Genomic DNA, 72,089 nt, shown 5'->3' on the forward strand with positions numbered 1-72,089 from the left:
AGATAGCGTGGTCCATTCTATAGGGTATGTTGCAGTGATGGATTCCAAATGGGCTAGTGTCCTCGGCGACGATGATGGTTACTTTCGTGGGAGGCACTGCTAAGAGGGAGTGTTGATTTGTGTGGCATGGGAGGCACTGCACAACCCTAGGTGTTGGGTTTATGAGAGGTTTGACCACAAAAGGGTTTTGTGGGCAAAGAACCCAAGCAATGGGGTTTTGCACCCAAGGTGTGGGACTAGGCACAAAATCAAGAGGAAAAATTATTATTTATTCATTGTTGCAAGTGGAGAACCCTTAAAGGAGCAAGGGTGACCTAAGTCTATGATGAAAGTTCTTAATCAAATGAAGAAATTAATTTTCTTTGAGTTAGTAGGGGTTTTTCTAGAAACTTCATGTCGGCCTAGGCTTCAAAAGAAACTTTTGGGGGCAACGTCTACCCTCATGAGAATACTATAAGAAGGGAGGTTGTGAGACTCATTTGGTCAACCAACATGGCATCTCTTCTCAAGTGAAAACAGAGCTTAGGAGGTTGAATTCCTCAAGTAGTCAAGCTGGATAAGGAGTAGAAAGAAGGTGAGTGATTTGTCTTTGTGTCTCAAGTTTTGGTTCGAGTACAAGGAGGAGGGTTGGCCAAGTTTGAAAGGCATGTTTTGGGCACAAGTTTGGGCAGAATACCATAGTGTCACGGGGTGCAGAATATTTGGTTCTTGAGAGGTAGGTCGAGTCCCAAAGGGCGACTGTTTTGGAAGGCTGAAAGGTGTGTCACCAAGTTGGAACAAGGTGACGTACATTGGAGGACCAGCACAGAGTTTTGGTGGCAGAAAAGGAGGATTACGCCTGGTTGAAGAGGTATGGCTAGAGGCCAAATTTAGGGCTTCTCTATAGTTGTAACAGAAGCACTAGAAGAGGGTCGAAATCCTCATAGTATAATGTGTTCAAATCCAAAGTTGTTTGGAGGCCTAGTAGAACGCTTTCAAGAAGAAAGAGTATAGGTTTGGTGAAATTGGTAAGCGTTGTTCCTAAGCTATCTAAGACAATAGTTTGAGCACTTGCTAGGGCTTCCTCCTAAGTATACACTACCACTATTTTGATTTGTTCGGGAGTCTAAATTGCTCGCTCAAGATCTGCCAATGGATGGGAGGGTCGTGACCCTAAGATGGTGATGACACAGTTGGGTTATCCCTGTAATGAAGGCCACAGACCTGAGTGTATTTGTACAGGGGTTTCTAGGTGTCAAAAAAACCTAAAGAGGGTTGTGAGTACTCTACCTTGTGCACAGAAGTATAAGTGAGTGGACATAAGTGAGGGCAGTTCCAGGGAGGAAATAAAGCTAGAGAAGTCAGATTAATGGAGAAGTTTGGAGGTATGTTCATGGGTAATGAAAAATAGTGTCATGGATGCCCTAGATTTGTCAAAAGAGGACTGTAAGTGGGCAGTTTTGGAAGCCCTAAGGACTGATATTTGAAGCAACCAAAATAGCAGTCAAGAAAGTTGATTAATGTGGTGCCCTAGATCAACAAATACAAATGTCATTGCAGTGATAAGAGGGTAGGTTTTCAAGCCCTACATGTTGGTACCTTTGAAGGATGAAAGAGTAGCTAGTGGGTAGCTTGATACCTCAAGTGCAGTGTTCATGAAAGGAACCAATGGACTGTTAGGAGGAAATTTGATGGGATCCCTAGTTCAGCTAATGAAAGGAGACATATGGTTGATAGGAGGGAAGTTTTAGAAGACCCGATGAGTAGACTTCTTAATGAAGCAATAGGGATACTAGTGGGCAGATCAGTGAGGCAAAGTTCATTGACGCAAAAGGAGTTGTGATCATTGATAGTGGCAGGTTGGACAGTTGAAGATACAGTTGCAGTGATCAGTGGATTGGGATGCAAGAGAACCCACCAGATGTGTTCAAGGTACATGGACTAAAAGGGTTGTGGGGCGCCACATCAAGAAGTAGGTCAAGTGTATCTTGTTCATGGGAGATTGGTGGTCATAGTTTTTAACACCAATCCCTAGTTCTGTCCTTGTATCAGGGTTGTATGTAAGGGTCATGATCCTTAGTATGAGAGTGTTAAGACTGTTGTATTATAGTTTGTAATATAACAAGTAGTGGGTTTAAAAAGTTAAAAATTGTCATGTGCACTAGTTGATTCACTGATGGTTGTTATTCTGTTGTGCAAAGTAGAAGTGTTGAGGCATTTAAGTGTGTTTATGATCATGATTTTAGACATATACCAGATTCTTAAGTGTCGTGGAAAATCAACAAGTAGATGCCAATCTTGGAATGGATATAAATGACATTGATGGAGAGCATAGCAACAATGGTGGTGATCTTGATGATCTTGATTATAAGATGTAGAAGAACAAGATATAGCATGTGACTCATCACTCATGAGATTCCTCTATGAATCCACCTTGTTTTGTATTTTCCATTGGCATCCCCATCAATAGTATCATCTTATTTATGTAAAATTCATTTTAATGATGTTGAAAACTACAGTTCTGACTCCTGACTTCATGGTTCTATATATATGATATATGGTGTATACTTATGTATTTGATATAGTTCTATTTTCTAAATGTAAAAAAAATTACATCTTTCTGTCTGCATTTGTTTCTATAATTTTAATAATTTCTAATTTTATATACACATGTATCCCTCAAGTCCTGTTTGGGGGCTTTCATGTCTATGTCAAACACTCAAATCTGGTCCCAGTGTCAGGTGACCTAGTTTGCATTAGAAATAAATATTAACACATAAATTGTCCCAAACTAATAACACCAAATACACTCATTAAAGTTGCATCTTCAGCTCCAAACACTTGATCAATCCACATCACCATTAAATTTCCCAAAACACTCATTCAAAAATTTAAGATCACAATTCCACAGGAGTGCCCGGTCTTGCTAATCACGAAATGAATATGATTGAATTTATAAACTCTTGTCAATCCTAACTCTGCCTTCTTCTCCATAATTTGGTATACAAGTTTAACCCCTTTGAATTTTTAACAATAAAAATCATAGAAATGATATCAGAAAAATACCTTTCGAATGTATCCATACACACTCTCTTCTCGGATCCTTGAAGGTTGTCATTTTATCTCCATATGCAGACGATATGTTTTCTGCTCCACATTGCAGCAAAAACCCCCCAATCAGGAGCAAAATATCTCAATTAAAGCTAGAAAAAGAGTGAACCCAGATCTGATCTAGTAAATTCACGTTAAAATCTCATCGAACCCATAGGGCAGCAAAGGATTGAATATTATAGAGGGGTATCTGTGGTGAAATCCTAGAGATTATGAGCAGAGAGAGAGCGCACTGAACTCTCACCCAACCTGGGAAGAAAGAATAGTGGCGGGAAATTAAATTGGATTCTAATATATCGGTTTTAGATTTTAAAGTAGTGGGAAATTAAATTAGATTCTAATAGATCGGTTAATAGGTAGTAAAATATTATAAGGCGATTGGAATGGTCACTGGTAGCTTATGTTTCCACTATTGAGTTTAAGTTTTTTTTTTTTTTTCATTTAACTAAAAGGAGTTCACTTGACATAGAGGTTATATCTAATAATAATGTTGAAATCTCACAAAGCCATAATGTTGGTCTAATTAGGACATCAATAAAAACTATATAACACTTTTTTAATACAAGCAACTATGTTTATATAAGGAGGAATATGGAAATGAGGTTTACACATAAGGAAAATATCCACTAATCCTTATTGAGATCACAAATATTCTCAAATATGTGAATAATGCTATCAATAAATTCATATCGCTATAGGTAGCCCATTATTTTTTAGGAACTTCACATAGAGCTGAAAAATACCTTATTAGAAGCTAGCCATAGTTTAGAAGGTGTCCACATGTGTCTTTAAGAGAGACATGGGATAAAATTTGACTAATGGAAATAAGGGGTACAATAAGATCAATGTGTAGCACCTACTCAAATAACCAAGAATATACCCAAACCATCAATATGACACACTTTTCTGGGTAAAATTATGGAGCTTAAAACTTATAGCCAAATCATCAAGAGTTATAATAGAGTGCTTAAGTGAACAAAATAAAAATAATACACATTAGAGATATCATATATGCATAGGATCATACATATCAAGCTAAATTTGGTAGATAAAGGAACGTCTTCCTACACCTAGTGTCCTAGGTGGCTAAGGTAAGGTGTCATCAAACCAATGGTACATCCATGAATTACATATAGATCCATGTATCTTAGTTGGAAAATAATCAGTGTGATAAGAATCATAGGGTTTGAGATGACAATGAAAATTTTAAAATATCATCTAAAATCCCATATAGAAAATGGGGTAATAGATCCTATGGAATCCAACATGTGATCTACAATGGGAAATCCTCAAAAGTATCTATGAAGAAATATGTCTCGTTGATGGGGTCAAGAATAGGTATGAAGCCTCACTAATTTGATAGTTGAACAAGTCTGAATCTTGGTTAGTCAATTTGGCCCTAAGTAGGAAAGGCAACATGGAAAGAGGTGAACCCCTTGGAAGAGTTCTAAAGGGGAAGGCCAGATAAGGCCTTATATAAAAATCTAAATTTAAGGACCTCCCTCATAAAAAGAGATAGACGTGTATTTAAAGGATGTAGACAACGACCCATCTAAATCTTAATAAAGACAATAGAACATCCCTTGAATATCATAATAAATGGGGCATCTATAGATGAGGTGATCCTATAATTCTATCTTGTGTATATGGAAAAGCTAACAGATGTTACTGAGAATAGGAAGATCATGATGATTAGTTTCAACTCGATGCCAATGTAAACCCACTTTGAACACACCAAGGGGAAACTAAAGCTCATCATTTGGTGCTCTTTGTGCGTATGTGGTTAAACAAAAAGGCCCCCTCTCATTTGCATGAAGTTTTCCTGATACAAATCCATGTTAGAGTCGAGGCCCTGAAAATATGAAGTCCAAGTACATTGAATGTATTGCTTATAAATAACCTCTCTAACGCCCTTACAAAAACATACAATGATGTCATTTACATTGGAGGTATAAATCACTTGAATTGTGTTACAACTTTAATCACTCCCCCACAAAATTGTGTCATGTTTTCTTGTGATGATACATCAACCCTATTGGAGAACAACCTCATGATGTAAAAGTAATTTAAACATGACATAACTTTAATAGTGGCCCACATTCAACCCCTAGCTCACCACTCATGGATAATGTGAGGTTATTTCAAGAATTGATGCAAATAATATAATTTTATTTTCTCTTATGTATAGTATTTTACATTGACACAATTGAGTTTGTTTAGCAAAAAAAATATTTGTAGAGGGTTCACTCATTGTGCTTTAGGGCTAGACAGGCCTTGTCTTTATGAGTGATCTATTCATTTCCAACTCCTTATGTGAGAGAGCACTACAAACTCCATCCCAACATGAAGTGTGGATATTGTAAGAAATTCATATCAAGGTTTTTCAAATTATCCAGTCATTCTACATTTGGTATACATGGTAATAATGGCATTACCCACAAACACATACCCTCAAGACCAATACCTAGTTCTCTAAAAATCACTTTGGCGAGGCACCTGCAATAAGAAATCCACGGAGACAACTTTAGAAAGATTGTGGAAATTTCAGAATGATTCAAAAGTACATAGACCTTTGTCTTTGATAGAATGGATAAGGAGGCAAAATAAAACTTTTCAAAATGGATCAATTAAGTGGAAAGCATATAAGATACTAGCTTCTCTCTAGTAGGAAACTAAACTGTGTGGAAAACATTGGTACCATCTTTTCTTCTATTTGGAAATTGGACTATGTGGAAGACATGTAATGGGGTAGATGGTTATGATGGGAGTTGACATTTGGGTTCTAAGACGTAATTTCTATAGACTTCCAAATGAGCTCATTGTTGATTTGCAAGGTGTATATTTTTTTCCTTCAACTTGGATTGTTGATCCAATAAATACATCCTTATGGTACCATAACTAGATGACTTCTAATGTGTTGGGACTAGAAAGGCTTCATATTGGACAATGGAATTATTACATTAGGAGGCTTATCAAGAGTCATGTTGGAGTAGGAGAAGAATAGGATGAGTTTATTTTATTCAAAAATCCTAAATTTGAGAACCAAACAACGTGAGTAGGATACAAAGAAATGTTTTCAAATGAAATACACGGCAAGTCAAATTAGGGTGGAAATCTCTATGGAATACCATAACCCCTTTGAAGACTTCGATATTTGTACAATTGGCACTAAAAAACAAGATTTTGACACAAGAGGCCTTTTAAAGAAAGAGTTGTCAAAGGGTTGGGACAATGTGTTTTATGTCGATAATCCAAGAAAAATATTATACATTTGCTTACAGAACCATTTGTTGGCTTGATGGGGCCTGACCTAGGTTCGAAATTGTTTTAGCCAAACAAATCCCACACTACTAGCTCTTTTAGCAACAATCCGCTGAGCACAGACTGAAGTCTCACTCGAGGTAGTAGGGGAGGGTGCTGGAACTAGGTTTCTGCACCCTAGTGATGTCTTGATGGGGATTGGAAGGGTTGTGAATCGATCTGCGCACTCGCGCTACTCTGCACAATAATCTGGTCTTCGTGAAGCTCGGTGATGAGGCACTTCTTAGATTCTTATTATTAATGTATTTATTATAGATCAGATCTAATTCTTAAGGTCTTTACTCAAGCATTCAACAGTTATACCCAGTGCGCGCACCCATAAATCTTACAGATTTGCATAAACTCTAAACAAAAGCATATATAGATCTGTGATAAAACACACAATATTTCCAGAACAACTTATCTTTTATCAAATTTGATCTAGTACATTCCTCTTCCACCTTGCGCACTCAGTTGTAGGGTTCCACACACATAGTTGTGGACTCGACCAGGCCTCTGCGCACACAGCTGCAGAGCCTCTATCTATCTACTAACACCCACGACTTAGACTTATAGACCCAAAGCAAATATTGTGATTAAAAACCCATACTACATCAGATCCTTTTCCCAAAATCTACCTTCTACCCTTAGAGCCTCGCTCTATTTATACATTCCCATGGTCTGCGGACCATGGGCAGGCCGACTCACTTTCTATTATTTTACATTATTTTCAGGCGGACAACCCTTTGACTTGACCTATTACAGTTCGTGCTCCGCACACTTTACGGAACTTTTACAATATCATTACCCTAAATTATGGGCTTTAAGCCCCAAAACCGTTACACGGGGCCTACGCTACCCAACAAGGCTTTTTAAAGAAAGAGTTGGCAAGGGTTGGGACAATGTGTTTTATGTTGATAATCCAAGAAAAATATTATACATTTGCTTATAAACTACCCATATACGAGGATTTCTTTGTCACAGCTGGGAGCTTTAACATGTAAAAATATCTAGCAAGGAGAAAGTATTGAAGATTTTATAAAGTTTCTGTATGATATTAAAGAGTTAAATCCATTTAGGATACCACCAATCATTGTTCCTTGGGGAATTTGGCTATCCTTTAATTATAGTATCTCATGTATATGGAAAGGCTAGCAGATGTTATATTTAAGAAGAGGAGGGTTATTATGATTAGTTTCAACTTGACACAAATGTAAACCCACCTTGAACGCACCAAGGGGGATTTGAAGGGCAGCATCTGGTGCTCTTGTGTGTATGTTGTTAAACAAAAAGGCCCCCTTTCATTTGCATGAAGTGTACCTGGTACAAATCCATGTTAGAGTCGAGGCCTTGAAAAGATGAAGCCTAAGTAGATTGAATTTATTGTCTATAAATAACCTCTCTAACAACTTGACACAACATACAATGATTTCATTTACACTAGAGGTGTAAATCACTTGAATTGTGTTACAACTTTAATCGCTCCACCACAAAAATGTGTCATGCTTCCTTGTGAATATGCTTCAACCCTATTGGAGAACAACCTCACAATGTAAAAGGAATTTAAACATGATGTAACTTTAATAGTGCCCCACATTCACCCCCTTGCTCACCACTCATGTCTAATTTAAGGTTATTTCAAGCATTGATGTGCATAATACCATTTTATTTTCTCTTATGTATATTATTCTATATTGACACGGTTGAGTTTAGAGGTTAAGGACTTAAGATTTAGGGGATTTAGGTGTTCATGGTTAAGGGGTTAGCAGTTAAGGTGTTTAGGCGGTGAAGGGTTAGGGGTTAAGAGGGTCACACGTTAAGAGGATAAGGAGTTATGGCGTAGGAGTTGGTTCATGGATTATAGGTTAGGGGTTAGTTTCTTAAGATTTAATGAGTCAAGGGGTTTATGGCTTATGAGTTGTGAGTGTAGGGGTTATGGGATTATGGATTGGGGGTTAAGGGGATAGGGGATTTGGTGGTTATGGGTTAAGGGCTTATGGTTTGTGATAATTGGACTCCTAATCCCCTTATCACCACTATCGGGGGTTCCCCTATCAATTTCTCTTGCTACCTTCCTTCTAGGTCCCCTAGACCCTATGAAATTAAGTCCTAAGCCCCATTCTTATTCTCTAATGCTAGGATTATAGATATTAGTAAACCATGCTTTTACCTCTGATTTCTAGCATCCATGCTAACCTTCTGTCCCCTTGCCCCATTCAATACACCATAACATACCCCCCCAAGACCTTTTTGGTCATGTCATTCCACTTTTTCTAATGTTATGAACCCCCAAATTTGGTCCCAATGGCCCTACAACTACACCCTTGGGCCCCCTTGGCTAAGGGATTAAACACATTAGGGGTTATGTGTTTTGATAAGGGAGCCCCTAATCCCCTTATCACAACTAGAAATAGGCTCAAGAACACCATCAATATCTACTGGAGGGGTTGTGACGAAAGCAATAATGAATACAAAAGTTGTGGTCAATAGGGTAGGGATCATCAAGATGTTAAACCATCCAATGTAAATATGGTTTTCAATGCTAGTGATCTAGTCACATAAAATACCCCACCAATTTATGCTTTGGGACACCCCTAGGATTCAATTTAATCCAAACTGAGAGGATTCGTTGCTGTGGTGACAATGGACATAACCTTGAGTTGATGCCAGTGACACTTTGTGAGCCTTGCACAACTAGGGTGTCGGTTTCATCATCAACAAGAGCAACAAGAGAAACAATTGACAAGTGTCAAACATCTCACATTTAGGGCACTTGGTCATAAATATTGATGCATGTTTCTCCACCAAGGGTACCTTTCACATTTCCAAAGGCAAAAATTACATATTTGGATGAATTTTAGATAACTTGTCACATTCCACTAGTTTCATGCATGAAGAGGAGCTACCATCCTTCATGAAGATTTTGGATTATTTCATGTCATAGTCAAGGGTCACATGTATAAAAGAATAACACCATAGCCAAGAATAAGAAAATTGGCATTTGTGTCAGGTGTCAAGGAGTGTTAGGGAGTGCCATGGAAACACAAGGGGTAAATAGCTCAAAATGCATGGAAATGAATGAATAATAGTGTGTGATCAGGCGTGCCAGTGAGTTTTAGGTGTGTTAAGGAGGGAGTGACAAGGTTATATGCTAGGTAGTGCCAAGGCATGCTAGATTTCTAGGGCATGTCAGGGAGTGATAGGGAGTGCCAAAGCATGCTAAGGAATGTAGGGGGTGCTAACACATGCCACATAGTGCCAAGGGATTGTTAGATGTGCCAGGTGCTATGGCATGTCAATATGTAAACTATGTTTCTCAGTTGTCTTATGGCCACAGTTGGACGTGAGCCTTGACATGGTAACTTGTAACTTGTTAAGTTGGATAAGTTGAAATTATACATGAATAGCCTAAGATGAGTTATATTCAGATCTTAGGTGAACAAGGCATAGTCTAGTTGTAGTAACTATAACTTGGTCAAGTTGGTGTAGTCGAAGCAAGACTTGGTTGGGTTCCCAAGACCCAAAAAAAGTAAGGGTAGTTGTGAGGGCATTATAGCTAAGGAGTGCGTGGGAATGCCAAGGAATGAAATGGCATGCTAACACATGTCAAGCATTGCCAATGCATGTTGAACAATGTTAGGGTGTGTTAGGGTATCACAAGGAGAACTGGGTCAAAATACATGGAAATGAACAAATAAGTGTGTGTGCCAAGGAGTGTCAATGAATTCCAGGTGTCTCAAGGGAAATTTCTGTTAGGAGAAGGTCAGAATAGGAACTGTAGGAGGCAAGCCTATGGTTACAATTATAAGGGGTTGGTCAAAGTAGTTTCAGGCAAAGGGAGACTTTAGGTTGGGCACAACACTTTTTTTCCAATGACTTGGTTGGGTTCCGAAATTCCAAAATTAGTTAAGCTATGTATGAGTGCATGACAATTAGGGAGTGTCAAGGTGTGCCAGGGAATGCTAGGAAGTACTAACACATGCTAGAAAATTCCAAGGCATGTTAGGCATGCTAAGACAAGCCAACTGCTAAGGCATGCCAAGATGTGCCAGGTGCCAAGGTGTGGCACGAATGCATGCTAGGGAGTGTTAGGGCCAAGTGCCAAGGAAACACAAGGGAACACTAGTTTCAAATGCATGGAAATGAAGTGGTAGTGAGTTCTAGGTGTGCTAAGGAGGGAGTGGCAAGGTATGTTATGCAGTGCCAAGGCATGCTAGAGTGCTAGGGAAGCATACCAAGATGTGCTTGCAAGCGCCAAGGTGTGCCAATACGTGCTAAGGAGTGTTAGGGAGTGCCAAGGAAACATAAGGGAGACCAAGGTCAAAATGCATGGAAATGAATGAATAAGAGTGTGTGACATAGAGTGTGAGCAAGTTCCAAGTGTTCTAAGGAGAGAGTGACATGGTATGCTAGGTTGCGCTAAGTTATACTAGATTGCTAGGGCGACATACAACCAAGATGTGCCAGGTGCTAGGGTGTGTCAACATGTCCTAGGAAGTGTTAGGGAGTGTCAGGGAAACACAAGGGAGCACTAGGTCAAATTAATGCAAGCAAATGAACAAATAAGAGTTTGTGACAGGAAGTGTTAGTGAGATACAAGTGTGCTGAGGGAGTAACAAGGTATGGTAGGAAATGCGAAGGCATGATAGAGGCCAGGGAAACATACCAAGATGTGCTAGGTACTAGGGTGTGCCAATGCATGCCAGAGAGTGTTATGGAGTGGCAAGGAAACAAAAGGGATCACTAGTTTCAAATACATGAAAATGAATGAATAAGAGTGTGTGACAGGGAGTGTTAGTGAGTTTTAGGTGTGGTAAGGAGGGAGTGACAAGATATATTAGGTAGTGCCAAGGCAACATGGCAAGATGTGTCAGGTGCCAGGTTGTGCCAATGTCTGCCAACAAATTTTAGGGAGTGCCACATAAACACAAGGGAGAACTAGTTCAAAATGCATGGAAATGAATAGATAAGAGTGTGTGATAGGGAGTGTCAACTAGTTCCATGTGTTCTAAGGAGGGAGTGACAAGGTTATATGCTAGGCAGTGCCAAGGCACGCTAGAGTGGCAAGGCATGTTAGGGAGTGCTAGGGTGTGCTAGGGAGTGCAAAGCAAGCCAAGAAATGTAGGGGATGCTAACACATGCCACATAGGGCTAAGAGATTGTTAGACATGCCAAGTGCTATGGGATGTCAGGATGTAAACGATGTTGCTTAGTTGTTTTATGGTCATGGTAGGACGTGACCCTTGACTTGGTAACTTGTTAAGTGGGATGAGTTGAGATTGGACATGAGTAGCCAATATGTGTTATAGGCAGTTCTTAGGTGATCAAGTCATAGTCTAGTTGTAGTAACTATAACTTGGTTAAGTTGTTGTAGTCGAGGCAGAACTTGGTTGGTTTCCCAAGTTTGAAAAAAGTAAGGGTAGTTGTGAGGGCATGATAGTTAAGGAGTGACAGGGCATGCCAAGGAATGGAAAGGTGTGCTAACACATGGTAGACAAAGTCAATGGATCTTTAGGAGTGTTAGGGAGTGTCAGGGGAACACAAGGGAGAACTAGGTGAAAATACTTGGAAATGAACGAATAAGAGTGTGTGCCAAGGAGTTTCAGTGAATTCCAGGTGTCCCAAGGATGAAGTGTTTTAGGAGAGTTTAGAATATGACTTGAAGGAGGAAAGCCTATGGTTGTGATAAGGCGTGGACAAAGCAACTTTAGAGAAAGAGGGACTTTGGGTTGGGCACAATATTGTTTTGCTAATAAATTGTATAGGTTCCCAAGTCGTGAAAAAACTAAGGCTATCTATGAGGGCATGACAACTAGGGAATGCCAAGGTGTTCTAGGGAATGTACGGTTCCCAAGTCATGGAAAAATGTAATGCTAGCTGTGAGGGCATGACTACCAAGGTGTGTTAGGGAATGCTAGGGCATGCTAACATGTGCTAGATAGTACAAAGGAATGTAAAACAAGCTAAGATGTGCCAAGTGTTAAGGCATGCCAAGATGTGCAAGCATGTGACAATGCATGCCAGGGACTATCAAGGCAACAAAATGGAGGAACAAGTTAAACTACAAGGAAATGAACACATAATAGGGTTAATAAGTCATCAATTTACCTTTTCCATGAGGGGCATGCTAGGCACACCAACACTAGGTGCCAAGTGCCAAGTGTCAGTGCATTCTAAGTGCCAAATCTTCCTCCTTTGCTTCTCATATACTTTCCAATAATTGATCTCAAATAAATTTAATATTAAACCATGCCAAAGCATACCAAGTCATCTCAATGCATGCCAAACATGCTAAGACTTGCCAAGTGCCAACACGTGCCAAGTGTCAATGTGTGTCAAGGAGTGTGATGCATGCTATGAAGTGGCAGAGCATGTTGAAGAGTGCTAGGGTGTGCTAGAGAGTGCCAATGCATGTTGAGGAGTGTTAGGGAGTACTAGGAAAACACAAGGGAGCACTAGCTAAAAATGCATGGAAGTGAATGAATATGAGGTTGTGTCAAGGACTGTCAATGAGTGCTAGTTGTCATGCCAAATAGGGAGTGACAAGGTATGCTAAGCACGGGTAAGGCATGCTAAGTAATATTAGGGCATGTCAATAAGAGCTAGAGTGTGCTAGGTAGTTCTAGGGTGTGATAACATGTGCCAAATAGTGCCAAGGCACGCCAAGACATGCCAGGTGCTAAGACATGCTAGGTCGATGTGCAAGGTACTAGAGTATGCCAATATGCGTCAAGGAGTTTCAAGGCAACAAAAGGAATATACAAGCTAAAATGCAAGGAAATGAACACATAAGATGGTTAATAAGTCGAGACTTTATCTTTTTCAAAAGGGGAATGCTAGGCACACTAATAATATGTTCCAATACATGCCAAGTGCCAATGTGTGCCAAGTGCTAATGTATGCCAATGGAATATTATGCCAAGGTGTTCTAGGGCATGCTAGGGACTACAGGGCATGCCAACACATGCTAGGGGAGTGATATGCTATCATAGGGCATGAAAACATGTGCTTGGGTGTCCTACTCATGGCAAAATGTTCTACATACAAAGATGTTCCAAGACATGTGAGGTGCCAAGGAATGTTAGTGTGTTCCAAAGCATGTTAAGGTGCGCCATGAGTGTTGAGGAGTGTTAAGTCTCTCTCGTTAATGGAATTGACAGATCTTGATTATGTAATAAAAATAAAGTTCCTACACACAATAGTGGAACTTTATCTAAAGTGAATTTCCTAGATTAACCAAGCTAAAATGCAAGGTAATGAACACATAAGAGGGTTAATAAGTCAGGACTTTATCTTTTTGAAAAAGGGCCTGCTAGGCATGTAGGTTTTAACCCTGTACAGAAATTACTTAGATACAAATTCTAAAATACAGAAAATAAACAATGCGATATCATAACACATAAAACACATATACACAAATATTTTCCCGTGGATCACAAAACCGAGACTACTAGCTTGATTTTTCATTATGTTCCTTTCAATGTTACAATACATATTTATACTTGCCGAAGCATACAATACCATGGACCGAAGACCATCGCATCCAAAAGCATGGACCAAAAACCATCGCGTCCAAAACCATGGATCGAAAACCATCGCATCCAAAATCATGTGCAAAAATTGTTACACAGTAATTTGTCACTGCCTTCCTGTCAGTCACCCTGTTGTGCCAATCACTAAGTTCATGCCTTCTGAACTGGCCCAAAAACCCATTTTTCCAAAGTTCTATTCATCAGCGCGTCTGTTTGTGAAATACCCGCGATGACTGGCGCTCCATAGTGTATTCCGTGCGCTGCCAGCTCGGAAGGACATCACTTTCCTGCGTTGGTCGCCAGCGCGCCTTTCTCGTGTTCTTCCACGCTGACATGACTGTCCCAGTTATGTAGACGCGGCGACATTGCGTCAGTTGCCTCATAATCCGCGCTGATCCAGTTTGGGCGAATTTGTTCAAACAACCAGCCTTCCAGATCACTCCAGGCTTGGTTGTTAGCTTTGTGAATGTCGATTCCCTTCTATGGCATGTCTGTTCGACCCTTTGCAACAACCTTCCCTTGAAGATAAGCTCATCCTTCCACCCTTTTAGGAGGCTCCTTCTCCTACATATACTTCCACCATTACCATGAGCAGCTAGTTAGACATAGCTTGGATTGTATAGAGCTTATAGTGCTCAGATTGCTGCTACTATAGGTATTTGGTGTGCTAGGTGTGGAAGTGATTGATTGCTTAGGGAAGGTTTTTTTGTGTTGCTTGTGTGTGAGAGAGAGTTGTTTGTCTTGGGAGAATCATCCTCAAAGGTGAATGCTTGAGATACACGCTGACTGGCCCCTCCTGAGAAGGTTACCGACGTCAGAACATTTGGTTGTACTCTTCTCTATTCTGATTAATAATAGATGACTGCCATTATTGTTCCATTCTCATTTGTACTTGCAATGGTTAAATGTGAATTACATCTTTTCTGACTGATGTATGGTTACTTTTACTAGATTTCACGCTTGTGTTTGTTTCCTCTTCGTGTGTGCAGGTATCTATTCGCGGGGATTGCGGAGGATTGTGACCAGCCAAAGCGAAGGAGCGAAGGCAACATCTCTTCGTCAAACGACAACGCGGGAATCCAAGTAGGCGCTCTTTACCTCTTGTTTAATTGTAATTAGGAACATGCATAGCAGTGTTGTTTGATTGTTGCTAGACCTTTGCTGGGCTAGTAGGGATCGCCTCTATCCGTAGAGGGGATTTACCTCTCCAACAATTTGGCGACTCCGCTGGGGAGTTCAGCCTTTTGTCTCTTGTGTCCATTTTTGTGTTTGAATTTGATTGCTCTCTTTTTGAAATTTTGGGGATTAATTATCGGTCTTTTGCGTTTCCTGGGTTGATCTGGGAGATGCCCCTGTTTGATTGAAAGATTGGCTGTTTTGATTTGGGAGTTTTGATTTGCCTGTCACTATTTTTGAGCTCCATCGCGGATTTAATTTTAACAGTCGCGCTGACATCGCGCTCACCCTTTTGCAACATCCTGTTCATCGCGTAAATACGCCTAACAGTCGCGACGATCCTGGAAAATCGGATCAGCGCGGAAAAGACGTGTATAGTCGCGACGTCAGCGCCACTTGCTAGCTTTCTACCCGCGCTGACCTTGGGTTTCTAGCTTAATTCCGCGACGACTGTGTTTTTCTGAGATCAGCTCGGTTTTTTGGGCAAAAGTCGCGCTGACAGCACGGGTGGTCCGTGTAAAAGTTGCGCTGACATGGGTTTTTAGTGTAAAACTTGCGCTGACTCCTGAAAAGTTGTTTTTATAACTTTATCTCCTGAATTCATCAATCTTTCTTATCCCCTGTGGTTTCTTGTCCCTCATTAGCTTGTTTTGATTGCTTTTGGTTAAGGGATGCTCTCTCTTTGATTTCATTCGAGTGACTCTTGTGTTTTTAGACCATGTGACCTAGCCCTTTAGAAGTTTCATCGAGAAACCGTTTGCTTGGGTTACTTGTCTATTCAACATTCATCCACAACCCTCTTATTGATTTGCTTGAGGCTTTTTCACTGCGTGTTGCTGGTTGATTTTTAGTGTCGATTATTGAACCACTGTTTTACATTGATTCGATTTCTTCACTACCAAGCATAAATCACGATTGTTTGGATCGATCAGTTCACACTTGCTTCCTTCTTGCTTGAATTCCTTTTTGCCTTGTTGGGCTTAGATCACATAGCTCGTACAAGCCTTGGTTTTTCCTTTTGATTTGAAAATCTTTGTTGGGTTTTTTGGGAACTTTGTGTGCTTTCATTAAGTGATTTGCTTGGTGTTCCGGTTCCTCCAAATTCACTTAGATGCTTTGTGCCATTGAAAGAAAATCAAACTAGTAGCTTTGCTTTTGAAAATTGAAAAGGAAAAGAACATTTCATTGATTTGCATTTTCAAAAGAAAAAGTTTCCTTTCCTCGCTTGTAGCTGCATTAGGTTGCTTGTTTGCTGGTATTTGTTTTGTTTGATCAAAATTCTTTACTCTCTCATAGCTAGAATTCATCGAACAAAATGAAATTCTTTGGCATGTAGTTTGCATCTAGGTAATTGTGAGAGAACATACGATAGAGCCTGAAATCGAAACTTAATTTCAAGATCAACTATAAAATGAACCGAATGAATCTAAAAACGCATTGGAACTAAACGCAAACATCTAGAGGTCTAGGTTAGAGACGTGTTCCGGCGTCTTTAAACATAGTCACTGTTGTTTCACATTACGGTTGGGTGATTCCTCCTTCTGTGACTCGATAGTGGTCTAACACGGACTGCGCTCCCACGTACTGTCACGTATATAGGGAGACCCCACTAGGCTTTTATCCTTTATCCATAGGAAGCCGAGTCTGCCGCCTTGTGAACCGTAATGCACCGAACACAGCATTCGGGAAGATTGACTGCAGTACGGAAAGTCCTTAGCTCTCATACGATTGCTAAGGTGTATAAGCAGTTTTACGGGTCGTCTGGTAAACCCTATACCTAGAGTCTCCAGAGCAGTCACTTTTGATCCTTTTCGGACTCCCTAAATGAAAAGGTGCCAGTGAGCTTCTTGTCACTTCATGCTCATTAAACATTCGAAGGAGACTAGAGTCATCTTTTCGTCTTTTTCTCGACTCTTGAAACATGAAAAGGTCAAGTTCAGTTCCTGTGTCTTAAAAATTTATTCGGCCACGATAACATTACCTGGTTAGATCTTGTGTGCGTTAGCTTGAGTAGGTTTCGTTTTCATTTGATATGGCAACTTTTCCGGGATTCACTAACCCAGGTTCCCCATCTGATGGGAATCCAGGACAATTCCCTCCTCTTGGGAATGTTGGTGCTCCGTATATGGCGACGTTGTCCCTACCAGGGTTAACTGTCGGGTTGCCTGTGTGGTTGTTTTCAACCTCTTTGGTCCCTACCGTATCGGCTATTAGTCCATTAGTCCCTCCACCTGAACAACGTCATGTTAATCCTAAGGTGGATCTCTCCCCCTCGACGCCTACTTCTACGTCGTCCTCTTGTACTTCGCCTGGTGAAATTCTCGATGTGAATAACCAGGTGGCTAAGAAGAAGAAGAGGAAGACCAAGAAGAAGAAGTCCCCTCAGGGAGAGCCTACACACACAGTCCCCCTCTCAAGTCCAGCTATCCACTCCAGTACACCTGAAGTCAGGTCACCTTCTGCTCCTCCGCGGAAGGTTAAGTTTCCTTGTCGATTATGCAGGGAGGACCATCTGCTTCGTGATTGTCCTGGCATTCCCAGGGTATTAGAAGTTTGGTCCCACGATCCGGCCCGCCCTTCATCATCCACTAATGATCATGGCGATGCTACCTCATCAGTTGGGAATGGTAAGGAGGAAGGGAAGTTTCGAATCCCCTGTCGACTTTGTGAAGGCAAACATCCCCTTCACCTTTGTCCCCTCATGGATAAAGCCTCTGCTGTGTTGGAAAGTCTTGCTGCTCCTCCGAATCCATTTCCCGCCGGTTATCAACATCTTTCTACAACTATAGATCGCGCCCTTGTTGACAAAGAGATTGCTTCAGATTCCTCTCTTGTCCAGGCTCCTCTTCCCGAACCTGGCTGTCCCCAGCCTGTTCCAGACCCGCCGTTGGTCGGAAAGAGTGTTGATTCGAGTTCCCCCCCTCTCGAGCACTCTATTTCGGAAGAGAAAAATTGTCATGTTCTTCTCGTCTCGGCAAATCCTCCGGAGCCTGATAATGGTGTTCCCACCCCAACCTCTCCCGAGGATTCAGATTCGGTTCTTTCCGAGCAGGGGGGCAACCATATAGTTCCCCCACCAAGTAGTTCGGTCATTTCCTTTGATTGGAGTCGTTTGACTACCCCACCCCTTCCATCCCACGTGCCTTTCTGGGTCACCGCCTATGCTTGCAATAAGGCGCTGCCTGGCACTGTGTTAGACGAAGGAGCATCGGTTAGTCTTATGCCCGTTACTACTTGGCGAGCTTTGGGTTCCCCATCGCTTGTACCTGTCGCACCGCATCTCACCGTGTTTGACGGAGGAACGAGTCAGCCATTAGGGATCCTTCCAAAGTTTCCTATTACTTTGGGGGGCAAGCTTGTCTATATAGACATCTCAGTTACCCAAGGTTCTTTAGACTTCAGTATTCTCCTTGGTCGTGATTATGTGTATGCCATGGGAGCCCTTGTTTCTTCACTTTTCCGTGTGGTTTGTTTTCCACACGATGGAAGAATCGTGATGTTCGATCAATTATCGTTCGTTCGTCCACAAGCCCCTCCGGCGCACTCGTCCTTCCCTCCTGGCTTTCATCCACAAGTTGCATCTGCCTCGCCGCAAATCAACTATGTGGCCACCTACCCCGTGCCCGTACCCAGTGATGACACCATCGTGCATAGTGTCCTGGGGGCATTAGGTCCTGATTTCCAAGATGTCGGCCTTTCCTCCGGAGCCACTTTTTTGGGGGCCTCCACTTCCCATTCATTATGATGAAGTATGGATGGAGCATAGTTCTTTTCCAGTGTCAAGCTCCTTAAAAAATGAAACTGGGTCTGGTCGGAGCATAGTTCACTTTCCTATGTCAAGCTCCCTAAAAAATGAAATTAGGTCTGGTTGGAGCATAGTTCCTTTCCGGTGTCAAGCTCCTTAAAAAATGAAACTAGGCTTGGTCGGAGCATAGTTCCTTTCCTGTGTCAAGCTCCTTAAAAAATGAAACTGGATCAGTCACGAGCATAGTTCCTGATCTTGTGTCAAGCTCATTAAAAAATGAAACACGGGTTATGAGGATAGTTCTTTTACTGTGTCAACCTCATTACAAAATGAAACACCTCCCTTTCCATATCGAGTCTTTTGATTAAGATCTCGTAAAATACAAGTCGAGTCTTTCATAGATCTCGAGAGTGAACCTTCATTCCATCCACTTTGTTGAATGCAATGAAGCTTGGGGGGCATGTACCTCGATTTTCATTATTATGCTGGGGGCATGCAAACTTATAACAAGCATAGTTTTTCGTTTCAAGCTTGTGTAAACATGAAACATAATCCAAGCAGAGTTCTCCATGGTTCAAGCTTGTGTAAAAATGAACCCATACCCGATTTACATCTCGTGATTGCCATTTTTATCCACTGAATTCTGCTAGATGAGCCTTGGTTGTTTTCATTCCATCGCCACCATCTCTTTGGCCGATCATATGCTTTCACTTGGTTGTTTATCCTTTCCTGAGGAACCGCAGCGATGAGTGGTTTTATTAGCCAGCCTCTTGACCATTACATGTTTTGAGCAGTTCCACCATTACCGGAACTAGTTGCTACCCTTTATACCACTCGTTCCTCTAGGACGAGTCGCCTTTAAGCTCTTTTCTGACTCGTAAAATATGAAAAGATTGCCGAGTATTTTTCCCTTTTTGACTCGTTAAAGAGAATAAAAATGGAGGTCTGCTTTCAGCTCTTTTCTGACCGTTTAAAGATGAAAAGATTGCCGAGTCCCCCTCTCGACTCGTTAAAAAAATGAGAGGCGGTCGCCTTTAAAACTCTTTTTTCGACCGTTTAAACTAAAAAAGATTGTCGGGTTTTTGTCGTTTCGAACTCGTTATTGGCTCTAAAACGACGTGTCTTCGACCGCTTTTTTACTTTTTCAGGTCAAAAACACTATTTACGAAAAGTACTCCTCGATCGTAATGGTCGGGCGGTTCTTTCGGGCATTGTTTTATACTTTTTCGGGCTCGAGAGACACAACTGTACGAAAAAGGACCCCCCTGGAGTCTTCTTTTCTGCTGTCTTTTCAGGCTCTCTAAACAAGAAAAGACGCCGAGTTTTTCCTTTGTCAGGCTCGTTAAACACTTGATGACATCGGACATTGTCAAAATGACACTCTTCAAGCATATGCTATCCCCGTCAAGCTTGTCATCCAAAAATAACCGGGGTACCTGCCAGAAATGGTGGGGAAAATGGAACTGTAATCATAGTCGTGTCGGCAGTATGTCGCTCTTGAACATGGCACTCTTCTACTTCGTGTCTGGGTGGGACCATCTCATCTTGTTTTTCACTGGCCTCCGTGGGTTTGGGTTATCCTATTCGACCTCTCATCTGCCCATTGCCATCATCACTATACCCTTTGCTCATTTGATGTCAAATACTGCCAAACCCGCTACAGTGCCGCTGATATGTTCAAGAGAAGTTGACCTCTGCAATAATACAACCTCATCTGCTATCTCACACAAATCATTTTTCCTCTGTCTCGCGTCGGTGATGTGGGAAATATTATGGCCCACCTTCGATCAAGGTCACTTCCTGTCGACTTCAGCTCATTATCCGGGAAGGTGACTTAGAGACTCCCTTCAGGTGCCTTAGAGCCTGCATGCCTCAATGGTAGGTTCTTCGTGTTCGACGCGAGGTTTACATCATTGGCCTCCGATCGAATGATTCCGTGGGTGTTCGACACCAGCTCATTGATTCACATGCCGCGGATTGTACCTATAGTACCTTGAGGGCCATTGTCATTATCGGTGGTACCTCTCGCGTCTGTTAACAGTTTTCATCATTGACTGGTAATCAGACGATGTTCATGCATGTTCGACTTCAACCCATATATTCACATGCTTGAACTTGTACTTTGTTCGGATCGGGACGGAGCGCAAGACCCTAGATCCTTGTCTGTTATGGTCCAGGTTGCGATTTTGTGGATGATCATTACATGACTCATTGATGGATGGTTGCGCCCATACCTGAGTCGTCATGGATGGCTGCGACCATACCTTATCATTATTATGGTCTCTTTAGCTGGGTGGCTGCGTCCATTCCAACAGACCTTTTCGCATGTCTTTTTGGATGGCTGCGCCCATGCCTAAACTGCATGTACTTGATTATCAGAGATATTTCGGTCCTTCCTGGTGGTGTTCCAGTTCGGCGTGTGTTGTAAAGCATTTCACCGCTCCCACTCTCTCGGTCTTCATGCTTTAGGGGGCATCTGTTACACAGTAATTTGTCACTGCCTTCCTGTTAGTCACCCTGCTGTGCCAATCACTAAGTTCATGCCTTCTGAACTGGCCCAAAAACCCATTTTTCTAAAGTTCTATTCATCAGCGCGTCTGTTTGCGAAATACCCGGGATGACTGGCGCTCCATAGTGTATTCCGTGCGCTGCCAGCTCGGAAGGACATCACTTTCCTGCGCTGGTCGCCAGCGCGCCTTTCCCGTGTTCTTCCGCGCTGACATGACTGTCCCAGTTATGTAGACGCGGCGACATCGCGTCAGTTGCCTCATAATCCGCGCTGATCCAGTTTGGGCGAATTTGTTCAAACTGCCAGCCTTCCAGATCACTCCAGGCTTGGTTGTTAGCTTTGTGAATGTCGATTCCCTTCTATGGCATGTCTATTCGACCCTTTGCAACAACCTTCCCTTGAAGATAAGCTCATCCTTCCACCCTTTTAGGAGGCTCCTTCTCCTACATATACTTCCACCATTACCATGAGCAGCTAGTTAGACATAGCTTGGATTGTATAGAGCTTATAGTGCTCAGATTGCTGCTACTATAGGTATTTGGTGTGCTAGGTGTGGAAGTGATTGATTGCTTAGGGAAGGTTGTTTTGTGTTTCTTGTGTGTGAGAGAGAGTTGTTTGTCTTGGGAGAATCATCCTCAAAGGTGAATGCTTGAGATACATGCTGACTGGCCCCTCCTGAGAAGGTTACCGACGTCAGAACATTTGGTTGTACTCTTCTCTATTCTGATTAATAATAGATGACTGCTATTATTGTTCCATTCTCATTTGTACTTGCAATGGTTAAATGTGAATTACATCTTTTCTGACTGATGTATGGTTACTTTTACTAGATTTCACGCTTGTGTTTGTTTCCTCTTCGTGTGTGCAGGTATCTATTCGCGGGGATCGCGGAGGATTGTGACCAGCCAAAGCGAAGGAGCGAAGGCAATATCTCTTCGTCAAACGACAGCGCGGGAATCCAAGTAGGCGCTCTTTACCTCTTGTTTAATTGTAATTAGGAACATGCATAGCAGTGTTGTTTGATTGTTGCTAGACCTTTGCTGGGCTAGTAGGGATCGCCTCTATCCGTAGAGGGGATTTACCTCTCCAACAAAAATCATGCACAAAACCATAGGTAGGTTCGTCGAACCTAATATAGGGTCCAAAAAAAAAATTCCCGAGGCGCTGCCCCAGACTCCGTAGAGGGGGGCTATCCGCCCCCCCATGTGCCCCCCACTGTGCAATCGACACAAAAAAGGGGGGGCTCTACCCCCCCTCTAACCCCCTGGTTCACTATGTGGGCTAGTCAGCGAAAGAATAACACAACATTCTCCCACTTGTTGTTTTCTTTCCATAGGGGGACACAAGAGAGCTTAATCATTTATCTAGCTCTGCAAGGCCCATTGTTTCTCTACACCAAGAGAACTTCTCAGAGCTCACAGATTTTGTCAATGCATCTATAGTATTCTTCAAAGTGTCCACCTTTACCAGCAACACCTTTTTGTCTTCTATCATATCCCTCGCTGAGTGATACTGAACATCAATGTGCTTTGTCTTTGAATGGTAAGTAGGGTTCTTTGCCAAGAAAATTGCACTTTGGCTGTCGCAGTCTATCCTTATAGCTCCTTGTACTAACCCCATACTTGAACACAATCTATGCAACCAAACTACTTCCTTGCTTGCATGAGTGGCTGGCATGTATTCTGCCTCTATAGTTGATAGTGTCACTAAAGATTGTTTCCTACTCATCCAACCGACTGCACCTCCAAATGGGTTAAACACATGCCCACTTCTAGGTCTTCTCTGATCCAAATCTCCAGCCCAGTACGCATCAACAAAGCAACGGATATCAAAAACTCTATCCAATCTTAGTCTTCCTTGGTAGCACAAACCATAATCACTAGTGCCACACAATTACCTGAAAACCTGCTTCACTGCTATCCAATGCTCCTTCCCTAGTTTTGACATAAACGTGCTCAATACTCCCACTGCATGTGCAATGTTTGGTCTTGTACATACCATCGCATACATCAGGCTACCAACTACACTTGCATATGGAACACATGACATATTGTCTTCCTCTTCTTGTGTCTTGGGACACTGTTTAGTATATAACTTTACACCTACAGGAATGGGAACCTTCACCTGTTTACTATCCTGCATATTAAACTTGCAATATTGTCTCGACATACTTCCTCTGGTTTAACCAGAGCTTCCTCTTTTTCTGATCTCTTTTAATTTCCATGCCCAAAATATAGTTTGCAGCACCAAGATCTTTCATGTCGAATTTGGAGGACAATTGGGTCTTCAAATCCTGGATAATTTCTTTGTCATTTTGAACTAGCAACATATCATCCACATACAAGACGAGATAAATAACATGGTCACCAATTAATTTAAAATACACACATTGATCTGCTTTGCTTCTGGTGAAGCCAAGTCCCCATATAAATGTATCGAATTTCTGATACCACATCCTTGGTGACTGTTTTAACCGATACAGAGACTTCTTTAACTTGCATACCAGTTCTTTCTTACCCTTCACTGCAAAGCCTTCGGGTTGCTTCATGTACATTTCCTCTTCCAAATCCCCGTGAAGAAATGTTGTCTTCACATCCATCTGTTCTACCTCAAAATCAAAAGCAGTAGCAACAAATAAAAGTAATATAATAGAAGTTACTTTGGCAACAGGAGAAAAAATGTCACCAAAATCAATTCCTGACACTTGGGAATAACCTTTTTCTACCAACCGAGCTTTGTATTTCTCCACCTTTCCTTCTGCATTTGTCTTCTTCTTGAACACCCATTTTCTTCCAATGGGTTTCCTTATAGCCGACAACTCCACCAGATCCCAAGCCTCATTTTTGTTCAAAGATGCCATTTCATCAACCATGGCCTCTTTCCAGAGTTTTCGATCCTTTGAATCTACTGCTTCCTTCACAGTTCTGGGATCATCATTAGTAATAGATAAAGCAAAATTTGAACATAAAGCAAATGGACTATACCTTTCTGGCTGCCTTCTTTCTCGAACTGATCTTCTCACACCCAGAGTTTCTTGCTCTTCATCTTCTGATTCCTCCTCTGTTGTAGAGTCTAATTCTTCCTCCTTAAGATCAAACTCTGTCTTCTCAGGTTCCTTTGGTTGGACTTCATGTTTAATAACATATTTTACCTCTTTGAACACCACATCTCGGTTGTACACAACCTTCCTTGTTACTGGGTTCCAAATCTTATAACCCTTTAAACCATCCTTGTACCCAATAAAGATGCACTTTTCAGATTTACTATCTAACTTGGTCTGTTTCTTATTTGGAACATGTACATATGCATCACATCCAAATACCCTCTGATGTGAAAGAGAGGGCTTCTTACCAGTCCATACCTCTTGTGGAGTCTTATCCTACAACGTTGATGAAGGTGATCTTTTGACCAGGTAACATGTTGTCAACGTTGATGAAGGTGATCTGTTGACCAGGTAACATGTTGTCTCCACCACCTCTACCCAAAATTCATGTCCTAACCTGGCACCACTGAGCATGCTTCTTGCCCTTTCCATCAAGTCTTGTTCATTCTTTCCGCAACTCCATTTTTCTGAGGTGTATATGGAGTAGTCTTCTGCCGTGATATACCACACTTCTTATAGAATTCTTCAAATTCCTTACTGCAAAACTCTCCACTATTATCTGTCCTCGGCAGCTTTATCTTCTTCTCTATTTGGTTTTCCACGAGAGCCTTAAATTCTTTAAACCTATCAAAGACTTCAGATTTCTTCTTAAGGAAATATATCCATATATTCCTTGAGAAGTCATTTATAAATGATACACAGTACATAGACTTAGCTAGTTATAGAACCTTCATAGGTCCAAACACATCATTGTGCACAAGCTCTAATATCTGTTTCGCCCTCTTACCACCATAGGGGAAACTCACCCGATTCTGCCTCCCATATACACAATTTTCACATAAATTAAAATCCAGAGAGCTATTACTCATTCCTTCCACCTTACCTTTACCATGAAGTATTCGAAGGCCCTTCTCTACAATATGTCCAAGCCTTTGATGCCATAGCATGGTCTTCTCTCTAGATACCACTAGATTTTCTGCTCCACTTTTAAGAACCACAGAAATGTTGCACCCATCAACAACAATTCTACCTTGTAGCTTGTACAAAGTTCCAATCCAAACTTCCCATATCAATACTAGTGCTCCCTAAACCATCTTGAAGGTGTCCTTCTCAAACACTATTTTTACACCTGCATCATCCATCTTGCTTACAAAAATCTGATTTCTGGCCAATGCAGGAATACATAGAACACCCGGAAGTGTTCTAACCCTTCCACCTTACAACTTCAAATTTAGTTTTCTGCGACCAACGATTCTAGCCTTCCTATCATCTCCTAAGAAGACATCACCACCATTGTATTTATCATACTCGCAGAACCACTCTGTATGGGGAGTGAAGTGAAAGGATGCACTTGAGTCAATCAACCATGCCTCATGATCTACATGTGTACTTGAAGAAGCCAAGTAAACATCCCCACCTTCATCTGAGGTGGTTTTTTCCTTTGCAGGAGGAGCGTCATCAGATCCCTTTCCTTTGTCAGGAGCTTTAGATTTACAGTCCCTTTTGTAGTGCCCTTCCTTTCTGCATTTCTAGCACACCACATTTACAGGTTTTCCTGGATATTTAGATCTCCCACTCGATGACTTATTTTTGTTTCTGTTCTAGGACCATCCTCATAAAGACAAGGCATCACCACTCTGCCTCTCCATATCTTTCCGTCTCATCTCCTCTGTCAGCAAGGATGAGACTATTTCATCAAACTGCAAGGCAATTGCATTGCTAACTATTGTAATAACGAGACTATCCCACGAATCTGGTAGAGAAAACAACAAACTAATGCACTTATTTTCATCTGAAATTTTGATATCAACAAATGGTAACTAACTTACCACAGTATTAAACACATTCAGATGCTCTGTCACCGAGTATCCATCTTTCATCCTCAAGTTTTACAGCTTTTTTTGTAGGAATAGTTTATTCACCAGAGACTTATATTGGTACAAAGTTCCTAACTTGTCCCACAAATCCTTCACCGTAGCTTCCCTCGATACATTCAACAATACTGAATCTGAGACACACAATCGTATTGTGCTCTTTGCCTTCCCATCCAACTTATTCCATTCTTCATCAGAAATTCCCGTAGGTTTAGTACCCGGATCTACAATGATCCACTGATCTTTATCCACCAACAGATAATCCATCTTGAGTTTCCAAAACTCAAAACTCTGACCATTAAATTTCTCGATCTCTATCTTTCCACTGCTCGCCATCTTCTTTCACCACCAGACTCGATCCCACAGATCTCCCACTGAACGGGGTCTACCACAGGCCTAAGCGAAACCCCTCAGCAACAAAGGCATCCCCTTGAAGCCAAAATAGCTCTGATACCAAATGTAGGTTTTAAGTCCGTACATAAATTACCTGTATACGAATTCTAAAACATGGAAAGTAAAGAATGTGAGAGCATAACACATAAAACACATATACACAGAGATTTTCCCCTGGATCCCAAAACCGAGACTACCAGCTTGATTTTTCATTTTGTTCCTTTCAATGTTACAATACATATTTATACATGCCGAAGCATCCAATACCATGGACTGAAAACCATCGCGTCCAAAAGCATGGACCGAAAACCATTGCATCCAAAACCATGGACTGAAAACCATCACGTCCAAAACCATGTGCGAAAATCATGTACAAAACCCTAGGTAGGTCCGCCCAACCTAATATAGGGTCCAAAAAAGTTTTTCCTGGGGTGCTGCCCTAGACCCCATAGATGGGGGCTACCCACTCCCTTAAAACCCCCGGATAGGGGGGGCTTCCACCCCCCCACTACGAAATCGGCACAACGAAGCGGGAGCTCCACCCCCCCTATAACACCAGTTCACTACATGGGCTGGTCATGGAAATAATAACACAACCCAACAAGGCACACTAATAATATGTTGCAATACATGCCAAGTGTCAATGTGTGCCAAGTTCTAATGTTTGTCAATGCAATATTATGCCAAGGTGTTCCAGGGCATGTTAGGGACTATAGGGCATGCCAACACATGATAGGGGAGTGATATGTTATGTTTGCACATGCCAACATGTGCTTGGTCATCGTACTCATGGCAAGATGTTCTAGGTACAAAGATGTTCCAAGACATGCGAGGTGCGAAGGAATGTTAGTGTATTGTTCCAAAATATGTTAATGTGTGCCATGAGTGTTGAGGAGTATTAGGTCTCTCCCATTAATAGAACTGACAGAGCTTGATTATGTATTAAATAATATAGTTCCTACACACACTAGTGGAACTTTATTTAAAGGAAATTTGCTAGATAATAAACCTAATAGAGATTAATCATGTGTTGACTCATAGGAAAACTATATTCTTATGACTTGAGGAAAATGATACACACTAATTACTTCTTAACAAATTGATTGACTATAACAACCACTATGACCTTGGACACATAATGAAAAATACTCCACAAAAATGGTATTGAATCGTTATATTTTGACAAAAAATATAGTAACAGGTACATGACATCATCAAAAACTCATTGGAATGATCAATGATGACGAAATTTTTTTGACCGTCAGCAAAAGTAACCAAAAAGAGCATTGGTGAGGGTCAATAAAAGATCGTCACTAGAAGTGTCACAAAAAAGAGAATTAGTGACGGGCCTTTAACGAACCTCACCAAAAGTGTCACCAAAGAGAGAATTAGTGATGGGCCTTTAACGACCCTCACCAAAAGTGTCATTGAAAATGGCTTTGGTGACAAACCTTAAAGGACCATCACTATATACACTTACAACAACGCTCTTTTAAAGACCGTCACCATATGTGACATTGGTGATGGACCTTAAAGGTCCGTCACAAGCATGACCCTCACCAATGACCTTTTCCCTTATAGTGTCTAGAAATTAAATAAATCTATAATAGTGTATAATTTCATATTTTTAATATAATATTATCATATTTGTTGTGGCAGACTATCCAGTGGAATATCCAAGACAGTTTATGGATCATTCATACATTCATCAAAACATGTCAAGAGCTATAAGTAATATACATCACATAACTAGCACGTAACTAGAAAATAAACGACATAGAAACCATGGAAAGTCAACCATAATATCTCCAACATAATCAATACAAATATACATGAATTATGATAAACAATAAATCTAATTAACATATGAAAATACCAACCAAGTCAGGGACATCCACGTACCAACCGACCATAGATTAGACTGAACCAAATCTCTCTTTTAGCCTATCACCCCTGCACCATATTCCAAGAATGAATGTGGGATCTCATGGAATAACCAAAACAAAAGAAAATCAAGGCTTCCGGAGGCAAAACCACCTCAACCCTCAACCAGTGATTCCACCTCATTAACGGACATCACTAATACCAACCAGATCGGTCTTTACCCAAGTTGTCCGAGGCTCCATGAACTAGTAACTCAACCCATAACCTTCTAGTGCTTTAGAGAATTTGTCCAACCTATCTCCTGGGACTAGTAACTCAACCCACCAAGGGCTCTAGAGTGTCTATACCAACCTAGCCTCTAGGACTAGCAACTCAACCCAAGTTATTCCAGGGATTCCAAAGGAATTGTTCCAACCCACAACCATAAGTAATTATGAGCACTACTTAGAGTCAATCATGTAAAAAAACACATAAAACCATGGCTATCCAGGAAATGACATGGTAAGGATAAAATCATCATCAATCATAGAAAATCTCTATGCCAATCATAACTCATAACCAAAAAATCACATGCATATACCATGCATCCATAAATCAAGAAGGAAATCACACATGGAACCTGTTACCTACAAAGCAATCTAGTTGTAGTTGTTGATCCATTTGTTCCCTTACACTTTCCTACTTTCCTCTACCTTCTTTCTCCAAATCCAAGTGAATAGTGGAGTGCTCCAAGCATGATCCGGGAATTCTCTATGTGTGCAAGAGTATGAGATAATGAGAGAATAGGAGATAGTTCCACCTAACAACTGTCAAAAGGATAAAAATTGATCCTCAGAATCCTTTGCATCAAGGAGATCTCTATTCTCTTCATTTTCCTTCATTTTTTCTTCAATTTTCCCGTCATGAAATTATTTTACTCTTCACCTTCCTTTTCTCCTATTTTCCTTTATTTCATAAGAAAAATGTGAATTATTACCACTTTTCCTTCGACAATTCCTTTTCCAATTTCCAATTCCATTAGTTAATCACCAGTGATATCTATCACTATGTTTTTCCCAACATTCAGCTTCGAATATGTGTTCCATGACCTTGGTTTTATTTTATTTACATGGAAAATCAACCTGGGATCTTGAAATATTGACCTTAAAATTTCCCCAACTCATAACAAGTACACACTCTTAGGCATTAAAATATGACCACATAATACCACCAACAAATACTATTCCAACCATTCACTAGACTTCCATGCCACAACTCTAATATTACTCATTGTAGCCTTCCAAACGTCCTACCATGTTGGATAGAGAATTACAAAAGGAAAATGTACATTTTTCATAGATTTATTGATTCAATTTGTATCCAACCCATAAGGTGATACTTGTAAATTCCCTCCCCCACAAGTATAGGCTCCCATGAGATCATCAAATGAATTGTCCATTATAGCTCACTAGTAGATTAATTTCTAATCACCACTGCAAAATATGCAACTAATTCCTTAGTTATAATAATAATAATAATAATGTACCTATATCATAGAAAATAATGCACATTTTTGTTGTTACATATTATTATGAGATCACAACATCATTGTCAACACAACATCCTAAATAGTAGGAAATTGCCTACTCACTCATGCCATCATAAAGACATCAAATCATAAGAAAATTGAAATGTGTGAAATTATATCATGCCACCACATAATCAATTATTATCATAAAAAAGTTAACATTAACATATGTTTATTAAAGATACAACAACATCAACAGAATTAAATGGATTCATATGTTAACACATCATCATATGTAAATACCATATGTATTATTAACATAACATAACATAACGAATATAGAAATCAAAGAGAACATGTAGAGAAATCAACTTAACATATAGTGCTTATTTTAACTAATATATAGTCATGCATCAAAAAGTGAAGAAAATGATCATAAAAAGCACCATCTAGGATGTGCATTTGTCATTGTTGAGTTTGCTAGTATAGTCTAACTAATAAAACAAAATTAAGAAAACATATCTAAAAATCCATAATGCATAGTTTCTATGTCCTCCTCACTTTTACGTCCTAGGCTACATTGGTTCCATTGGACATTGACTTGTTAAATTTCCTATCTCCTAGGATGATAAATTGTATAGTGACCCACTTTACTAAATGGTTCAACATAAATATGTACCTCCTCATAAAACTACAATCCTTTAAATTTCAAGAAATGTGATGAATTAGGAACATAATGCAAAAGAATGGAAACATAAAACATGTTATGCATATTTCTTAAATGGGATGGAAACTTAAGCTTATAAGAATCTATTCCAATTATATTTAGGATGCTTAATGGCTTAATTAGTATGGGGGAAACTTTTTTCTTTCCAAATATAAAGGAACTCGTAGAGGGTTTAACTCTAAAAACATTGTTACCTTCCTTATAACTTTCGTTATTTCTCTCAACATATACACAACCTCTCCATGTGTCCCTAATTGTTGTAATGCATTCGTTAATTGTAACCACATATTGTTCCATCGATTGGAAAATGTTTGGTCCCAATATAACTTAATCATCCAATCAATCCCAACTCAAATATTTATAGGATATTCCATTTAGAAATTCCTATAGTGTTTTCTAAATTAAACCATGATAACTAATTTTGTATGAAAAATTCACTAAGGGGAGACACTTCTCTTACTAGTTTTTATAGTCCATGACATACATTCCTCAAATGTTCTCCAACATTAATAGCTCTCTGTGTTTGGTCATTTGTCTCTTGATGATATAAATCAGTGAAGCTAAGTTGAATATTAGTAGAATATATGAGGCTTTTAGAAAACATAGAATTGATCCACAACTCTATGTCTAATATGTTGTCTTTAGAAACACAATGCAATAAAACTATATTCTTTAGGAAAACATTAGCAATGGTTAGTAGATCAACTATAGTCTTAACTAGAATGAAGTAGAAACTTTTCATTGTCTTTTCAACGACTACATGATGCAATCATGTGTTCAAGGAGCTCATGTTATCTTGATATAAAATACATTGAAATAAATTCCCATTTAGTTTATAATATATCATAGAGCTATAATAGACTTGTAATGTAGAATTTCTCTATTGATCACAAAATTATCACCTTTTTTCACCATTCTAAAAACCATTTTTAGTCATTTTATCAAAACTCTTTTCCCATCTATTACATCTCATGTTGTCTTTATTTGTGAATGTGCCACAACAAGATTACAACTATTTTGCTCTTTAATTATCAATATTTTTCTTTAGTTTTGAAAAAATAGAAAGGATTATTGTTGTTTTATTTATGATGTTTTTCCTATCGCTCCTATGTACTTGTTGTAACCAACTTATGTGGTTGGCACATCTATGTAGCTTCATGTTAAATTCCAATGGTCATTCAATATAGAAATTGAAATAAATCAGTGTTGTATTTTGGATCCGCTCAACAACATCTTAGTTTCAGGTTCAATTTTCCTTCATCAACATTCCCAGCGACACCAAAATGTTGAGGTAAAACATTAGGTAAAAACCAGATCAAAACATTTAATTTAGTTAGGGGATAATGATAAGATACCAATGATAATTTTAGGGGCGAATGTTCTCTCTTTGGCGAAATTAAGGGGTTTTAAATTTTTGGTGGGCGAATATTTTGTATCATAGTACATTTTTACAAATCACCTCAAATAGCCCACCTTATTTTAAGGGAGAGGGTAAAAAAGGTAAATTTAGCCCTTGAAATTAGGACTTACAACCTTCCATTCGCCCATTTTCAAGGATAGGTTTTATTTAAGTGAATCCATTCGCCCATTTTCAAGAATAGGTTTTATTTAAGTGAATCCTATGGGCCAAATACCATATTTATAAAAGAGCTATGGTAAATTAATAAAAATATAAATAAATGAGAAGTATGGTAAAAAATTAAAACGTTTTTTATATTTACTCCATAAGTCACCTTATATACATGTAAGGGTGTAAACAAATAAAAATATAAGTAAAGTGGAGGTATGGTAAATAAATAAGACGTCTTTTTATACTTACTCAAAAGGTATGGTAAATAAATAAAAATATAAATAAACTAGATGTATCGTAAATAAATAAAACCTCTTTTTATATTTAGTCCATAACCCTCGTTCTATTTATGAAGGCTCAAGAAAGAGGTTTTATTTAAGTGAATCCTATGGGTCAAATACCATATTTGTAAAAGAGGTATGGTAAATTAATAAAAATATAAATAAACGAGAGGTATGGTAAACAAATAAAACATTTTTTTTATATTTACTCCATAAGTCACCTTATATTTACGAACACTCAAAAAATGGGTTATATTTAGGTGAAACCTATGGCTAAAATACTATGGGACAAATACCATGGACTAGATTGTTATTAATACCATGCAAAAAACCATTATTAACCCTAATATTAGAATTAATAAAAATAAAAATGGCACATGGTATTGACCCATGGTATTCACCAAAATGGCACATGGTATTGACCCATGGTATTCACCAAAATGGCACATGGTATTGACCCATGGTATTCACCTGGAATGTAGCCTATTTAAATGGGGGAATTAAACTAGCATGTAGCCTATGCTAAGATTCACTAGGACTTTACAAAGTTTTATTATTTAGTGAAAGACTCACCAAGATCTTACAAGATTTTATAATTGAGTAAAATATTCGCCATGCCTGGTGAGAGATTCGCCAAAAAATTATATATACATTTTATATTATTGATAAAATCACCTTCCATTTTTCCTATATACCATGGAGATTCGCCCATTTATTATATTTATAAATTTAGGGGGGTTCTTAAAATTTTCCCTGTAAGATACTATTATAGGACTAGCATTTCATTTTGTTTCATCTTGTCTCTTTCCTTAAAATCTATTTTATGTATTATCTCCTACCAACCCAGTGGGCTACGTCACTCAACAAGCAATATTCAAGTATTTTTCCACATTTTCATAAGTCCTATCTACTAAAAACTTTTATTTCAACCACAATAGGTATTCACTTCACTATGTATTATGCCTGCCACTCATAATGAACAATCATTACTAGGACTAGTAGGATGTACAAAATTACATCCTTTTGCTATAGAATGGATATATATATATATATATATATATATATATATATATATATATATAGTTTCCAGGAATTTTGCTTTTAGATATCAGTCATAACCGTATTTAGCTTTAGATTCCATATGACTCCTTTTAATGTTGATTCTAGAAAAAAAAAAAATTAGTTCCTTACACATGTTAGGCCTAATCCTATTTCCAATCAACCATTTAAAGATTTCATTGGTATGTGGTTTGCATCTACATACTAGGTTTTTATTTTGGTTTTCATCCTGATGTTAGTAAATCAACCTAATATGTATGGAGAAATATTTATATCAACTATCTGGTAGGGGATATCTTGGAGAAGAAATATTTAAATATTAATCCTTTTACCACATATATATGTACAAAAATTATTCTCAGCCTTACTTATGCAAATAGTCATGTGTGAAATTTGATAGAAGTTATAGTAGAAAAGTTCCTAGCATTAGCTCATAGTGTTATAGTAGTTTTTGAATGGTCAAGCTTCTTATCTATCAAAACAACCTTTTATGCCATGATGAGAGAAAGAAAGGGGAAGTAAATTGCAATTTTTCCTTGGGAAACCTTTAGTGCAGAGATTTTGGCATGTACGGGGCTATTAGAATTTCTAGATGGATGTCTATGTAGAGGATTGGTAGTGGTGGATTTCTTAGCATGTACCATAAATGGAAGATGGAATAAGCGTAAGAGTAAGATGGTTAACTCTTATGTTGATAGCTATGTAACTTTGTTTGCACGAGGACATAGAAAAGTGCAGGCATGGGGGAGAATGTTTGAAAGTTTGTATTCTTCTCCTACTTTAGCATGTTGTGCTAAAAATAAATCTAAGTTGAAGAAGTTTTAACAATAAGCTAGAGTTGTATTGACGGATGAAATAGAAATGATAATCACTTGACATTTTTTGAATCCTTGATGGGCTAAACCAAGAAAGATGGAAATGTTTCCTAGATTTTGTATCCTTCTTAGGTATATTACAACCTCGAAGTGATAACCGAGTAGCTAAATTCAAGCAACAGTTGGTTTGGTTGTCCTATCTATGCATTGATATTAGCAAAAAATAACTATAGAAAAAAAGGTACAAACTAAAAGGATTAATATAAAGGTAAATTTACAATTATCAAACATAGGGCATGTATGAAACTTAATCAAAATATATAACCACAATTAAATAAATTAAGCCTCACTAGCAAGTTCATTGTTTGTGTTTGAAATAGAAATTTATTAATAGAAGAGATGTTATATGAAGTGCTCGTAGAAAGCCATCTCCACCCCCAACCTTTCGGATTTTCATGAGACCACCTCATTTGGATCCAAAATCTTCCATTAATAAAAATTTCAACCAATAATAAATCCCATGACACCATCGTTATCCAAGAAATGGCAAGGAAATTCTACTACCACTATCAATCCAAAAAAATCCCATGCCAATGAAAACAAACTAATCATGTAAACCAAATGCAGGTATGGGACTATCTGGGCCTATGTTGATTAAGAAAAGTAGACCACCCACAACAGGGGGTTGCCTAGTCCTATGAAGGTGAGGGACACACCTATATTCATATTGACATAATACTATCGAGGTTGGTAGTACCCATATTTTCAGGGTGGAAAATGGGCATATATATGTATATATCCCATATACATCCACCACTAGATGCTTTCCAGAGTGGGGAAACTAATCCAGTGTGTGGGAATATATTTTCCATGCCACTAAGAGATCTTATTTAGTTGTAAGACACTTACATGAGTTGGGTTGGGTCGAAGAGAAGAGAAGGAAACAAATTCTTTCAAGAGTTGAGTAATCAATCCAGTGTGTATATGAGGTGGAAGAGAAGAGAAGGCAACGTATTCTTTCAATATTTAGGCAATCAATTTGGTTTGTGTATAAGAGGATAGAAGGACAGTAGATGCTTGCTAAGTTTTACAACTAACCCACTGTGTGTAAATTAAAGAGAAATCCAATGATGAGTATCATCATTTCATTGATTCTTATTAATTTCCACATTATGAACATTGATTGATATTTTGATTTTAGATAGTTGGTTTATGATCTAACATGACTTCCTATGATAGTATGAAAAATAAAATTACAAATTTGACATCATGAATAAGTTTTTAGTGAGGTATGATTTAAATGGTTTCAATTTCCTTGTGATCAAACTCATGGAGGCTTATGTGTTATGATGTAGGAAAGCATGGAATTTCCCAGTTTGGTTGTAAGGTGAATAGAAGAAACTTGAATATAGCAAAGTTCACAATGACATGTTGATTCAATATTTTAGGAACATGACCATTTTGGGACAATAACACCCAATGGTATCTATTGATTGTCATGAAGCATGTTATGACCTGTATGGAAATTTCAAGGTGGGAATATGCCTTGGTTACGAGACTCTTCTGATGCAAGCAATCCTTTCAAAGGAATGGATCACTCGAGTGGTAGAGAAGTAGAGAAGGGGATGTCTGAACTTGGAGTGCGAGTGACTGCATAGAAGCGGGATCATATTTCCCAAGGGACTGGGAAGTAGAGAAGGGGATTTCTAAAAATGATATTAGTTTTTATAGGGTCATGAGAATTAATGATTGGAACTAAGAGGAAATTAGGGTGTTCTAGGAAGAAATACTCTAAGATCTATTCTCTGAAGGAATAAGGAGCGGAAATGAAAATAACGTTGGATAAGGGGGCATGCAACACTATAGGAAAAGGAAAAAGATATGAAGCTAGAATGGGTGCAATAATAACACCAAGAAATTTCAAAGGTGTCACCAAAGTGGCTAATTCACTAAAATTTTTTGTTTAATTATTTGTTGAGATTTTGAATACAAAGGATAGTTTTCCTTAGAAGGGGGTGGTGTTTGTGACACCCCTAGTATACTTGCCTTTAATTTTGTAATGTAATGACACTTTTATGATAAATGATTATAATTCATTAATGGCTTGAAAGTTGTGACACCGATCCATGATATAAGGGGGGAAAGGAAGAAGAACTTAAGTGATGTTATCTAGCACCATCGCTTAATCAAACGTAACAACTAGTGGGAAATATCTTAAAGAATGTTCCATGTGGGATATTAAGAGACACATATGAATAATGTTCTATGAGGAACAAGGAGAGACACAAGAAAACTAATAGAAAGGAATTTGAAGAACATTAGTGGGGGTTGGTATGAAGAATTTAAGTTGACTTCTGCTTGAATGAAAAGAAGATTCAGGATAGAATTGGAATCTTGGCAAGAAGCCATACTTATGAATGTGATTTCCAAGTAAGTTTTCATGAAGAATCCCTTTGGATCATGGATCTAGCTTGGGGGTGACTACTACAAGGGATATAAGCTATAAGTAGCTATGGTTCGGTTGAAAATCAAAGTCCCACCTTTAGTTCCAATCGTTGTTAAAATATTATTAAGTATTACTAATTTGACTTGTGAATATGATGCTTAGCTCCTTATTGAGATCTATGTATGCCATGTGATTACTTTGCATGATTGTAGGAATAAAATATAGGGAATTCAATAGGAAAATACATCTTGATTGATATATGAATTATATTGAAATTCTACCCTGAAGTTGTAAGTAATATGTCTTGATTTTTATGTGCAAGTTAATATGCACATGTCGACATGCAAGGTTCTATGAGTACAAGTGTTCTCATTTATTTTTTAGGCTATCTTCTGTTTAGCTTAGGAATCTTAAAAAATATCCACAATGAAGGGAAATCCCGCTAATACTGTGGTAAAAAATTTAGATATTGGATCGCAACATTTCAGGAAATATGATCTAAGCAAGATGAGCTTCCTAAATGCATATTTAAATAGGTCATGTTAGTCTTTATTCCTCTTGATGATAAAAATGACCTTATCAACATGTAAGGGAGACCACCCAGTCAGAGCCCCAACTAAGCTCTTATATGTTTAATGTAGTGGTTCAAACTGGTTCAATTGGGTCTAGTTGTGCTCTCTCCTTCTCTTCTAGCTTATAGTATGTCTATTATTTGTCAATAGAAAAGAGAAATAAGATCTTCCTTCTTGTAGAGCTCTTGTAGAGATCTTGCAAGAAAGTGATCCTTAAGTTGAGTCTATGGCTCAACCAAACCACTCTAAAGTATGCCCTTGTGTAAGAGGACTTCAAGAATGAAATAATTAAAACTAAATGCAAATTTACTTTATTATGCAAGTAACATAAAATAAATCCTAAATATATCTCGATTGAAAGAAGGATTAGTTCCCCTCTCAACCAAGATCAAGGTAAAAGGATATTTGGACCAACTTTGGATTTGGAATAAAAATGAAGTCAATAAGATAAGGAAATAGTTGCAAAGCTTATTACTAGTTCAAGCAAGTATATGTATTAAGCTATATGATGAATAGTCATCAGATCCCTAGTGCACATACATCCAAATTCAAATAAAATGAATTCAAACTAAAAAACATATTATTGCATTAAGGAAATAGTTCTCATAAAATAATCATTAATAAAACCAAGATAAACTTGATGTTGGCATTATGATGCATGTGTTGTACTTGATGGAAACCCTCTCATAGAAGATCATCTCACTTATATACATTCAGATGAATCTACAGAAGAGATATCAAATGTGACATAATACAAGATAGCTCAAAGGAATCAAATGGCAAGTTCTTAGTAAGCAGAGGTTCAAATATTGAAGAAAATAAGGGGTACGCAGGTACACCTCACAGAAAGTGCGTACCCGCAGGTAAACCAAGCAGAAACCGCGTCCAGGGACGCAGCCCAGCCGTTCAGGGGGTGCGTCCACCCAGTGCACACATTTCAAGGCAGTAAAAAGCACGTGGGGGTTTCTTATGTTTTACTCTTGGTATTTAGCCGACGGTTTTGGGTTATTATGGTGTCGGCTCGTGGTATTGTTCCATGATTTTAGGAGGAGCTTGCCTATATAAAGCAAAGGAGATCATTTGGCTTGAGCATGGTTTTGGTTGAAGATCTTATGAGGGCTAGATCTGGTCTAGATCTAAACAAGGCGAATCTACTGATGGACCGAGATCTCTTCGGCGCATGTTCAGATCTGTAGATCTGACTGTCTGGGTTACTTCTGAAGTCTTGAAATCATCTATGCCCGGAGGGACGCAGGTGCAGTAAGGGTTCAGGTGCGCCGGGACGCAGGCGCAGAAGTGTTTCAGGTGCGCCGGGACGCAGGCGCAGAAGGGTTCAGGTGCGCCGGGACGCAGGCAGTTCAATAGACTCAGAGCGAGGGACGCAGGCTAGCAGTTGAGCCGGATGCGTCCGGGACGCAGGCTAGCAGTTGAGCAGGGTGCGTCCAGGGACTCAGGCCAGCAGTTGAGCAGGGTGAGTCCGGGACTCAGGCTAGCAGTTGAGCAGGGTGAGTCCAGACTCAGGCTAGCAGTTGAGCAGGGTGCTTCCTTCTCTTAAAATCTTTGTTTATCATTATGGTGTTCTGGGTTTGGTCCTATTATTGTTGATCTGGTTACTACAGTTGATTGGGTGATTCTCTTACACTTGATGATTAATTGATGCTTATGGATCCAGTTTGAAAATTAATGAAAAGTGGTCCTTGTATGAAAATTGGATGAAATGTGGCCTTTCAGATTATGAGTTGTGCTTCAGTGTATCCAGTATGAAAATAGATGAAACGTGGTACTTGGAGGAGAGAAGATTGTAGGCCAGCGCCTACGTACTAGTATCTAAGCTAGTACAAGAGCTAAAGGAAATCTTTGGAGCATTGTAGCAGGTAGTAGCCTGCGTACTAGTAAATGGATCGGCTAGTACAAGAGCAAAGGGGGTTGTAGCTCCCGTACTGGTATGAGGCTGCACCAGTACAAATATTGTAAAAGGATTTTCTTATTAAGAAGAAGATTGAGATGACTTGCAGCAGGTGGTTTTCTCCCGCATTGGGTTTCCACCTTATATCATTGTGTTCATGTGTGTGCCTTATGTGTGATGATCTACTTTATGTTACTGCATCTATTAACTGATAATATGGTTGATAATGTCCTAATGCACTCATTGAAGATTGATTAACTTAATCTTAAGAAGTTGTGGAAGTAGCATATATGAATCTGATTATTGAATTGAAAAAGTTTTATTAATATGATAATACTGATTCACCGCCCCCCTCTCAGTATTATTTCCAATAATTGGTATCAGAGCAGGTCCTTTGATAGAAGCTTGATCGCTTGAAGGAGATCCGTGGAACAATGGGAAAGAAGCTTAAGAAGAAAGCTAATAAGAAAAAGAAGTGATCTCAGAAGAACTATGACAGTGGAAGAATCGATTCGGGATTAGGCATAAGAAGCTCTTCAGATTCAGAATCAGATTCAGAATCATTATCAGGTATGAATGTGTTATCCTCTGATGTTCCAGCTATATTTCCTTGTGAAAGAGATGAAAGTGATAGTGAGACTACTGAACTTGCTCTTATGGGTGAACAAGAAAGATGTCAAATAGAGGCAGAATTTAACAGGCTGACAAACAAAATTATTGAACAAGAGAAACGTTTTGATGTAAAGAGTAATGCCCTCAAGTTATGCAAGGAAAGGTATCAAAAGTTGCAGGATGAAGCAACATCTCTAAGAAATGAAGTCATTGAAAAGGACACAACAATCAAGGAGCTCAGAGATCGATCCAGTTATTATGAAAATCTTGAAGCTACAATCCTCTCACTAAAAGGAGATCTTGAAGAATCAAAAAGGCAGAATACAGATCTACTCCAAGCTATTGAAAAACAAGAAAACGAAGTCACCAGCTTAAAATCTCAACTAGAATGTGCCTTCCGAGTTCGTCAAATGCAGCAGGATCTGAATGAAGAACAAGAAAAAGAGATTCTCAAACTAAGGGAACAAATGGATGAAGGAAGGAAAGCTGAAGAAGTTTTGAAAAAGAAATCTCTTGAAAAGGAAGAACAGCTCCAGGTTGAGGTAGATATCTTGAAAGGTAAACTAGAGGAAAAGGATAAGCTTTTACGATTTCAAGATAGCTCTAAAGTATTGGATGATATTCTTAGTAGTCAAAGGTCCCCTGCTATAAAGACTGGTCTCGGTTTCCATAAATCTGTTGAAGGTGAATCTAGTTCACAAGGTGAGGCAAGAAATTCTAAAGAGAAATCTAAAGTGATCAATGAAGGAATGAAAGATCAATCTCATCATCAACCAAGGAAAGAAATTCCTCAAAGAAAATTCTTTACCCCTTCTATGAATAATGTTGAATGTTATGTATGTCATAACCTTGGACATGTTGCAGCTAGATGTAGTAGAAGAAGGGTTCAAGATCATTATGCAGAAAGATCATCACACTCAAGGTATTTTTATGGATATTGCTTTGCTTGCAATACGTTTGGTCACAAAGCTGCTGATTGTTACAAGAGGAATATGAAACATGGAAGATGTTATGCATGTAACAAGCCTGGACATATAGCTAAGGAATGCAGGAACAAAGTGTGGGCACCATATCAAAAGGAGAAAATGTCATCATCACGTTTGAAGATATGGAGGAAAAAGGAAGTTCAGTCAGAAAAGGATGGCACAGCACAATATACAAACATACCAGAATCAGAGGGAGCTGGAAGTACAAAACTTCAGGTTCCTAAATCTCATAAGCAAACTTCATAAAGGCAAAGTCACATATATACGCGAGTTGGATACTGCACAATCGCGTATATGCTTGTTTGAAGGCAGTAGGCAAGTGAAGTTGGAAATGAATCTATCAAATCTGGGTATCTGACTGTCAATGACACAAAGGAGGACTGTTAAAATTGGCCCTAATCAGAAGGACGCAGGTATTAAACTGGAGACCTGCGTGCGGACGCAGTACAGACGAAGCTCAGGTGCGTCCAGGATGCAGTTCAGTAACAGGGGATCTGCGTGGGGACGCAGAGCAGAATAAGGCTCAGGTGCGTCCCTGCAGCAAAAAGACGCGGCGCGATAGTATTACGGAGTGCGTCCCCCCAGCAAAGTACGCGGCGCGATAGTATTTTTGGGTGCGTCCCTGCAGCAACAGTACGCAGGAAAGCAGAAGATAAAGTGCGTACCTGTCTCAAGGCATTTATTGGCTGATTCTTCTTATTGATGATCAGATTTGACAGATGGCACTGGTTCAGGGGGAGCATATGCACTGAATGCATTGTTGGCATTATGGTCCTTGGTGACAATGCTTATGATTCATCTTGCTATTATGAGTTGGTCACATGATCATATTTATGGTTGATTCTCTAATGATGCTTGCATGAAGTCTTTATTGTCCTTGGCACATATATGGATAAGGTTGGCTGATTTCATGGATGATTATTCAAAGTCGCTTTGTTGGAGACATGATGATGATGGGTCACTCACATGCATTTCATGATGATGTTGACATGAGCATGATGCATGATTTCTTTCTTGGCACAAATGGATGAGAACTGTTGGCTGGATACAGGGATGATTATTCATACATATGTTGATTGATGCTGATGCTTTCATTTGATGGCTCTTGATTCATGGATGAGTTGATGTTGACAAATACTATGGAGCAGATTATACAGTGCTGTTGATGATGTTTGTCATGATCTTTAGATGTTTGAAAGGTCATAGCAAGACTCATGTTGTAATGGTCTATCTATTGTAGTCATCTCTTCAGGTCATGTAACGGCCTATGTCCCCCCACTATCCATGGGATAAAGATGTAATGTATTTGGTTTTCATATTTCTGATATATTCCCACTTGGTTGAATGGATGATCCTTAGTGATGGGTGATGAATGTATGTATTGAGTCTTTTGGTGATAGGAAGGTCATTTATGATATATAGAGTCATGTTCTTCTTGTAGAACATCTTTTTGCAGACCTTGTTTACAGTCAAGGGGAGATTGAGCATGAACAACACTATATAGCAAAGCAGACATCTCAGCTTGTTCTAAGAAAGACCATTATCAGATTGGAGCACCATGACATATACAAAGGGGGAGATCTTTCAGAGACTTCAACAGATCTGGTTTATAGTCAAAGGGAGCATGTCCTTAGGGGGAGCATACCCCTTTGCCCTTGATGTCAAAGGGGGAGAGTGATTTGGTGTTGTTGCCATCAAGTCCAAAGGGGGAGATTGTTGGCATTATGATGCATGTGTTGTACTTGATGGCAACCCTCTCATAGAAGATCATCTCACTTATATACATTCAGATGAATCTACAGAAGAGATATCAAATGTGACATAATACAGGATAGCTCAAAGGAATCAAATGGCAAGTTCTTAGTAAGCAGAGGTTCAAATATTGAAGAAAATAAGGGGTACGCAGGTACACCTCACAGAAAGTGCGTACCCGCAGGTAAACCAAGCAGAAACCGCGTCCAGGGACGCAGCCCAGCCGTTCAGGGGGTGCGTCCACCCAGTGCACACATTTCAAGGCAGTAAAAAGCACGTGGGGGTTTCTTATGTTTTACTCTTGGTATTTAGCCGACGGTTTTGGGTTATTATGGTGTCGGCTCATGGTATTGTTCCATGATTTTAGGAGGAGCTTGCCTATATAAAGCAAAGGAGATCATTTGGCTTGAGCATGGTTTTGGTTGAAGATCTTATGAGGGCTAGATCTGGTCTAGATCTAAACAAGGCGAATCTACTGATGGACCGAGATCTCTTCGGCGCATGTTCAGATCTGTAGATCTGACTGTCTGGGTTACTTCTGAAGTCTTGAAATCATCTATGCCCGGAGGGACGCAGGTGCAGTAAGGGTTCAGGTGCACCGGGACGCAGGCGCAGAAGTGTTTCAGGTGCGCCGGGACGCAGGCGCAGAAGGGTTCAGGTGCGCCGGGACGCAGGCAGTTCAATAGACTCAGAGCGAGGGACGCAGGCTAGCAGTTGAGCCGGATGCGTCCGGGACGCAGGCTAGCAGTTGAGCAGGGTGCGTCCAGGGACTCAGGCCAGCAGTTGAGCAGGGTGAGTCCGGGACTCAGGCTAGCAGTTGAGCAGGGTGAGTCCGGACTCAGGCTAGCAGTTGAGCAGGGTGCTTCCTTCTCTTAAAATCTTTGTTTATCATTATGGTGTTCTGGGTTTGGTCCTATTATTGTTGATCTGGTTACTACAGTTGATTGGGTGATTCTCTTACACTTGATGATTAATTGATGCTTATGGATCCAGTTTGAAAATTAATGAAAAGTGGTCCTTGTATGAAAATTGGATGAAATGTGGCCTTTCAGATTATGAGTTGTGCTTCAGTGTATCCAGTATGAAAATAGATGAAACGTGGTACTTGGAGGAGAGAAGATTGTAGGCCAGCGCCTACGTACTAGTATCTAAGCTAGTACAAGAGCTAAAGGAAATCTTTGGAGCATTGTAGCAGGTAGTAGCCTGCGTACTAGTAAATGGATCGGCTAGTACAAGAGCAAAGGGGGTTGTAGCTCCCGTACTGTTATGAGGCTACACCAGTACAAATATTGTAAAAGGATTTTCTTATTAAGAAGAAGATTGAGATGACTTGCAGCAGGTGGTTTTCTCCCGCATTGGGTCCTTATATCATTGTGTTCATGTGTGTGCCTTATGTGTGATGATCTACTTTATGTTACTGCATCTATTAACTGATAATATGGTTGATAATGTCCTAATGCACTCATTGAAGATCGATTAACTTAATCTTAAGAAGTTGTGGAAGTAGCATATATGAATCTGATTATGGAATTGAAAAAGTTTTATTAATATGATAATATTGATTCACCCCCCCCTCTCAGTATTATTTCCAACACTTGACATGAATTTTCTGAATATTTAACAAGTATGTCATGTTTACCTATTTGAATTAGTTATTTAACTTGATAGAAATTAGATCCATCCTTAAAAGATAGCCTTCAACCTATTTAAACAAACATATAATTAAATGAGTTTACAATAGTGCACAAATTCAAAAAACACATAGTTATTTGGATCAAGAATTACATCAAATTTTATTAAAATTATGCCATCAATTAGCCTCTATCTTTGACAAAAGTGTACAAGAATTAAATATCTAATCAAAGCCTTTGAGTACATGAAATTCTCAGAAAATTTCATGATGGAATGAAATTTTTAGAGCTGAAATACATCTCTTTTAATATCCACAAATCTAGTCCAAACTAGATAATTCTCTACAAAAAATTTTCTCCCTACAGTAGTCCAAAAAACCCCTTCTTTGCAAATAATTTTCTCCCCAAGTTTCAGATCTCGAAACCCATGTTCATTAACAAAACTCAGTTATTTAATTACCAAAATGAAAACTAAAAATGCAGAAATGTTGAAGTTGTTTCGTCCAATATTGCAAATTGTTCCTTGTTGGTCACTTATCATTGCTCCAAATTTGCTGTTCTTAATCTTCTCAACTACTCTCCTACCAAAAACCAATAAAATATAAATTAAATTGCAAAACAAAATCAAAATTAAAAAACTCTAGAAAAGCAAACTTGTTCAATCAAAATTCAATTAGTTACATAAATAAATAAATAAAAAGAAATCATATCTTCCCATTGATCAAATATCTTCTTGGTCAAAGAGGACAAAATCGAATGTATCTACAATCAACACAGGCTTTGGGCAAATGAAAATGCAAAAAAAAACTCCGTAAATTAGTTTTGATTGCAAATTCAGAGATTAATTTTATTCTAATTTTATGCTTAGTTAATATCCAAATCTAGTCATACAAATTACTATGTTCTTCATGATTTTATCTTTCTAACAAGCCATCTTGGGCCTCATTTGGCCAAGTAAAACTCAAGTTATGAGCTTCCAAAGTTGAAGTGTCAAAACTATTACAGTTCTAGAAAAACACATGCTTGGGCCAATATTAAGAAACTTTTAACTATAAATCCTAATTCTAATTAACTGTATAATTAAAGTTAGTTAATTATTAATTAATTACAATTGTTAAATTAATTAAATATATCTACATTATTAAAATGATTAAATTACAAATTAATTTATTTACAAATAAATTAAATTATTTACAAGGACTTTATATATATATATATCTATATATATATATATATAATTTAATTTAATTATATTACAATTAAAATCTATTAAACCATAAATTAAATAATATTAAAATTTTATTAAAATATTTTATAAATTAAACATTTTATAACAAAATCCATTAACCAAACAAATAGGCCATCAGAGGTTTTAGGAGCATGAGGAAAATAAAGATTTCCAAAATTGCTTTAACATGTTACAAACCATAATGTCCCAAGGTTCGAGATGAGGCCTTGGGCAAATAAAACCATATGTCAACAAGCCATTGGATGTCACAACTCTCAGGTCTCAACTTTCTTTTTTCTCCTGTATTATACCTTGTACTCCATTCATAATATTGTTAAATGACTAGGTTCTTTTGGACCCTTACCTCCATGTTTCTAACCCAAAATGTTGGTGGATAGATTATTTAAAATACATGCAACTTATATATATATTCTAACCAAGGTCTCAGTAGTATTCAGTTTTGGACTTTGGCCAAGGTCTCAGTAGTATCTAGTTTTGGACTTTGGAGTGTGGAATGTTATAACGCTTTGACTTTAATACATGATGACGAAGGTATTCATATTAATTTTGATTGCATGCATGACCTTGATGGAAATTATGCATACACTTGATTGTATTAATAGATATTAGGTTTCTCTTCTTAATTATGACGATTATGTGTGACCTTCCTGCCAAGGTGTCCAACGATTTTGTTGTCAATCGAGCCTCCACTCCTATGCACCCACGTGGGCTCTCCCATGTGAAGACCTATTCTGCTCCTCTGCCCAATGTGCTCCTTGATTCCACGGTGAAATTGATGGCACTTATCATATGGGTTTAAATCTACATTGCTCATTCCTTCTCAAAAAAACTAACTGCCTTTTACCCTAAAAGACCTCTCATTTTGTCATTTGTTCGCTTCTTTTGTCTGTCGGTTTGCCTTGGCTAACTATTGTTTGCAAGCCATTGTTCTTCATTCTTGTCAGTGGCCTGGGTCTTGATTTTCATGACCAGACTCGTCGAAGTACTACCCTGTTGCACTACTTGGTTTTCACTTTCCCTTATGGTAATCTCAACTGAGTTATTGAGCTTTCATTTGTAGGGTTTCATGTGCAAATTGTTAAGAGTATGCAGGGTTTCAATGTTGTCACTGCACTGCCTAATTTTTCTTTTTTTGTGTAGGTAATGGAGAGGGGTTTCCATTGCATCACTGGACAAATTTTCAAGGGAACACATCTACCGACTGTTCTTCTTTTGAAGACCCCGAGTAAGGCTTATCCCTCTTTTCCTTCGCACCTACTTAAGAAGAAATAATTTGGGTATTCATTATTCTTCTTATAACCCTGGTTCCTAAATGCCTTGGTTTATTAGTCCCTTGCTCTGCCTTGTGACGGTTCTAACCAGGCGTGATGATCGTCCACATTTTTCTTGTGCTCTCAAAATGTTATCAGTGGGTTACAATTTTCTACAGTATTCACCTAACAGTTATACCATTTTGGGTTTTGTAAACATGTACTAGCCCAGTTATTTATGTTGCTACTGTTATGCTCAGGTTTTCGCATGTCTTCAACCTAATCTCTCTCTTGAAACCCTCCAGGATTGCAATGTTGTTTGGATCTACTCTTCTGGATTAGTTACTGAGGGTTGATCTTTTTTTGTGATCCAGGTGGATGTTGGTGGCCACCCACCTATCCCATTTGGAACCCCACAACTATCTCTTTCAACATTTTTAGTTTCCTAAATTGTAGCACAGTTTACTATTTTTAGCAGTTTTTTGGGTCCTAAACTTCGGTAGCCATTTTAAGGCCCTAAGCGATGTTTTCTGGAAAATCTAGGGCAACATGTGTCCATGGACTGATGTTGCCTCCCAAAGTGGTAGTAATCAGATAGATCTTTCTAACGAGCTATCGTACGCATCAAACGAAGATTGTATGCCAAAGTTACGACCCCGGGAAATTGATGTACCAATTTACCCAAACGGGGCCCACAATTTCGCGTTTCATCTTCTAGGGTTAGGTTTTGGGATGTGAAGGGTTTTCTATTTTTCTCAATAATAAATAGGCCTTTGAGCCTCATTGTAACACAGTTTTAGAACAGTTCAGAGGCATGTAGCCACCACATCTCTTCTGAGAGATAAGCTACCATCGCCCTCGCTAGTTTATTTCCATTACTATTTGTAAGCATATTGCAGTATTTTACATTAATGAAATGAAGTATTATTTCCACTGCATATCTGTGTTTATGGTTATCTTTGTAATTTGTTGCGTTCCTGTTTAAGTCTGGATCAGTGGTATTAGAGCGGTCTACTTTTTTCTCTGTTTTTCTTTGCATGTCCCCAACGAGATCGGGATATAAGGAGTTAGGGCTTGAACTGGTCGAACCTTTGCAAGACTAGCCTCGCAAATCCCGACGGCCTCCCATGGCGGATGAGAAGAAAGATGAGGGGGCAGGAGATCCTATCAAAATATTGCTTGAAGAAGCCCTCGATCGACAACGGAACGTGATGATGGATAGCTTTGCCTAGATCCTTCAGCGGCTACCCAGAAGTGACGCATTAGCTTCCAACAGCTACTCTGGAAACGCCACGCCCTTTAAGGTGCAAGTTAATTTTGAAATCCCCATATTCGAGGGTCAGATAGACGCAGATGCCGTAGATAAATGGTTAAATCTGCTAGAGGGTTATTTTTCTGTTCATGAATTTTCAAGTCGGGAAAAGATTGTTTTCGCTCTTCTCAAAGCAGGCCCCCACATCAAGAACTGGTGGGAAACCTACTGCGAGCAGAAGGATGAAAGTACATGCTCACTATTTTCGGTTGCACCCACTTGGAAAGACTTCCGAAATGCCATCAAGGAGCAGTACTACCCTATCAAAAGCTATGAGGACAAATACATCAGATGGACCACATTGCGGCAGGGACGAGACCAAGATGTTCTGGAGTTCACAAACATTTTTCATACCCTTCGCACACAGTTGGGTATCAAAGATTCTGAGCTACATCTAGTACTCAAATACCGCAGCTGCCTACACAGATACATCCATGAAGAGATGGATTTCTTGAACATCTCCTCACTCGGCACAACATATCGATACGCTGTTAAAATCGAGCAAAAGTTAAAATAGAAGAAGCGAGACTTTGGATCTGCAAATCCGAAGCCCAAAGGACAAAGCCAAATCGGGGTGACCCAAGACAACCCGTCGAAGCCGTAAGGAAAGAACAACACCACGAAGCCAAAGAAGGACACAGGAAGGTGGTGTGAGTTCCACAAGAGTCCCACTCGTAACACAAGTGAGTGTTGGACCAAGCAGTCGCTGGTGGCCGAGTTGAAGGTTTCTGAATCAGATGCATGTTCCGACCTTGAGCTAGAACCCGACAAGGGGAATGGAAAAGGGAAGAAAATCATTGGTGTGGATCCCAGCGCCACTGTTGCCACCGCCAAGATCCAGAAAAATGAGCCCGAAAATCCAGAGGAAGGGGATCATCTTTTCCACTCGCAGATGTGGGTGAAGGGTTCGCCGCTGCAATTCATTTTCGACAATGGCAGCCAAAAGAACCTCATTTTAGCAGAGGTCATGAAGCAGTTGGGCCTACTGACTACACCACACCCGCAACCGTACAGTATCAGGTGGCTTCATGAAGGACGAGATCTCAAAGTTCGCCAGCAGTGACGCCTTCCCTACAACATCAAACCATTCACATACGAGGTATTATGTGATGTTACACCTCTAGATGTTTGTGATGTATTATTAGGCCAGCCATACTTGTGGAGGCCATTATTTCTTTGAGTAATTCATTATACAGGATAGCAGAGGTAGCCCCACCTACTGCCACCTCTTTGATCAATACTAAGAAAGGTAGCAAGCTCATCTCCCAGACCAGGAAATTCATCTATCTGGTTCACTCCCAAAGTAAGGGGAAGATCGTTGCTACATCCATGACCCCTGCAAAGGGTTCCTCCATGCAGCAGCAACAGCAAAGGGACACAGTCATGACAGAACACAAGAACAACTTCTCCTCACCCACAGGGGTACCACATAAGTTTCAGGTGGGCAACAAAGTTTGGTTACATCTGCAGAGAGAACGCCTTATGTGAACCCATCAGAAACTCAGACCACTCCGACATGGTCCTTACACCAATACCAAGGCTATGGGCAACAATGCTTTGAAGCACAACATTCCCCCATTCCTTTGCTTGCACCAAGTGCTCAATGCGGACCATTGTCGACCATGCTTCCCACCATTTCTGGACACATCAGAGATTGCAGAACAACTCACCAGAGATCCAGATCAGCATAAGCTTCCTCGTCTCAGGGATGAACTCAACGCAATGGGGACCATTGCTTCCTAAGGGGGGAGGAATGATCTAGGTGGATGTGGGTGGCCACCCACCTATCCCATTTGGACCCCCAAACTGTCTCTTTCAACATTTTCAGTTTCCTAAATTGTAGCACAGTTTACTATTTTTAGTAGTTTTTCGGGTCCTGAACTTTCGGAGCCGTTTTGAGGCCCTAAATGACGTTTTTTGGGAAATCTGGGGCAACATAAGTTCATAGATTGATGTTGCCTCCAAAAGTGATAGTACTCGGATAGATCTTTCTAACAAGCTATCGTACGCATCAAACGGAGATCATATACCAAAGTTACGACCCCGGGAAATTGATGTACCAATTTACCCAAACGGGGCCCACAATTTGGCGTTTCATCTTCTAGGGTTAGGTTTTGGGATGTGAAGGGTTTTCCATTGTTTCTCAACAATAAATAGGCCTTTGAGCCTCATTGTAACACAGTTTTAGAACAGTTCAAAGGCATGTAGCCACCACATCTCTTCTCAGATATAAGCTACCATCGCCCTCGGTAGTTTATTTCCATTACTGTTTGTAAGCATATTGCAGTATTTTACATTAATGAAATGAAGTATTATTTCCGCTGCATATATGTGTTTATGGTTATCTCTGTAATTTGTTGCGTTCCTATTTATGTCCGGATCATTTTTTGGCTTAGCATTAAGTTTACTCTAGTCTCATTTTGGTCTCTCCACCTTGAGTATTCTGGAAGCGTTTATCACAGACTCATTTAATATGTTTCTAAGGGTGTAGTTTTCTCAGCTATATAGATTTGAATCTTGGTCCTATAACCCAACAGTGTTAGTTGGTTCGCCTGAATGGTTTATTACTTGTCTGGATCATGGTCACACCACTGTACAGTATTTTCTTGTGTCAATACAATTTCCTTAGTGAGGTTACGCTGAGGCTTTTAGAACATTTTCTTGCGTCCATATTTATTTTTCTTTAGTATTTGTTAATAACTGCACATCGTTATATGTGTTGATGAGTTTATAAGCATTTAAATACCTTAATGGGTTTCTGTGGTCATGATTGACTGTGCTATTGAGAATCTCTGATGAAGAAAATGAACAGTTTTAAAACTTTAATTGAATGATATGTGTATAGGATGTAATTCCTCCTCTATCTTGTTACTTTTGTGTATTATGTTCAGTATGTGACTCTAAGTTTTACAGATTCTCATGGCCTATATGCTTACAGTTTGTGTTTACTGCTATAGCCCTATTAGCATTTATTGAATTAATAGGAACTTATATTTATTGAATTGTTCCATTATACTTAGCTCTCTGTGCATGAATAATGGATTTGACATTTAATTAAAGTCTTAATGTTATAGCAATTGTGATATGATGAACTACTAGCTTGGATTTGTATATTTCCTTGGACTGGTAATTTTGAATTTGCTACGAATTGTGTTGCTTTTCTTTTTGGTAGTTCTATGCACAGTCGATGATGTTTCACTTTCTCTATTCATAATTTGATGTCAGGCCTATTTCATGAAATGATGATTCTACTGTTCTGATGCTATAGAGGTTATATGTATTTTTCTGCTTTCTATTGGTTGTAAACTATCCCATTTGAAAAGTTCACTCAATGTGAAATATGTCTGCTATTCGTTTTTTTTAATTTTACATATATTTTCTATTGAAATGTGTAAGTTCAATTTCTCATAAAATTTTCCCAATTTAACCTCAATAACAACTTAATTACTCTAACAAAAGGCATTTCTTCTGAGTGGTGACATGGAGACTTTCACACATGTTTCCTGCAAAACGCTACTCAGGGCTTCTTTGATGCCTTTTCCTTTTGACTCAAATACTGATCATATTAACATGTTATTTAAACTTGGTTTCCCCATTTTGTTTCCATCACAATTTCTATCGTTGAACGATATCGATGTCAAGTCATGTCCAAGAAGTGGCCCACGCTCCTACAAACACTTAAGTAATACCTACACACACTGTGCAGATTAGTATTGATATTGCACATGAATCTTATCCAACTCCCCCCGAACTGAGTGTATCAGAACTAAAACATAAATAGTTCTCCTGTAGTTATGTTTAAAATTACATTCATATATCTATGCATGTTATAGCTACTGAACATAATTGTTAAATAATTTGCCTCTTAATAGAGGTTCTGCTCATGGATAAACATTTCACAATTAAGGTTCCGACCTGCCAAAATTATTTACTCCTGCAATTTTCAATAAGAAGCATAGATCAATTTCATGAAAATATTTATTTCATAGTATATAACTGAATTCGATAATAATCTAACAAAACTTTACCATCTCATTTCAATTCAAACCTATTCAGTCTATAGTATAAAAGCAACAGTAACTATAACCTCTAACCAACCACTTCGTATGAAGAATTTGACTTAAATCGAACAATTTTTTTGTTTCTTACCAACCATGAAACTCCTCTTCAAATTCTCCCCCGAGCTGAGATCTGCCTCTCCATTTCCCCATAGTCAACAACCTCTGTTGTCCTGGTGGAGGCCTTTTTTATTCTCACTTTCCCTAGCAGACTTTCTATAACAACGTTCTGATTTTCTAGGTTTTGCTATTCGCCATAGCCTAGGCTTTTCCTTTTTTTCTTTTCTTTAAAAGGATTCATTTTCATTCATTAAAGCCTATCTCTTTCCACTACAGTACTTAATTACCCATTCCAGTGTTGTTTTCCCCACACTAGATGATTTTCCCAGTTTTTTTCTGTTCTTGTTTGGTAAATTGCCTAATTTCACTCCAGGGTTTTTTTTCTTAAGTGATTTGGGAAAATTTAATATTATTAGTCTTTTTCCCTTTATCCAATCTATCCATATGGATTATGGAATAGGAAAATGATCTCATTCGTTCCTTTGTTCTTTCGAAGTATTTTCTTCAAATACCACATTAAATGATTTCAAATTCAAATAATTACATCATCATAGTTTTCATCAAAGCAATTTGTGGCCATCATTCCATTATCTTCAATACCATAACTACCAAATAACAACATTTTAACTATACTAGTTTCTAAAATGGAGGGGCCTTACATCTCCCCCCCCAAAATAACAGGACATTGTCCTCAGTGTTTATTATTCAAGCATTTCCTTTTCAAACCACTATGAATAAATAGTTTTCATGTTGTCTTTGAGTTCTTAAGTGACCTCCTTGGGAGTAAAGTGCCTCCACTGCACTTTAACCAGGGCCACAACTCGATTACAGATAACGGTCCCTTTTCACTCCAAGATACGGAGTGGCTTTGGAAGAAAGTATCCTTCGGGCTCCACCTGTAACACATTCCAGTCCATTATATGAGAAGGATCATGAACATTGTTTTTTTGTAACGATACATGAAACACATCATGAACTTTAACATGACTAGGAAAGGCCAACTGGTCTGCTACTGGACCCACTCGATCCAAAATTTCAAACGGCCCAGAGAATTGTGGTGCTAATTTAGCACACTCTCTAGTTCTAAGAGTACTTTTCCGAGGCTTTACGCTTACATATACATGCTCTCCCACTTTGAACTCCTTATGTGTTATTTTTATGTCTGCATAACTCTTTTGTCAGTCTTGGGAAAATTTAATGTTCTGTTGAATTTTCTGCACAATCTGCTCCATTTCTTGTAGAATCTTAGGTCCAAGAATCAACCTATCTTCAAGTTGGCTCCAACTAAGTGGAGTATGGAATTTTCTTCCATAGAAGGCTTTGAAAGGCCTCATCTTGATTGTAGTTTGGTAACTATTATTATAGGAAAACTCAACTAAATGCAAAAAGTCTTTCAACTTTGTGGGCCTGTCCATTACATACATTCGGATCATATCTTCCAAAGTTTGATTTTTTCATTTAATTTTCCCATCTTTCTGTGGATGGTATGCAATATTAAGGTTCAACTTAGTTCCCAAACCCCTGAACAAGGCCTTCCAAAAGTTAGAGGTAAATTTTGCATCCCTATCTGAAACTATCATCTTTGGTATCCCATGAAGTTTGAAGATATCCCTCATGAAAATATTAGCAATTTGTGCAATGCCAAAAGTGGAATGCACTGGAATAAAGTTCATTTCTTTAGTCAATGTATCCAGTACCACCATAACTGAGTCATGTTGATGTCTAGTTCTTGGTAACCCTATTATAAAATCCATGGAGATAATCTCCCACTTCCGTTCTAGTATGGATAGTGGATTCAACAATCTTGCTGGATGCGGGTGCTCCACTTTCACCTGTTGCTACTCCAGACATTCGGCTAAATAATCGGCCACCTCTTTCCTCATACCTAGACAAAAAAAACTGTTTTCTTAAGGATGCTATCATTTTTTGATACCAGGATGACCGACTTATGGTCTCGTATGGCACTTATCTAGAATTATTTGTTTTAATGCTACTACATCCGGGAGATACAACCTATTATGATATTTAATTAAGCCTTTTCAGTTTAGATCATACCCCAAAATTTCTCCCTACTATATTTTTAGTTACATTTCTTGATAGCTTAGGTCTTGTTTCACTGCTAGCTTTATCTGTTCTTCCAAATCTGTTTTCACACTACTATCTACATTGGCGATCAAAGAATGAGAACATTTGATTAATGCATCAACAATATTGTTCTCTTTTCCCTTAATGTGTTCGATTTCCATGTCAGACTCGCTAAGGAAAGATAACCATATTGCTTGTAGGGAATTTAGATTAGGTTAACTAAAGAATTACTTTAAACTGATATGATCAGTTACTAACACAAACTTCTTTCCCAACAAGTAATGCCTCCACATTTTCAAGGCATGGATTATTGCAACTTGTTCCAGGTCATAAAAAACATAATTTTGTTCATGTTTTTTCAGTTTTCTTGACACATAGGCTATGATAACATTGTCTTGTAGTAGTACACCCCCAGCCCTTCTAGACAAGCATATGTGCACACTCTAAACTCATTATTTGGATTTGCTATTTTTAAGATAGGAGTTATTGTTAACATTTTCTTTAATTTATTAAACCTCTCCTGGAATTTCCCTATCCATTCAAACTTCACCCCATTATTCTATAGAGAGGTAATGGGGTAGGCCAAATTTGAAAATCCCTTCACAAATCTTCAGTGCTATCCAACAATCCCCATGAAGGAACGAACTATTGATACATCTTTTGGTATTGGCCAATTCATAATGGCTTTAACTTTTTCAGGATCCACTGCCAATCCTTCTTTGGAGATGATGTGTCCTAAATATTGGATTTTGGGTTTATAGAACTCACACTTACTACTCTTTGCATAAAGTTGATGCTCCCTAAGTGTTTGCAACACTAATCTAAGATGTTATTTAGGTTGCTCCTCATTTTTCAAGTATACTAAAATGTCATCAATGAAGACTAACATAAACCGATCAAGATACTTATGGAGCACACTATTCATGAGACACATGAAGTTCGCAGGGGCATTGGTGAGTCCAAATGGTAATACCATGAACTCATAATGACCATAACTTGTTCTAAAATTTGTCTTATGTATATCCTCGACCTTGATGGGTAACTAGTGATATCTAGTTTGTAGATAAATATTTGAAAAGACAACTTCCCGCCTCACTTGATCAAACAGATCGTCGATTCAAGGTAGGGGATATATGTTCTTAATGTTTAATTTATTTAACTTCCTATAGTCAATACAAATTCTAAATGTACCATCCTTTCTCTTAACAAATAGTAACGGGGCTCCCCATGGTCACATGCTCGGTCTGATATAGCCTTTATCCAGTAGCTCTTGTAGTTGCATTTTCAATTCTAACAATTTTGGGGTACTCGTTCAGTATGGAACTTTGGATACAGGTGTAGCACCTGGAACTAAATCAATCGAGAGATCTATATTTCTCTAGGGGGGGTAACCTGGGAATTTCTTCAGGCAACACATCCAAAAACTCTCTTACTATAGGTAATCGAACTATCTTTTCAGTTTCATTCTTTTGTTCATCTTTTTCCACCTGCACCATATACACCTAAAAACCCTTTCTTGTTGTTCTTTCCAATTGTAATGATGTTATTTGTCAGACAGAGACTGGTTTTGGATTTCCTTTAATAAAAAAGGACCTCGCATGTGAGTCAATGCAACTCATAGTCTTTTCTAAATAGTTCACAACAACGTTTTGTTGTTCCAGCCAGTTTATTTGAATTAGGAGATCATATGATCCTAAGGTAAGGATGTTTAAGTTGATTTTTGTAAGATATCCATTTGAATTCACTATACATTGTTTTACTGCATGGGTCACTTTCTGTTTGGTACTAGTAGCTAACTGTACCAGCGAGGAACTTTGGAATTTTTTTGTTTTTAAATTACATTTTTCTACCATTTGATGATTTATATAACTTAGGCTAGCCCTAGGGTCTATTAAAATAGATGGAGGTTTGTTTTGAATAATACCCTTGATATCAATCATGGTAGATTGATGATCTGCCTGTCGGTCCTCCAATGTCACGCTAATTTTCGCAATTCTTTGGGCAACCTCGTTTACTGTGGAAGCTTCACTTGGATATTCTAAATGGACCTGGGGTTGTGGGAGAAATCCTGCAACAAGTTTGGTTCGTCACAATCCCAACATTTTAGTGGATCCCTCTCCTTACCCCCTGTTTTTTTTTTGTTGCCCAAATCTACAGTTTTTGAGCTAGTGTACGATTTTCCTGGTTGATTTTGATCCCCTCTATTAAAAAAACTTCGCTGGTGGTCCTTACAAAATTTCTTTAAATAGGTCTACTTCTTCCTTCTAATGTTCATCCCCATCTTGTTTCTCTCCTTGCTTTGCCATAGTTTGGAGCCTTCACCTTGATTTCTGAACTACAACAAGTAAAGTCTAGCCTTCCTGACTGCTTCATCCATAGTTCTAGGATTATCAAATTCAACCCTTTCTTTATACACTGTTGGCAAACAATTCAAAAATATCTACACTTTAGTCTTTTCTTCTCTAATGTATGGCACATACCAAAGTAGGTTGGTGAAATTGGTCACAAACTCATCCATGATAAGTTGTCCTAATCTCAATTCATGGAATTATTTTCCCCAGTCGTCATGATACGTGTCACTCAGATAGCAAGATTTAAATTTATGTTGGAAATCCTCCCAAGAAACAATTTTCTCATCCAAAAGGTGTATAATCTTCATCTCCTCCCACCACAGGGTGGCTTTTCCATGCAAATGATAAATGACCAATCTTGCTTTCAGGTTGCTTTCATATTGATACACCTGAAAATACTTGACCATGTTCAAGAGCCAAGCTTTTGTGTCTGCCTCTTTTTCCCCGTCAAAGGCCATATGTTTTAACTTCTAAATTTTCTGTGTAGTTCCTTATGCTTCTTATACTTATGGGATTTAGAATATGTTTTATCTGATTCTTCCTCACTTTCTGATTGATTTGGCATTGATCCTGTTGGTTTTCATTTTGAGCATTCGAGATACACACTCTTATGACATGATTTCTCAATCCACTCTCTAATCAATTTCTCCTATTCTTGAATGGATTTTATTAATCGCTCATTAATACTCCAGGCTTGGACCAATTTGTGTTGCAAGTTCCGCACAATTCTACAAATTCAATGGGAATTGATGTACAACCTTTGCCTAGTTCCACATATAAATCATCCCCGCCAGTAATAACTGGTGGTGACTCCTCCATGTTTCACTCTGTCAATCAAAACAATCTAATAAATGTCATCGAATTTCCTTTTTAAATGAATTCTACGCAACATTGACGAGTAATGGGTCTCTATCCAAGTCCAGTGTAGAAATTTGGGCTCTGATACCATTTGTCACAACTCTTAGGTCTAATTTTTTTTTTTTTCCAGTATTATATATTGTACTCCATTCATAATATTGTTAAATTTGGACCCTTACCTCAATGTTTCTTACCCAAAACGCTTGTGGTTAGATTATTTACAATACATGCAACTTATATATATATATATATGTATACACACGTACATATATATATATATATATCTATATCTATATATATATATATATATATATATATATATATATATATATATATATATATATATATATATATATATATATATATATATATATATATACATATACATACATATATATCTATATATATACATATGTATATATATCTATATATATACATATGTATATATATATATATATATACATATGTATATATATATATATATATATATATATATATACATATACATACATACATACATACATACATACATACATACATACATATATCTATATATATATATATAGATATATATATATATATATATATATATATATATATATATATATATATATATATATATATATATATATATATATATATATATATATATATATATATATATATATATATTCTAACCAAGGTCTCAGTAATATCTAGCTTGGGACTTTGGAGTGTGGAATGTTTTAACACTTTGATTTTAATACATGATGATGAAGTTATTCATACTAACTGTGATTTCATGCATGGCCATGGTGGAAATTATGCCTACCCTTGATTGTACTGATAGATCTTGGGTTTCTCGTTTTAATTATGGTGATTATGTGTGACTTGTCTATCAAGGTGTCCAGTGAATTTGTTCTCAACCGAGCCTCCACTCCTATGCAACCACGTAGGCTCTCGCATGTGAATACCTACTCCTCTCTTCTTTCAAACACTCTCCTCGAATGATTCATGAGACCGATGGCTCTTATAATTTGGGCTTAGATCTACGATGCTCATTCCTTCTCACAAAAAAATAATCTCCTTTTACCCTAAGAGGCCTATCATTTTGTCATTTGTTCGCTCCTGGTGTCTATTGGGTTGCCTTGGCTAACTATTTTTCTGCAACCCCTTGTTCTTCATTCCTGTCAGTGGCCTCAGTGTTCAGTTTCATAACCAGACTCATCGAAGTATTGCCCTGTCTCGCTACTTGGGCTACACTTTCCCTTCAGGTAATCTCAATTGAATTATTGAGCTTTTGTCGATCGAGTTTCATGTGAAAAGTGTTAAGAGTATGCAGGGTTTTAGTGTTGTCGCTACACTGTTTAATTTTGCTTGATTTGTTCAGGTAATGGAGAGGGGTTTTGATGGCATCAATGGATGAATTTTCAAGGGAACACATCTAACCACTATTCTTCTTTTGAAGACCCCAGGTAAACCTTTTTCCTCTTTTCCTTTGCACCTATAGAGGAAGCAATAATTTGGGCATTCGTTAGTCTTCTTATAACCCTGGTTCTTAAATTCCTAGGTGTATTGGTCCCCTACTCGACCCTGTGATAGTTCTAACCAGGTGTGATGATCCTCCATGATTTTCTTATGCTCTCAAAATGTTATGAATGGGTCACAATTTGCTACAACATTCACCTAACATTTACACTCTTCCAGGTTTTGTAAACAAGTAGTAACCCACTTATTTATGTTCCTACTATTATGCTCAGGTCTTCGCATGTATCTAACCTAACCTCTCTTTTGACACCCTCCAGGTTCACAATGCTTTCTGGATCTAATCTTTTGTACATGTTTTCCACCATACGTGGTACCAAAGGAGTGATTTTGCTACATGTGGATGGTTTACATTTGGATTTTCATAGTTTTATGGCAATTGTTGCCTGATGGTTTCAACTGGACTTAGTGATCGAGGGTTGCTCTTTTTTTTGTGGCTTAGCATTAAGTTCGCTCCAGTCTCATTTTGATCTCTCCACCTTTAGTATTCTAGAAGAATTTATCATCCACTCATTTAATATGTTGCTAAGGGTGTATTTTTCTCATCCATATAGAATTGAATCTGGGTTTTATACCCCATAACTGTTAGTTGGTTTGCCTTAATTATTTATTACTTGTCTGGATCGTGGTCACACCATTGTACAACATTTTTTTGAAATATGATTTCCTTAGTGAGGTTACACTGAGTTTTAAAGAACCTTTTCCAGCATCCATATTTCTTTTTCTTTAGCAGTTGTTAAAAACTCCATATCATTATACGTGTTGATGAGTTTATAAGAATTTACATACCCTAATGGGTTTCTGTGGTCACGAATGACTGTGCTATTGTGAATCTATGATGGCGGAAATGAATAGTTTTCAAACATTAATTGAATGATATGCGTATAGGATGTAATTCCTCCTTTACCCTGTTACTTTTGTGTACTATTTTCAGTATGCAACTTCGCGTTTTTCGGATTCTCTTGGCCTGTATGCTTACAGTTTGTGTTACTTTTATAGCGCTATAGGAATTTATTGAATTAATAGGATCTTGTATGTATTGACTTCTTCAATTATTCTTAGCTCTCGGTGCATGAATAACTAATTTGAGATTTAATTAAAGTCTTAATGCTATAACAATTGTGATATGTTGAACTACTAGCTTGGATCTGTAAATTTCGTTTGACTGGCAATTCTGAATTTTCTATGAACTGTGATGCTTTTCTTTATGGAAGTTCAATGCACAGTCAATGATGTTTCACTTTTTCTGTTCATAATGTGATTCCATGCCTATGTCATGTAATGACGATTCTACTATTCTGATCCTACAGAGGTTATATATATTTTTTTGCTTTCTATTAGTTGTAAACTATGCCATTTCAAAAGTTCACTCAGAGCGAAAGGTGCCTATTAATTTGTATTTTTTATTTTTTATTTTTATTTTTATTTTCTTTATTTTTATTTTTTTTTAATTTTTTTTTAACTTTTACATATGCTTTCTACTGAAATGCACAAGTTCCATTTCTCATACAGTGTTCCCAATTTAACTGCAGTAACAAATTAATTCCTCTAACAAACCGTGTTTCTCCTGAGTAGTGACATGCAAACTTTCACATGCATTTCCTATGAAACACTACTTAAGGCTGCTTTGATGCCTTCTCCTTTTGACTCAAATATTGATCATCCTAACATGTTATTTGAACCTCGTTTCACCATTTTGTTTCCATCACAATCCCTCTCGTTGAATGATCTTGACATAAAGTTATGTCTAAGTATTAGCCAACGCTACTACTAACACTTAAGTAATACCTACACACGTTGGAAGATTAGTATTACTGTTGCACAGGAACCTTATCCAACTTCCCCAGAACTGCATGTCTCAGAACTAAAATATAAATAGTTATCTTGTAGTTATGTTTAACATTACATTCATACATGAATGAATTTTACAAATACTGAACGTAATTATTAAATAGAATGCCTCTTAATGCGGGTTATGCTCATGTAGAAACATTTCATAATTAAGGTTCTGACCTACCAAAATTGTTTACTCCTACAATTTTCAACAATCACTATAGATCACTTTCATGAAAATATTTATTTAATCTATTCCTGAATTCATGCATAAACCAACCAAAATTTACCATCTCATTTCAATTCAAACCTATTCAGTCTATAGTATAAAATAAACAGTAACTATAACCTCTAAGCAACCACTTGGTATGAATAATTTGACTTCAATCGAACAATTTTGTTTTACCTCTGAACCATGAACCTCCTCTTTAGGTTCTCCCCCACTATGATTTGTCTCTCCATTTCCCCAAAATCGACAACCTTTGTTGTCCTGGTGGAGGCCTTTTTTATTCTCACTTTACCTAGCAGACTTTCTGTAATGTCATCCCATTTTTCTAGGTTCTGCTAATCCCCATAGCCTAGGCTTTTGCTATTTTTATTTTCTTGAAAAGGATTTCTTTTCATCATTTAAAGCTCGTCTGTTTCCACTACGGTACTTAATTACCTATTCCAATATTGTTTCCTCGGATTAGATGATTTTCCTAGATTATTTTCTCTACTTATCTCCTAAATCACCTAGTTTCACTCGAGGGGTTTTTTTTCTGAAGTGATTTGGGAAAGTTTAATATTGTTAGTCTTTTTCCCTTTATCCAATCTATCAATCTGGATTATGGATTAGGAAAATGATCTCATTTTTTCCTTTTTTCTTTCCAAGTAATGTCTTCTAATACCACATTAAATTATTTCAAGTTCAAAATAACATCATCATAGTTTTTCATCAAAGCAATTCCTAGCCATCACGTCATTATCATTAATATCGTAACTACAAAATAACAAAATTTTAACTATACTAGTTTCTAAATTAGAGGGACCTTACATCAGAGTGTAATGCCATCATAGGTTTCAAATTTCAGAGGTCTTTTGAAATAGTCCCGGAAAAATATATGTGCCGAAGTTATTAAATGTAGAGAGGTTATTAAATATGCCATTGATGTTGTATATTTTGGAGGAGTTTGAAATAAAGTTACGAAATAATATGTGACGAGGTCATGGGAGTGTGGTATGAGGAGATAAGATGGAGGTGTGAAGTAAGGCCCATGTGGAGTGAGACCCTCCATCATAAACTACAATCACTTTATAACAAAATTCTCGATCAGATAAAAATTGCAGCCACTCGAATTTCAGGATTTGAAAAACATTAAAAATTGAAACTGAAATTAAATTTTGAAATTTGACAACTCATCATTTTAATTGTTCTAAAAATTGGTTGCAACGATTTTGTAGGACCGTTAGTAAAAAACTAAAAATTAATCAAAAAATTGATATAGAATAAATATTTATAATTAATTTATAATAATTAAAACAATATATATTTTGTACATTTTTAGCCCAAGCCGTAAAAATCACAGAACTTCAGATAAGCACAATTCACAAACTGTGACACCAAATGAGATGAAACGAGTACTAATGGAAAGCTAAAGAAAAATTGAACGCAATGAAGAAATATGAAAAAAACAAAAATCTTGTGAAATTTTTAGACATTTAACCAAAAGAAAATATCAAAACACGATTTAGCCAAAATTTACGAAAAGGGTCCCCATTATTATTATAAAGATAATATATAAAAAATGGGGGTGTTGTGATTTCACCACAACAATGGCGACACATGGGGAAGAACCAGTTACCTCTCATTAAAGACGATGAACTTCACTTTTCCAAAAGGTTTAAAGTGATGAGTTTTATTAAGCCTTCAAATAGTTAAACATTTCACATGGGTCCCACGTTAATATATCAAGTAATATCAGCTCAAGAAAATAAGTACTCAAACCGACTCAGTCTAAAGTCATGAATCCAAATTTTGGGAAATATTTAATATTTAAGATTACCTCGTATAAGAAATAAAAAAAAAGATCGATATGAATGGTCTCTGATATTGTTTCGCTTCCAACGAGCCTGGTTAGTACCTGGCGAAATTTTCTTTTATGGCATAGAAGCATGGCCTTGCTACCAACGAGTGTCCATATCCCCAATGGGTTTACTTGTATTTCCCATGGTTCCCGTTTTGGTCACCCTTTTGATAAGCCTATTTGTGAGTTAAGTTTATGATGTACTTGAATGAAAGTGGTGGGATGGTAATAGAGACTTAAGATAATGGATATAATATTTCCATAATGTTGAGTCCATATCCTTCCCTGTGACTATCAATTTGGAGGATTTATTGAAGTGGAGGGATGGGAGGGATCCATCGAGTTAAATTCAGGTCAGTTCTTTCCTTGAAAATGTGAACTATATCTCTTAAAAAAGATGTATGTTCCTCCATGGAAAATGTTTAAAGTAAGACGAATTTAGGGTTCCATATAAACATATCTTTAAGGTAAATGAAACCCATTAAATCGATAGAGTAAATGGATAGAGTAAAAATTTCCCATGTATGCCAACCAATGTTAGGTATGGAAAAATTCCTTCCAAATAAATCTTGGTGGAATCACCAAAACCAAACTATAACCAACAACAAAAAGGAAAAATAAATCCAAACTAAAGTGAAAGAGGAAAGCAACAAACTCCAAAAATGTCAAATAAGGAGAAGAAAAATAAAAGAAAAACCCAAATTAAAAACAACCCCAACAAGACTAACTATAATGTGTATCTCAACAAAAGAGTAAAATAAGACAAGAATGTGTGTGTTTTCTTATGTTGATATTTTAATAGATTTTATCTTGCAGAGTTATAAACAATGAGGCTCTCAAATCGTAAGGGGAATAGTTGTGATGAGGCAAAATGAATCCAAAAGAGAAGTTTCTCCTTTTGCAAATTTTCTGGTTTCAAAACAAAGGCTCATACAAATATCTTAACAATTTTCTAATAAAAGAAATTACTTTGAAACAAATTGAAGGTTCAAGGAATCCCAAATTTAGCTCACTGATGAGCATCATTAATATTTTTCCAAAACCTGAAAGAAAGAAGAGAAAGGATAATGAGATTCAAATCTGGGCTAGTATGGGTACAAAACAATTCTTGAAGTCCTGCAAAACAGAGTCTTATCAGCAGGAAGTGAAACAAGGTTGAAACAAAAAATGCAAAGACATAGAAGAGGATGAAAATGGGCATATGAAACTCACCATTGAAGATCCCTTTAAAAAGTTACCTGAAATATGTCATTTTTCCTCAACAAAATATAACTTCCTCTTTAAATTGAAATTAAAAGCATGAAGAATTTGTACTCACTGAAATCTCATTGACACAAAATCATAACTTAATAATATAAATTAAAATGATCAGTAAAGCTAGGAAAAATAATGATTCATGTTCAAGGAATTGGAAGTGAACAAAATCCATCACGAATGAAAATTAAGATGTTATTCACAATTAATTGCAATAGCAATTTTTCTCTCTTTTCAGATTTCATATCAACTCCAAGGTTTTTATAAAATCAAGATCAAGCCCCAACCTATGTAGTACTTATGTGTGTATGGGGAGGACTTAAGTATTTTGCAAGATAAATATGGAGTGATATATCAAAAATAGAAGGACGACAAGAGAATTCAAACATAGGTTTCCCATGACCCATTACCTTTGTGTGTTCTGAATTTCCCTATCAATTCGTTGTTTTAACATAATGAATGGTTTGAAATGAAGATTACGTAGTTAAAATCGACAAGTAGTGGTAATCGACAAAAACATTAACATCATCCAAGCATGCATGCATTGAAGAAAAAAGGAAATAAGTAGAGTCAAAATCATGTAAATATGAACAATGGTAAAAATGATGTCACTCGGAGGACAGGTTCTTAGAAAGACTTCAGAATTAGATTTAAATAATATTTGAGAGATTCCAAGATTCTCAGACGATATAACAAAATGAGGAATTTGCAATGAAGTAATATTGTGGGCCATATCAATTAAGGGTTGATGCAGAATTCAGATTTTTGTATCTCATATTTCAAATGGGGTTGGTAAAAATGTTCCAATATGGCGAGAAGATATTGGGATTAAAGAAATACATTTAAAGAGCAGTTATGGCTCCAGGATGCAGGAATGAATACCTAACCATAGAAATTCATGTACACACGCCCTGTATAATGGATATCCTTATAGTGAATTAGTCATCCCAAAGAATGAATTCTTGGGAGTTTGATGAAGTTATAATGGAAAATATATCCAAGCTCTTGAACACCATGACAACATGAGAATCAACATAATTATACAAAGATAATCAAAGAGGACTCCATGTGAAAATATTGATAGGACATAATGTCTAGTAGTGAATGAACTTAGCAAAGGCCTACGAGAATACATAACAACCTCATATCCTAAGGTTATAAGGTAAGAGGAGACTTCAAAAAACATTTCTTGTAAAAATTTTAAATAAGAGTTATGATTAAAAGGAAACCTTGAGATTAATTTGGGATAGAAACATAAAATAAGAAAATCAGATAAAATGATAATTTAATATACCTCTACGAGGCTTTGAGACTGAGGAAATCATGTGGATAAATAAAGTTGGCCATGTGGATCTCGGGGAGACAAATTTCGAGATGTGTTTTAAAATGCTTTCCATATAGTATGAACCCAAGAGTTCGATAACCTAGAAGGTCCTAAATTTTGAGGGAATAATCTTAGAGGAATGAAAAGGAGAGGATCGAGATTCTAAGATTCATAAGATAAAGGCTCTGAATCCTATCTAAATAAGGATATGTGACTAAAGTAGATATAAGATGAATGAGTATAGTGCAAAGGTTCAACTTAGCATGCCAAATGTCAGATTCATAATGGGCAGAGATACAATCATTGATATGATCATTTTATAACTTGCCACAATATTTTTATGGAATTTTCCTTTGCTTATGGACCTTCTTTAATTTAACATTTACACAATGCGAGAATTTATAGACCCACAATAAATCTAATTACAAAAGATCCAAGAATTTTATTTTAGTTGCATCAACGAGAGGCAGAATATGATTATTGATTGATCTCACAATTTTAAAAAGAAAGGAAAATAGAATGAAAGTAACAATGCAAAATACAAAAATTTTGATGAAAAAACAAATACTTCCCTGAACATGTTAGTGGTCTGGAAAGGGTTGACTAGATTATTTCTAAAGCTAATTAAATTGGCCAATAAAAATCAAGCCTCCAAATAAATCCAATGAAGACATGCAAAATAAGAAAAACATAAATAAGAAATAAACTATGAAAAGAGAAAATTAACAATAGATGAAGACGAACATGTCTATGGATACCCAAAAGAGTCTAGCTGTGAATTTAGCTTATAGATCTTGAAATTCTCCCATGTATTATCTTCAATTTTGCATATGTTAAAAATCATCTCATTATTAAATCTAAATTAAATACTAAGTAATGATCCATTTTCATCTATTTCACATTAAAATCGAGGAAAAAGTGTAAACGTTGCCATATAGAAATGCTTATGAATTTGGAAATTGGATATGCTAAGTTGTAATGATTCTTTGAAATTTCATCATTCAAGATATTGTTTGAGAAAAATAATTTCAACCTTATGATCAAACTTTATGAAGAAAGATAATCAAAAGCATCATACTTGTGTATGATCCAAAGCACTATAAGTCACTGTTTGCCAAAAATGAAATGAATAACAGGGGAAATAATTGGGCCCATTACTTGTTTATTAAAAATAAACAATATTCAAAAAATAAAAATAGGAAAGAGAAATAGAATTAAACTAATTCTATTCCTAATTGAACTATTAGAGAAAGTATATGACTAAGTATACTCATACTTCCGATTAAGCCATTCTCTCAGTTTTTGTTGGGTCCCTATAATACTAGTGATTACCCCACTACTATTGTAGTTATACCCCTTATTTATACTGTTGTGCCCCTATTACCCCCATATTGTTACTATTGTGCCACATAGAATCCCTCTATTGTTATTTTTGTGCCTTACAATATTATTGTTATGTAGGCTTTGATTGTATTGGGACCACTTAGACTCCTATATATAGAAAGGAGGTATTTTCATTTGTATCATCCAAGAATTGTTCATTTATGTAATGTAAAGGAGGTTGCCCCCTCGAAGAGGCTGAATTCTAAGGCGTTGATCTTTCTTTTCTATCTTTTCTTGAGCTGGTTTCATAACATTTGGTATCAGAGCTTTGGATTCTAGGGTTTCGCTGCTCCAAACAGGTCATCGTGGCATTTTCGCTATAACTTTTTTTTCTGTGACGTTTCAGAAGTCGCAAAAAAAAACCCATTTGAGAAGAATTGGCGCTGAACCTTGGGTCCAATTTCAGAGCTTTTTGCGTGATATTTTCGGAGATATGATCTGAGGAAGTTGGCCTTTTTGCAGACTCCTGAATTACATTCAAAACAGGTGACCTGGGGAAAATCGTCATAACTCTCTCTCTGAGGATCGGATTGAAATTTCGTAAAAAGGTACAGAAAGAGGACGGACTGTAGTTTCTTGTCTATGTGTTTCAGATTCAAAGGTTGAAACAGTGACTCGTGGCACGTCGTACAAGTTCGCTCTACTGAACCAGTCTAAAAGCAAGTCACTGTGGGAGATTTCACATAACTCTTCCTTGGAGAATCCAATTGGGCTCAGACTTGTGGCATTGGAAAGAGGACGCAGAAGGCTACTACAGGTTGCAACCTCAGAATTGGATGATCTGAAATTACAGAGATACATCAGATTCAATATCAGGCTTCTATAAAGTGAAAAAAGGTGTGTAGTTTTTTTTTTATTTTTTTTGTAAGCTTGGTTTAACGTAATTCAAAGGGCATAGTAAAGCATTATTATCGGTAACTGATGCCCCGAGGAAAGAAAATGCAAACACCTAGTAAGGAACCTGAAAGCTCTAGCATGACTCATGAAGAAGAGGAAGAAATGCTACATGATATATCAAAATTACAAGAACAAGTGCAACATATGTCACGCTCACAAAAGCTAACAGAAGCTAAGATAAATGGTGTGGAATCTAAGATAAATGGCGTGGAATCTAAGATGAAGGGAATGGAAGCTAAGATGGATGATTTGAAGACAGATTTGAAGACAAACATAGCAGATTTGAAGACAGATTTGAAGACAGACATGGCAGATTTGAAGACAGATTTGACAAATTTTCTACAAGAAATACTTACTAATGGTGAAAAGGTAGTAAAGGAAACCCATGATGAGAACAAAAGAAATGTTAATCATGATTCCATAGACTCTAATGTTGGATCGAAGACTCACCATGTTCCAAAAATCGATATGAGGAAGTTTGATGGCAAGGATCCCGCCACATGGATATTACAGATGGAGCAATTCTTCGATCTCAATAATGTGCAAAACACACAAAAGGTACGTATGGCAACTTTATATTTGGAACCAAATCAGTTTGTATGGTATCAATGGCTTTGTTCTCGTAAACAATTTATCACTTGGGCAATTTTTACGGAAGAATTGATAGCACATTATGAGGATACAAAAAGCAACACTTTTTTTAGCCAATTGATAAGTCTCAAACAAAAGGGTTCAATAATGGAGCACATTGAGGAGTTCCAAAAATTGAACATAAGGGTAAAAGATATTCCAGAGGAGCATAGGATTGATGTGTTCATAGGGTCTTTAAAGGATAATATCCAACATGATGTGCGCCTTTGGGAACCTGATTCATTAGAGAAGGCATTCAGGTTAGCAAGAAAAATGGAAAGCAAAATTATGGCAACTAGGAAGCATACCATTCACAACTATAAAGATGGAAGTGTTGCCCATAGTCTTCCACAACCTACAAGGTTGACACCACAACAATTGGAAGAAAAAAGAGCAAAAGGGCTTTGTTACAATTGTGATAGCAAATACACAAAAGGTCATAAGTGTGCTGAGAAGAAATTATTCTACATAGATTGTGAAGAGGAAGAAGAAAAAGAGCAAGAAAGGTCAAAAGAAGAGGATATATTCCAGGAACAAAGCCTAGATGAAGAACAAATAAATCCGACCATATCTTGTAATGCATTGGCGGGAATTACCACTCCTCAAACCATCAAGATAGAAGGACAAATCAAGAAGAAAAAGGTAATAGTGTTGATTGATTCAGGAAGCACCCACAATTTTATTCATTGTAGGGTAGCAAAAGAATTGAATTGCTTCCTATATCCAGCACCAGAGTGTCAAGTGATGATTGCAAATGGAGGAACAATAAATTGCTCTGGAAAGTGCCATAATATCAAGCTATCCATGGGAGAATATGTATTGACTAGCCCAATGCTTTCCATTCCAATGGGAGGTGCTGATGTTGTACTAGGAGTCCAATGGCTACAATCCTTGGGTACAATAGCTTTTAATTTTCAAGAACTTTTCATCAAATTTTCTGCGGAAGGAAAGGAAGTTGAATTAAGGGGTATTGCAGGGAAACCAGGAAAGATAATCAGCTCTAATGGTATGACAAAGCTTCTAAAAAAGGAGCAAAGAGGTGTAATTGCACAATTATGTTCGCTAGATGTTTCCACATTGGAATCATCTATTTCTCCAGATCTCCAAAAAGTCTTGGACAATCATTCCAAGGTATTTGAGACTCCCAAGGGTCTCCCACCTATGCGTGATCATGATCATGCTATTCATCTGATTCCAGGAAGTGTTCCTCCAAACATCAGGCCGTACAGATATCCCTATGTCCAAAAAAGTGAAATTGAACGTATGGTTGCAGAAATGCTAGAGGCTGGTATAATTCAACCGAGTCAAAGTTCTTTCTCAGCTCCAGTAGTATTGGTGCACAAGAAGGATGGATCATGGCGCATGTGTCCAGATTATAGGGAGCTCAACAAGCTCACTATTAAAGATAAGTTCCCCATTCCTGTCATTGATGAATTACTGGATGAATTGCATGGATCAATTTACTTCACCAAGTTGGATCTTCGTTCGGGATATCATCAAATCAGAATGAAGATTGAAGACATTCCAAAAACGGCATTTAGAACTCATGAGGGTCATTATGAATTTTTGGTCATGCCTTTTGGCCTTACCAATGCACCTTCAACATTTCAAGGTTTGATGAATTCAATTTTCAAACCATTCCTTAGAAAATTTGTGTTAGTATTTTTTGATGATATACTAATCTACAGCAAGTCTTGGAAGGATCATGTTGAACATGTTGACAGGGTGCTACAACTATTGGAGGAGAAACAATTATATGCAAAAAGATCCAAATGTTTCTTTGGAGTCCAGGAGGTGGAATATTTGGGTCATATTGTATCTCATGAAGGAGTTAAGGTAGACCCTAGCAAAATTAAAGCCATTAAGGAATGGAAAATCCCCACATCCATAAAGCATCTGCGAGGATTTCTTGGGTTGACAGGGTATTATCGCAAGTTTGTTAAGAATTATGGGAGAATAGCAGCACCTCTAACAACATTATTGAAGAAAGATTCATTTTCATGGACTCCGGAAGCAACAAAGGCCTTTGAACATCTTAAAGAGGCAATGTGCCAAGCACCGGTCTTAGCTACACCGGACTTCACAAAAACCTTTATTGTGGAATGTGATGCTTCAGGAAATGGAATTGGTGCTGTTCTAATGCAAGATGAAAGACCCATTGCTTTTGAAAGTCGTCCAATCAAGGGAAAGTTTTTAAGCAAAGCTATTTATGAGAAGGAAATGTTGGCAATACTCCATGCACTTAAGAAATGGCGACCCTACCTAATGGGAAGACACTTCAAGGTAAAAACGGATCATGATAGCCTTAAATACTTTTTAGAACAAAGATTATCCTCTGAAGAGCAACAAAAGTGGGTCACAAAGATGTTGGGTTATGACTTTGAAATCATCTACAAAAAAGGGAAGCAAAATGTGGTGGCAGATGCACTCTCAAGAAAGGATGAGGATGTGGAAGCATTGTTGTGTGCCATTTCTATTATCCAACCAGATTGGATAAACGAAGCAAGGGAGGAATGGAAGAATGACGAAGAAGTGTGGGCACTTATTCGAAAGCTACAACAAGATTCCAGTACTTCTGATACATTTAGCTGGAAAAATGATTCGTTATGGTACAAAGATCGCTTATACCTCTGTAAGAATTCCCAGCTAAAACAAAAGATTCTTATGGAATTGCACACTTCTCCCTTAGGAGGGCACTCAGGATTTTTAAAAACTTACCACAGGGTTAAGAAGGAATTTTTTTGGGATGGCCTTAAATCAGATATTCAAAAGTTTGTGGCGGAATGTTTGGTTTGCCAACAAAATAAAGTTGAAACAATTAAGACACCGGGTCTATTACAACCTTTATCCATTCCAAGCCAACGTTGGGAGGAGGTTTCAATGGATTTTATCACAGGTTTACCCAAGTCTGAGGGAAAGAGTGTCATCATGGTGGTAGTTGACAGACTTACCAAGTATGCACACTTTTGTGCATTATCACATCCATTTAAAGCCAGTACAGTTTCTACTGCATTTATGGAAACAGTTCAAAAGCTACATGGAAACCCAAAGATTATTGTAAGTGACAGAGATCCCATTTTCACTGGAAATTTTTGGACAGAATTATTTTCTTGTCTTGGTACTCAGTTAGCTCATAGCTCATCTTATCATCCTCAATCTGATGGGCAAACTGAGATAGTAAACAAATGTTTGGAAGGATATCTTCGTTGCTTTGTATCTGATAAACAGACACAATGGGTCAAATGGTTGCCTCTGGCTGAATGGTGGTATAACACTTCCTTCCATACAACAACAAAAATGACCCCATTTATGGCACTTTATGGGTATCAACCACCATCCATCACATCATATTTAAGAGAAAATTCTAAGGTTCAGGCAGTGGAACATCACATCGAACATCAACAACAAGTCCTCCAACTCTTAAAGGATAACCTCGTGTTGGCACAAAATAGAATGAAACAACAGGCAGATCAACATCGCAGTGA

This window comes from Pinus tabuliformis, chromosome Q (assembly GCF_031772625.1).
Source record: "Pinus tabuliformis cultivar Carrire ecotype Pingquan chromosome Q, CPIR1, whole genome shotgun sequence".
Taxonomy (NCBI): domain Eukaryota; kingdom Viridiplantae; phylum Streptophyta; class Pinopsida; order Pinales; family Pinaceae; genus Pinus; species Pinus tabuliformis.